We start from the raw sequence: 70178 nt of genomic DNA, 5'->3' as shown, positions 1-70178 counted from the left end.
CAGCTGACCGACATGGAGTTGGATGAATGTGAGGAGACTACGCTGCATGATGTAAACATAGAGGAGGAAATGCGTCGAAAGCAAGCACATGCACACGAGGCGTATGACGATGATGAGGACATGCATGGTGGTGCCCAGAGGGTTCAGTGTGCTCAGCAATGATTAGATAGGCTTTATGAAGGTATTCGAGAAAAATAAAAGTTATCGGCATTGTGGTATGTTGGTGGAGTTTCCTAGTGTTTATTTGTGGTTTGGTTTGGTTTGTGAATCGTAACTTTTCGAGAACAATAGCTACCAAGGAGATGGTTTCTTATATTCTATATAATGTTAATTGTTGAATGCTAAGAATTTATATTCTGCTGCTTTAGGATGTTTGAAAGAGGTGATATGTCTTTGGCCCGTGGGGGCTTGAGCTTATAACCATAATCCCATTTGCAACTTGGTTTGGTGATTAGCTACCCGGAAGTGAATGGGGACCGTTGCTAATCTGAGGGTTTAGGGGCGCTCTTTGTGCATCTTTACCCCAAGTGAACAAATCAATACCACGAAGTCGCGAATTGTGCACGTTTGCTTTAGATGATTTTTTGTGGTTGGGTGGTTTTGAGGTTTGCATATGAAGTATTTCGGATAGGATGGCTTATATCTTGTTTTAGGAAAACTAATAAAAAGGGTTTGAAAATTTTGAGTTTTAATGATAAGAACAAAATAAAGGGTAAAGTGAATTGTACTAGAATTGATTTTTTAATGTAAAAATGTGGTTTTTCGTTAAAGTGAACAATACCGTGGGTTTTTTGTTAAAATTTCCTATTGTTTTTTATTTTGGGTTTATATTTTGTGGAAAAGATCCGCTATCATTTTTTGTTTATAGGTGAATTAGGCCAATTTGGATTGGAAAGATTCTCAGAATGGGCTGATCATGTTTTCTTTTTATCGTAACGAGTACTTTCCAAGTGTAAAGTTTACGTTGAGCCAGTACATGGATGTCTCGCAAATGAAATGAACTCTAGAAACAAAATGAAATGACTCTAAAAACAAAATTGTAATTCTTATATTGGTTTATATAATAATATTGTTGCCACAAAACTTTCTGTTTATTGAATAATTTATTTCTAAAAAGCCTCAAAAGTCACAGGTTAGAATTAGAGTTGTCAAAAATGAGTTGGGATGTTTTTAGACTGAAGCAAAATAGATGTGTAAAAAATAAAAGGTCCAAAATACTTTTTAAGTTAACATTTCTTTCATGAGGTGGGTTGAGATTAAAAGAACTAAAAATGTTGGTTAAGGAATGAAGTGAGACGAAATTAATTTCAAAAAATAAAGTGAAATTAAATGACAGTTTCAGAAGCCATTTCAATTAATAAGCTGTAAAAAAGAATTAATGAAAAAAGGCCCCTGCTTCTTAATCAACCATTCATCTGGAGAAATTTTTTATTATAATCGGAATACGGAAGATACACGTGTTTTTATATAAATGGTGGAAAATTTTATTTTTTAAGTTATTAATTTTTTACAACATATATCTTATAATTTATATAATAACACGTGTTGTATCACCTCATGTACCTGTCACAATGAAAAGTTTCTCCCGTCACTGTCCTTCAAGGAAAAGTAAGAGAAAAAAAAGTGAAAAAAGCTAAAGAAAAGAAGCCACTAGCAAATTATGACCGTTAGCCTCACACTTATCCTGTTCCGCATCCCACAGCATTTCCCCGGCCCCCATGTTTTCGAATTTTAGAACTCCAAAAACAACTTTGTAGCCGTTGAAGTTGGAAAGCTCTGTCTGTAGCACCACCAACCACCAAGGTCAAGGCGGAGAAAGAAGAAGCAGCAGCAGCGTCGTTTACTCTCTAATCTCTACGATCCTCCTTTTATTTTATTTTTATTTTTATTTCCGTGTCCAAATTTTGCTGCCTGGTTCAGATTTTCGGAGCTCAATTTCGGAAACAATGAAAGGGGTGAAGGGAAAGTTGATGATGAAGTTGAAGTCAATCGGACCAATTGGAATTGGGTACCTGAAACCCCAAGATCGAGTTCTTCAGGTAAATGCATCGGATGCGTACGCGGATTCAAATCTCAACATTCAGACCCATAATTTGATTTCGGAAGAAACGGAGCAGAAGAAGAAGAAGATCAAACAGTTAGAGAAGAATGTGACGGAGCAAGAGCCTGACGTTATCGACGTCACCGAGCTTATGAGAGACCTCGAAGATGAAGAAGAGTCAGGGCAGGATGGCGATGATATAGACGTCGACGACAAGGAAAACGTTAGGCCTAAAATGGTGGCAAAACACCCAGTAGAGTGCAGCAAAAGTTGGGTTAAAACGGAATCAAATTTGGAGGAAAACAGAGCTTCTGAAGCTTCAGAGAATCGTAGACAGACCCCTTTGTCGGAGATTGACATCTCATCTTTTCGGAGACCGGACTTAAACTCCGGTAGCCTCTTCGACCCGGACCTACTAGCAGCCTTTCAGCAAGCAGTGATGGAATATATGAGGTTGAGTGAAGAAGAGAAAAATGCAAGGAGAAGCGAAAAAGAAGATATTGAATCCAATTTTGTAGAAGCGCCAGATCCCGAGCCAGAGCTAGAGCCAGCACCACCTTCAAATGAAGACGCTCTGTTAGCCTTGGAAGAAAAGTGTCCGCCGGGTAGTTTGGATTCATCGGTAGTTCTCTACACTACAACCCTTCGGGGAATTCGGAAGACTTTTGATGATTGCAACAGCGTTCGATTTCTTTTGGAGAGCTTTCGGGTGGTGTTCTACGAGCGAGATGTGTCAATGCACATGGAATTCAGACAAGAGCTGTGGAAGATTTTGGATTGCAAAGCAGTGCCTCCAAAGCTTTTCATAAAGGGGAGATATATCGGGGGAGCGGAGGAGGTTTTGACGCTTCATGAACAAGGAAAGCTCAAGCCGCTCTTTGAAGGAGTCCCGTTGGATCGGTCCATTGGCCCCTGTGAAGCTTGTGATGGAGTTCGATTTGTGGTTTGCTTCAGATGCAGCGGGAGCTGCAAGCTCATCGCCGATGAGGGGCAGCCGGATAAGTGCCCCGAGTGTAACGAAAATGGGTTGATTATATGCCCCTTGTGTTGCTGAACAAATCCAAATTGTGATTCTCTTGTTGTAATGTTTGTAACTTGAAATTTCTGATTCTTTGTATTCATTATATACTTTCGAAATTCTTTTGGCGAAAAGTCGGGATCTGAATAAAAGAAGGTTCTTTGATGATCCATTTCTCTTTTTTCTAGTAAATTTCTTTCTGTTTGAACCAGAATAACTAACACGAACTAAAAATAGACGGGGAAGGCTGGAATTATCTCTTTCTTTATTTTTATTTCTTTTGGAAGGTTCTTCGTTCGTAAACAAAACGAGTGAAGTGACACGAGTTTCCAGATAATGTGGTTTACTACGCAGACTAACAAACTCTCCGGTAGAATACCAATCAAGCGTTCTAGAGATAGAATACCAATCAAGGGTTGTGGAAGGTAGAAATATTAACTAGTTTGTTTTCGAGAGTAAGTAAAACAAGTTTTTTCTTTTTTTAGCGAGCCAAAGCATTGCCAGTTGTCTGCAAGGTCATGATCATATAAAAACCGGGGTACGTTCTTCATTAATCAGTTCTGGGTTATGAGTTTCTGCATCTGCATAATTAATTTCTTTGTAAAGACAGATACCAAGTAGCTCGTAGCTTACAAGCCTGGTGGTACTTCTGTTTCCGGGGTCGATTGGAAGACAAATCATATAGAGAAATGGGAAGAGGGAATGTAGAATCGAGAGAGAAGGTGACACTTGCAATAGACAGAGACAAAGGAAGTCAACATGCTATAAAATGGGCTGTTGATAATCTTGTCACCGGAGGCCAACATGTCATCCTGCTCCATGTCAAACAAACAACGCCGGCGGTTTCTGCTGTATCCCAAGGGGAGGAAACTGAAAATGTGTACAAAAAACCAGTTGACCCAATAACCAAAGAGCTGTTTCTTCCATTCCGTTCCTTTTGCTGCAAAAAGCTTGTGAGTCATGGTCCTAACCAATTAGTTTACGTATTATTTTGTTTCTCGATGCAGTTTTTGATCTGCAGGTTGCTTAACTTGATCTTTGCTGCAGATAAAATGCAAAGAAGTCGTGGTTGAGGCTGCCGATGTACCAAAAACCTTGATCAACTATGTTATCTCTAATTCAATTGAGGTTCTGGTACTTGGAGCACCCACAAGAACCGGCCTTTTCAAGTAATTTTTTACTTTCTTCCTTCTTTTTTTGATGTGGTTTCTTACTTTTTATATTTCTTCTTGTTCTTATCTGAGTGAGATTTGGTTATGCATGCATGTCCTAATCGAATAACATAAACTATCAAACAAACAATGAGTCGTTCTCTAAATAGGGTTTACGTTCCTATCACCGCGATTAAAAATTTGTATTGTCCATTTGATAATCGTTTAGGTATCTGATTATCATTGTCATCGTTCTCGTGTTTATTAACACTATGTATGTTCGCCTATTTCTAGTTATCTAACAACAAGATGAGAATTTGGATGAGAAAAAATTTTCAATTCGACGAATTTTGGAATAACACTCTTTGACTGAGTGCCTAAAAACCAGATAGTTTAAACAACATTACTGATGATCTTAATGTGGTCCGCTCTTTGCTCGAAAGCAACAGATCATTCAAAACAACAACAGACGTCCCAAGCTCCGTGTTAAAAGGGATACCAGATTTCTGCACTCTCTATGTCATTGGGAAAGGAAAGATCTCATATATGCAAACTGCTACCACAGCACCACCCCAAAAAGCACATAACCAAATTCAAAAACAATCCAGCAGAATTTCGGAAAATGATGAACAATCCATGCGTAAACAGCATCCCAGGGGTAAATTTGTTTCTGTTATTATACAACTGATCAAGTTATTTCCCCACTCGTTCGATGGCAGGATTTTTCTCATTACTCATTCAAGTTTCTTTGATTAATACAGCATTGGAGAGGAGGACGCACTCTTCACCCCCTCGCCAGCTGATGCATCATGACACCGATGAAATCAAGTAATTAACCTCATACGCACACTTTGATTCTGTGAAACAATAATAAGTATGCTGATCACTGATACAATAACCAATGAGGATACTGAGCTAATAAAAATGATGCAGATCACCATTCGCAAGAGGAGGACGATCTTCAATGAACCACTCATACGACCTATCACCAGAGAATAGTGATATATCATCCGTGAGCAGCGGAAGACCAAGCATTGATCACATGTTTCCTTCCTTGTACAATAGTGTGTCATCGGGAATGAGCTCCCGACAATCAATGGGCTCGGAGTTTGACAGCATAAGCTCTGCGTCATCTTACTCTAGACACCAATATATTGACATGAGCGCCTCACCATACGGATTCTCAACATCCTCATCGGAAAGTGGAAGATCATGGTCATCGTCACAAAACGTGGTAAGACAAGACAATTTCCCACCATAAGTAAACTGGAAATAGCAGACAAGTTGGAAGTTTAGATTATACAAATAGCAGCATTCGATTTAACAAATTTTGAGCGAGTTTGAGCCTGTACGTAGAGATGGTTGAGAGTATTAATGCGTAATTTTTTCTTGAAAATAAAAGGATGAAGTGGAAGTTGAGATGAGGAGGCTCCAGCTAGAGCTCAAGCAAACAATGGACATGTATAACGCGGCCTGCAAGGAGGCAGTCGCATCAAAACATACGGTATGATGTGGACGTGAAATCTTATTTGAGCATATAATATAGAAAACTAATTCTAACATGCATGAATTGTAATAACATACCGTGATATATAGGCAAACCGATTGAAATCGGAAGAACAACAACGATTACATGAGGCACGAATAGCAGAGGAAGCTGCATTGGCACAAATAGAGAATGAGAAAGCGAAATGTAAGGCAGCCATTCAGGTGGCAGCGGCAGCTCAAATGATTGCTGAACTGGAATCCCAAAAAAGGAGGCTTGCAGAAATGACGATTCTTGGACAAGCTGAAGAGAAGAAGGGAACAGAAGCAACGGCATACAGTTTCAGGTACAGGAAATATACAATTGAGGAGATTGAAGTAGCAACAAATAAATTTTCACAAGATCGCAAGATTGGAGAAGGAGGCTATGGACCAGTGTACTGGGGTGAACTGGATCACACACAAGTAGCAATCAAAATTCTACGTCCAGATGCAGCGCACGGACGTTCACAGTTCCAACAAGAGGTTTGTGACTTTTTACATAAATACGTGATACAGTTTTCAAGCAAAATTAGTATACAACTGCTTTGATACCAATTTAGGATGTGAGCATCGAACTCTAAACCAACTGGTGATAGGAAAGAGAGCCCTAAGATCACTTAAACAACTAAGGCGAAGCTCCTTTTTCCAATAATGTGGGACAACTCTCAACGCTGACAACTCTTTGACTACACAGATCGAAGTATTGAGCTGCATACGACATCCAAACATGGTGCTCCTTCTTGGAGCTTGCCCAGAGTATGGTTGTCTGGTCTATGAGTACATGGCTAAGGGGAGCTTAGAAGACTGTCTCTTCCAGCAAGGTAACAGTAAGACCCCGGCTATTCCTTGGCAGCTCAGGTTCCGAATTGCTGCAGAAATTGGCACTGCGCTTTTGTTCCTTCACCAGACGAAGCCAGAACCAATTGTACACCGTGACCTAAAACCTGGAAACATTTTGCTAGACCATAACTATGTGAGCAAGATTAGTGATGTAGGTCTAGCCAGGCTTGTCCCTCCATCTGTACAAGACTCTGTCACTCAGTACCGAATGACATCAACAGCTGGAACCTTCTGTTATATCGACCCAGAGTATCAACAAACTGGCATGCTTGGAACGAAATCTGATGTCTACTCACTCGGGGTCATGTTTCTACAACTAATAACAGCGAAATCGCCAATGGGTTTGACTCATCATGTCGAGCGAGCTTTGGAGCTAGGGACCTTTGCCGAGTTGCTTGACCCTGCTGTTCCTGACTGGCCAGTGGAGGAAGCCACCAACTTTGCCAAGTTAGCCTTACAATGTGCTGAAATGAGGCGGAAAGACAGACCTGATCTTGGGAAGGTTATGCTACCTGAACTTAACAGATTGAGAGCATTAGCCGAAGATAGCATGCCTGGTGCTGGTGGTGGTGGAGTATACTCACAAAGACATAGCAAAAGCTCGATGTCCTCATGTGATCAAGTGAGTTGTTTAACATAAATATTCTAGCTAAGCAAGCAATATTGTACTTAAACAGTCACTGCACACATAGATGATTCTCTGTCTGAATTCTTTGGATATTTTCCTTAAATTCAATTTAATCTTTCGTCTTATGATGTTTAGGATGTGCTAAGCGACGTCCATCAACCACTATCTGGGTACGAGAGCTAAAGGAGCCTGTCAAGCACACCATCAAATGCGGGAAGGAGATTATAGAATCCCATCTTCAGACTTCAGCAACAAGAATTTTCAATTTTCTTGTATATAGCACGTGATCTTATGGCACTATATACGGAATAAGTGAATGCAGCTGAGGAGTTTATGATTCAGAAACAAGGGTTAAGTTGATAAATCAAGTATTGATAGCATAATTATCTCTTATATATAGTAGAGAGTTATTTATTTATTTCATTCTTTAATCCATTAATTAAGAACGATCCACTCAAATGCCTCGCAAGTGTAATCATCTGTTCTCTTTCCTCTTTTGTTCGAAGCTCAAGTGCACTCCTCTAATGAAATCATATCCATACTAAACATAAATCTTCACTTGTATGGGATTTTTTCTTCAGAGAAGGAAGAGAGGGAAACCCACTTATACGGGTCTACTCGTAACTGCAGTATCGCTGTTCACTTGTAGGTGAAATGTCTTACGTTCAACTCTCATAATGGTGATTATTGGAATCATTTCAATATAGTAGCTAACACATGAACTTCCGAAAAGTATGGGTTCTACCTTGAAATTCATAATCATATACCAGAAAATCAGAAATTAGATCAACTAGGGGGACTAGCTGATCTCGTTCCGATTCTTTCTCTCTTTCCTTGTTCATGACTTGCATCATTCCAAGTAAGTAAACAGTCGCTAATTGAATATTTGGTTGTATTTATTTACTACGCTCACGGCTATGCATATAAAAATGAAATAATAAGCGCATCTTAGCATCCACAACAAAGTTGCAGTTGTTTAGTAAACAAAACATAATTACGAATTTGGCAATGCATTCTCTTCTTCTTGACACTCAGAAAATATTGCGAAAAGAAAAAATCCAAAGCCAAAGGCATACTGTAGGCAATTAAGTTGCCTCTGTCACATCCTGGCCCGGCCACCACCATTCCGGGCTCAATTCCACCGTAGCACGATATTGTCTACTTTGGGCCCCGACCACGCCCTCACGGTTTTGTTTTTGGGAATTCAGAACTTCTCAATGGATCACCAATCCTGGGATTGCTTTTGCGACCCAAAGCTAGTGAGCTCCCAAAAGGCATCGTGCTAGGTAGAGATGGAAATATACATATAAGGCTTACAGGATCCTCACCCCTGGGCTATGTAGGATCTTACAGCCTCCATCTCCACGGCCAAAACAACCACTGCACATGATGCTGTCACAAAACTTGTACTACAAGAAACATGGCCCTGTTATGAAACTACAACTGGGTGATTATTTCATCACCGGAAGCAGCCCAAGAGGTGTTGAAGACGAACGAGGAGATCAGTTTCACACATAGATCAACCTCAAGTCAAGTGTATGTATATGCTGCTCAAATAATCGCATATGACCACTAATTCAAGCATTGTGTTCTCCCCCTACAATGAATATTGGAGACAACTACGAAAGATATGGAACCTTATCGAAGTAGGATACCAAACTGCCCCTAAAATTCTTGAATTAATGCCTGCATTGCATACAAATTCGCAAAAGCTTGCATTCGTATCTTTCAGATTTTAGGCCAATTGCGACGTGTTCAGATTTAAGATAAAGGAGAAAAGAAACCACCACTTTAAAATACTCTGTACATATATATATATATATATATATATATATTTACTTACTGTACAAGTAAGTACGATTAAGGTCCGCACACCTCTGTTTAATTATTTATGTCGCTTGATACTTCTTTGATTTATTCAATCGAAAGACTCGAAATAAACATATGGGGAGAAAACAGGTGTGCAGTATTCACTTCCAATAACTAATTGCAACTTCATTTTTTCAGGACATTTTCTCTGCTGCAGACTGTGAGAGTTGACCAGCAACGAAATTGGCAATGTCAGAGCTGCTAAAATCCCTTATTAATGGAGAAGTCACAATCAGAGGCAAGACAACCGTTAAAAGGAAAGAACAAAATCGAAGAGCTTGAATACTTCTACTTGAAATTAGTCATCAAGGAAACTTTTCGATTACACCCTGCACCTGCTGTCGATCATATCATCCCAAGACAGGCAAGGGCCAAAGTCATCATCAATGCTTATGCAATAGGGAGAGATTAAAAATTTTGGGCTGATCATCCTGAAAACGCTTTCAAAACCATGGACTTTAAAGGAAACAATTTTGAATTGCTTCCTTTTCCATTTGGTGAAGGCAGGAGACTCTGTCGAGGAATATCATTCGAACTGCCACTGCCCACATTGAACTTGGATTTGCTCAAATATTTGTACCACCTCAACTGGAAACTTGCCAATGGGATGAAACTAGAAGCCCTCAATCATGATGACTGAGAATTTCGGAATAACAACTAGAAGAAAGACCAATTTGTATTTGATCGTCACTACACTTTCCTTTCCGTAAATGAGATCCAGTAAATAATATATAGGTTTTGCTATTGCACTAAACTCTGGTTTTGGTGCAATCTTATTGAAGAAAAGGTGGTGAACTTCTAATCTAAGCTTATCCACCTTTTCTTCCCTTACAAGAACCAGAGTTGGACTGAAGCTTTCTTTTCTTTGTGGGATCTATTTCATCAAAGGATTGAAAAATATTTATGACTTGTACCAAACGTCAGGGTAAAGCCCTTCATATTAAGGTTCTTGAACATGAGGATTTATTGTTGATAAACAAAGAAATAATGTGGTATGAGTTCTCTATATTGAGTTCTCTATTTACATCGTATTGCTATTAGAGATGGACAATTGAATCCCGAAAAGAAGGGGGAGGGGGAAGTCATTATACAACGGTCAATGCCATGGCCATTGCTGGAGCATCAGCTGCTGTTTCAATTACTGAAACTTCACCCGGGGACAGCAACAGCTTGGTATAGTGGAATTCAATTTGTAGCCGGTGATGGAGAGGTATTGATGTCATCAAACCCCTCTTAAGATCCGCCAGCAATCCCCTTATTGGAATAGCAGCAAGAAAGCTCTTAATATACTCTTTACAGCAGTCTTTTCCTTTCCACACAATCTCCTCTTCTCCATCTCCTTCTTTCGAATCTTTCTGGCTCACTACAATTGCCCCTTCGGCTTTTGTTTCCTTGGAGTTGTTCGGTTGTAATTGGTCTCTCTTTTTCTCATCTGATGTTTTAGTACCGCTTGGAAATTTTTGTATTTTTGTGTCTTTGTCAAATTTGAGGATATAAGCGTGGTTGCAGCCTTCATACAGCCTCTCCCCCAATGTATCAATTATGTAAAAAGCATGCTGCTCTACCTTTAGGACAAAGAAATGGTCATTCCAACTCACAATGTAGACTAACGGTTTGCTGTCCCATGCACATTGTGATGCAGAATGGCTGATCTCATCCCACACACTATCGAAGGACATGGCACCATCAAGGAAGTCGAAATCCCTATTTTCTAGTCCCTCAGGATGGAAGAATCCTATGAAAGATTTCTCTGGAACTAGAGAAAGAGGACGAACTTTAGATTGAACTATGGTCTCAAGATCGAAGTGCTTGTCAGGGAAATGCTTTATGTAGGCCTCGTTATTGCAGAGAGCTCTCCACTCTGATGATCCATCTCTAATCAGGCTGTCGAATTCAGACTTGATAGGCATCTCATTCTGGTTGGATTTCAACCAATCTGCAATGACTGCAACCAGGGCCGTGCACGCACTCTCTCCAGCAGCACGTTCACTCCTTTGATCAATTGAAGCAAAAAATACTTGGATGTGAAGCTTCATATTTCCATCACGGCTTATCACTTCCTTTTGCTGCCAAGTTCCCACAGAAAAATTATCGTCCCCGAATTCAGATACTGAACCCTCTGTTTCACGAGACTTTTCAGAATAGAAAGAAGAAACAAAAGGTTTCAGAAAAAGGATATGAAAATAGTGAATACAAAAACTGGACATTTTCAAAAGCAACAGGGAGAAGTTGAACATGTACCCCAAAACTGGACTCATCGGAGGAGCTAAGCTGCCTGCGATCAAAGTCAATATCATCGCCACCCTCTTCTCCATAATGTTTCTTCAGAAGAGGCTCCTCTTTGGCCTTCGGAGATCTGAAGCTCAATTTCCTCTTCCTCCAAGGTAGGATGCTTCCCTTTGAACTCCACCAGAAGGTTGGCCCGTGGACTGGTGCACTAGAATTGTCAACATGCAAGCCGCCTGCTAATTTATGGTTGCTATAGTGGATCCAAAAATCATCCTCATTGTCAATGTTAGTAGTGGAGTAAAACAAGGCTCCAGCATAGTTTGCATATGCTATAGTTTCGTAGCTGATTGACCGCCTGACACTAGAATCGTCCTTACTGCACTCTGATTCCTCTCCAGCATCATCATCAAGTGAACTTGTGTCAAATGGATAATTGGACGCAGCATCCTCGCTTCGATTGGAACTCCTGCTATCAGTGCTACCTTCCTCGCGGCATGCCTTGTTTGATTTACCAAATGAAACATAATTGGTTAGGATTTTCACCCTTCTCAGCCCTGCTTTAAGAGCAGAACACTCGTCTTTTTGTGCGGAAATAGCTTCATCAGAATGCAAGGATCCCCGCATGGTCTCTGAGAGTTGTTGAGTGGCTCTCAGTTCCAATAATCTGAGAGAGATCTGTAATTATTGTTGAGGAACTTTGCATAAGATGAAATATTCAGATTCAGAAAAAGAGAACTTGAGCACAACCCAAAAAAGTGACATGAGAAAACCAGTTGAAGAATAAAATAGTCTAACGCACACATAGGCAGTAGTACATACAGACAGTGATGGGATAGTCTCTGAAACCCCAGTAGCGACATTAACAGGAATGTTGAGCCCGAATTCCTTTCCGTCAGACACTGCTGAAGCATATTCCGCGAGGTTCAGTGATGCAGTTCCAAAGACACTGACTCTGTTTCTCACTCCTTTGTTTTCAGCCTGATTCATTAAACCGAAAAACAATCACAAGATCGATGAGACCACAGTTCATGAGAAAACTTAACAAAAGATGAAAGCACTATAATCAAAAACCGTAATTGGAAAATTAACTAGTGAAAGAAAGCTAAGTCTATGGAAACCGTTACGTATATGAGGTTCTCAATATTCAAATAATATGTCTTTATCATTATGTTCCAATATTCTTGAGAAAAAAAAGTTCAAAACTTATAAGCATATTCTTATTTCAATTAGATTCCATTGTCTAAATACAATTAACCCACAAAATACACATAAGGTAGCATAAAACTTTTGAACTAGTCTTGTATGTAAAGACGACGACTATTTGACAGAGAAGGAAGAAAGAAATAAAATCAGATTACTACTTGTCAACTTGATTCAGAACACTACGTAGCTAGCTAGTCCTTTTCCTGCTCATACCATTCCGCCAGTGAAATCTTGAATCGGTACTTTGTCATGTTGGTTTGGTAACTAAAACGAATATTCTTGTATTGATCTTGTTGTGCCACCTTCGCCTTCCTTTTTTAGATTGTTTTTCGGGGATTGATGGATGGATAGTTTACTAAATCATTCTCAGCAAGGAAAAATAGGGTGCTTAGGACTCAATATGCAGGCCCAAATTTCATACAAAACAACCAATTCTACGAGTTCCCCTCTTCATAAATTAGAGGAGATTAGGATATAATTCAAGTCAAAACCGAAGCAAAGAGAAATAAAACTTTCATTTCTTCTGTCACCAATAGTCAACCCATCAATCGAAAGTATATGGAGAAACAGAGAAACTGGAAAAAAAAATAATATCATCAATCCTCAAAACAAAAGCAAAAAAAAGTTGAGAGGAAGAGAGACTGACTGACATTGAAGAGCACTGTAAATGCAAGCTCCCATGTAAAAAACAGAGGCTCCCCCTCCTCCGTGTAACCTGAAAAGCGACATACACTCGTAAACTCCTCATCCCACTCGACCGCCCCATCATCACCAATTCTGGCTTCTTTGGTGAAATTCCTCTTGACAGGAGGAGCAGGGCCGAGTCTCAAGGACTTCTTCTGACCCTTCCACTTAACCTCCACCACCAACGCTCTTCTCTCCTCCACCACCACCTCCTCCAATTCCAACCCCTGTAGCCTCCGCACAACAACGACTACAGTATATTTCTTGGTGGAAACGGCTGCTGCCGGCCATGGTGGCCACCTCATCATCTTCTTCACCACCATTGTCCTTGGATGTCAATATTACCAAACTCGGCTGATTAAAACTGAAATTTCAAGATATGGGTAATCAAGATTGAATTCAAATATCCGCTACTGGATCATTATAATTATAAAATAACCTGCCGTGCCGTTTGTAGAATGGACACAAAAACTTTAGAGAGAGAGAGAGAGAGAGAGAGAGAGAGAGAGATGCCTGTTTCCCGACGGCAGCAAAAAATACACATACATGACACACCTAAGAACCAACGTCTCTATTTCTGTTTTTAGTTACAAGCGGAATTTGCAAACGGGTCCTTGCACTTGCGCATATTACTACTCTCACCCTGTGTTCAGTTTCGTGTGCGTAATTTTGGTATCATTTGCCTCTCTGTCCGTTATTATTTGTTTCCCTCCAATTTAGCTAATTCTTTTGCAGTTAGTGACATTCCTAGAATCTCTGGATTCTAAATCTGTAAAGATTCTCTAAATCTGTAAAGATTCTCATAAAAATTGTTTTTTTATATTATTTTATTATTTTATATTATTTATTTTTAATATAGGAGGTATCCAATTAGATATTGAGCATTCTTGTGAGTTCGTTTAAGGTTCCAAACATTGGTCGCTTCACTAGACCAACCCCTTAAGGTTAAAAACACAATCGTTAAAATTATTTGTCAAATTTCACAGGTTGCAGCTTCATACACTATATATATAGGGTTGGGATTGGAAACACATGCTTTGGACACATATTTTGACAACTATTTTGTGAGCCCCCTTCGTAAGGTATTTTAACGATTCGAGCCGTCTATATTTTAATACATCATTTATAGAGCATCCTTAAAAAAAAAAATAGATAAATTTAAAATCATTAAGACATTCTTTTTATAGTAAAGAAAATGAACGACTATAGTTCTATAAAAGAACATTAAATTTAATCCAATGGTCAATATTGGCAAACATAATCCTTTAGAGAATACCTAAATGGTAGACCGTAAACGGTTTAAATTGTTAAATATATTACGAAGTGAGTTGCCCAAAAATATGTGTGTCAAAATCGATGTCAATATCATGTCTCCAAATGTGACAGCCCGTTCCAGAAATTTTAAAACACACGCGTGAAAAGACAATTTTGCCCCTGGTTCGATTTCTTTACGTTTTGTGTTATGTTTTGGGTTTTTTTGGCATTTTTTGAGCCACACACACTCTCCCACACTCCACACCCTTTTCTCCCTATCCCTGCACCTGTCCCGAGTTCCCTTTCCCATCCCATTTTCCATACAACGTACGGACACACACACAAACCACCCAAATCGTCCCAGATCGAAGGAACAAAGTACATATCCATGCTCGTGAGGCTCGTAGGAGTCCAACCATACCCATTTCAAGTAAGAATACCTTCGTTTTCACGTCGAACTCGGGGTGCCCGATTTTGGTACTGTTCATGCACACGTAATTTCTCACGTTTTTGGGAATTTCAAGCTTGTAGGAAGCTTGGTGAGGTCCCTAGGAGGCTCGGGGTGGTTCGTTTGAAGGTTTTGGACGTCGGGATCACGAGTTTCGAGGTTGGCCGGAGTTGGGGTGATTTTCCAGGTGAGATTTCGTGGATTTTAGCACTTGAAAGTAGTATGATTTGGTTCCTCTCGTTGTAAGCTTCATTTTGGTACCAATTTTGTGAAATTTGGTTGAAAAACGAAGAAGTTACAAAGGTTTGAAGTTTTTACGATTTTCCGGCGCCGGCGACGGTGCCGGAGCCTCGCCGGAGAAGACGACGGAATATTCCGTCAAATCTGACGGAATATTCCTGACGCCGTTGACGGTTACCGTTAAAGATAACGGAATATTCCTGACGGCGTCAATTGATGCCGTCAGCGTGCCAGGCACGTGCCTGCGCGTGGCCGGCGCGTGGGGGCGCGTGCGACGGTGAAAAATTATTTTAAAAATATGGGGATGTTCCTGAGGTTGAGTAGATCACGTTAGTGTATTCATACACCCCATTTGAGGATTGTATGAGAAGTTATTTCTAAAGGTTGGTTATGTGCTTTAAAATTAACGTTTTTGTAGTTGTTTCGCATATAGGTGATACCTATCCCGAGGACGAGCGTGGTCACTCGAGGCAGGGGGGTTACGACCCTTCCACATACCAGTGAGTGGGCTTTTGGTTTTCCGTATATACCTATATACTTATATTTTCCCAGAAAATGATTTGAATTGTTTATTCGTCATATGCCATATATTATATTGCCGTTTGTTATGCATGGTTACTTGCATTTATATATGTGTGTGTATTGGTGCTGCGGACGCACAGGTAAGTGCTAGGTGAGTGGTGATTTATATTTACGTTTAGTAGTGATTTGAGATACATAGAGAGCTCATAACCTGCACCCCTGGTGTCAGTGCTCCCGCCCAGAGTTGGGCACAGTCCTTCACGTGATGTTCACCTCCCGCATCACACGCTCAGCTTGGATCCAAGTTAGGTGCACAGCCTTGTCGTACAGACCACTCTAGGTGGTTCCGACTCGTAGGTGACCCGCGATTATTCGCACAGCCTTCACGTGATCGTAGCACTTAAGCGTATATATGTATTACACCCAGGCCTGTCGTACAGACCACTTTAGGTGGTTCCGACTCGTGTGCAGGTCCAGTAGTGAGATTGAGATTTGAGCTCTAGATTCAGCCGTACAGGTCACGTTAGGTGACTCCGGCTGACAGTTTATATGATTTGAACGTGATATTACCTGAGCACTTGCATTTCATTTTGAGGTCTTGGCACAGCATATTCCTGAGCATGATTTGTATATATATATATATATACTCTATTTTCTGGGAAGTATAGAGGTTTTACGGCGAAGGGTTAGAATTTATTTATTAAATGGTTTTCGAAAAACTTTGTTTTTGCCCACTCACGCTTTTGTTTTGCGCCCCTCCAGGTTCTAGTTGGCTAACACGTTTGGTGGTTCCCCAGAGGTTTTTCCCGACATATCTGATAAACGATCACCAGCGTAGGACCACCTTCGGGTGTACTGTTGTTGCGTCGTTTTCTTTTGGACTGCTTTAGGCTTTATGCTCTGAACTTAGCGTCACACTTACTCTTGCATTTGTTATTACTTTGTGTAAGACTAGTTTTTATTTATTCGTACTATTTACATTATTATTTTATTAGCTTCCGCACTGTGCACATGGTTACGTCACTCTCACGTGACGGCCAGCATGCCCTGATCTCGATCGGGGTGTGTCACCTAATCCTAAACCATACATATATTATATTTACTATTACTTTAACTCACATTCTTCGCATTTAACTTCTTACTTTCTAGCTTTGCTTTTTTTTATTTTTTTTATTTTTTTTTACAGCAAACAAATGAGTAAAATATTTATAATTAAAAATTTTTTAATTCATGGCCCCATTAATAACTAATAGAATAAAAACTAAAATTAATTTTGATTATTTTTTAATTGTTAATGTAACTCTGGGCCCAATAAAATAATAAAGTACACATTTGACACATTCATTAAAAAGAAAAAGACTTAGTACTTATATTTAATTTGTCACATTAACCATCAAATATAATTTTGACATTATTTTTTACATCTCATTTGAAGATGCTCTTAGATACATTTAAGAAAGAAGTGGGTATGAATAAAGAAAAAAAAAAACTAATGAAAAGAATTTGAAAACTTTGAGTTTTAACGATAAGGACAAAATAAAAGGTGAAGTGAATAGTACCAGGATTGAATTTTTAGTGAAAAAATGTGGTTTTTTATTAAAAATAAGCAGAACCGAAAGCATTTTCGTTAAAATTCCCAAAAAAAAAAAAAAGGCGAAGGCATAAGTGGGTCCCACTTCATGTCCTTTCAACCTTTGAACAACAACAATCCTCGTATTCACGCACCTGTTTTACCTCTCACTCACCGTTTTAATATTTTAATATTTGTTTGCTCCTCCATCTAATTGTCTTCAAAAAAGAGTAAACATTTTAAAAACCGAAAAAGTATGTGAAAGGGAAATTAGGGAGCGTGAAAATCACCACCCAAATAAAAACATTTTAGAAAATATGACTAAGGTACCACCACAAATACTAATCAAGAGATTTGTTCCCACAAAAAAATAAAAAAAATAAAAAAAAAAGACGAAATTTTTTATTTCGGAACAGGTCTCACCAAAATACTAATCAACTGACAAACATGGTGGCAACAACATATGCAAATGCAAACAAACATGAATCAGATTCTGAACAAGGGAAATTGAATTTGATACAGTTATAACATATATATTAGCAGGTCCCGTACAAAACTAGCGCCGAAGAACTTGATCTGTACTAATTAAACCGCAAATGGACAATTAGCGTTGAGATCGAACCAGCACTGAAACTGCTAGAATCCACTTCCGTTTTTCTTTCCTAAACAAACATTTTTCTTGGTCTCCTAATGAAACTACGAATCCTTAACCTTCTTGTTTTCATTAATGAATGTTCCCACTGATTTGAACCATCGCAAAAGATTACGATGATCTTTGACATAAAGCCATGCTCGAAGAAATGGAAAGAGACTTTCACTCACACCCCGCTCTTCTAGGTAATTGTGGAATGCATCCCTCATCGTTTCATTAAGATCTCTGTCAGTTGGAGAACAATTCAACCCAAATATACATCAGTTTTTCATGCATAAAGCAGAGCACTTGACAGATTTAATTTCTAAAAAGCCAATAAAAAGTTTACAAAAAAGAAGAAAGAAATTCAGCAACGCAGACCCATTACAGAGCAGCAAGGAGGGATACATCATTTCCAGCAAAAGCATATATATAAACGATATAATATAGGTTAGAATCGTTGGATACTAATCTACAGTGATGGAAGCTGTTAAACATATATGCTTAGGGAAATGATTTTCACGAACCCTTATTTTTTCTTGCCACTGGACTGAACAAAACAAATGAGAATCAAGGGCTAAATCACTTCCGATATGCTTAAGGACTAAACTTGAGCCAATATAACTTTCACCTTGAATTACAACCAGAGACAACAACTATCCACTCACAAAAATATAGTCATCGTTGAGCTAGAGATGTTTCCAAGATCAGCAATATTAATGTATTAATAACAGATTTAATATATTCTTGTTTATTTCGTTGAAAAAACAAAATTTATGTTTTCTATACACTGATTATTGAAATGAATAAATCTATGATATTCTCTTGTTCTATTTTATTTCTTTTTTATTCTTTCAGTGTATCTATCTATATCAAATTTCAATGGTCACAGTTTTTAACATATAGATACTACTTCGAATCCAAAACTTTTGCTTCTCAATTAAAAGGGAATAGAGGAAAAGAGATTCACAGACAGAATCATAAAGTCATCCTGCCCAGTGTGGAAGGAAAGCACATCTATATTTCAAAATTAGCATCGATAGTGGGTGGGCTGCTTTTACAGAACATAACCAAAAGAGACGGTTTCTCTTGAGTATGCGTACATAACATCCAAATGGACATTTTTTTTCTTTCTGGAAAAAGAAAGCTAAATTAAAAGTAAGCTCGCTAGCAAGCAACACCAAAATAGTTCGTTCTTGCTGGAAACTGAAACCTGCTTCTGTAAATATCGCTTACATAAATTTCTACATGCATTAATTACAGGTCCAGTTGGTCTTCTTATTAGGCAGTTACCACATAATTGAAAAGCATTGTCGTTATAAAGGCTACTGAATACATAAATTTATGCTTTTTTTTTAGCAAAGCTACATCTACATCCCATCAAACAAAAGATATAGATCAAGAAACCCAAGTACTTGAATAAGAATCTTACAAAGTCTGGCTCCTAGTTCCATTTTAAGCCAAGTTCAAGCATGTAAGTTTGATAATTCCGGCCCCGATTAGAAACTAATCATGTCAACAAATGTACATTCTATCAACTTATCATTCAAATACCACAATTTCTCTTAAATACCATGAGACGGAAGACCATTCATTCAGACTAACCTAATCACCCGATTAATTAAAAATCCCAAACTTGCTAGCAAAAGAACATTACCCACAACAAAATCGTAGTTACTCTCGGGGTTTTAAGACAATTTGCCTAGTTTGTTTCTCTTTTATACCCAAATGCAACCACAAACAATGACATACATTGCAAATTGTACCAAAACCCCAAACCCCAAACCCTAAACCCTAACTGGCAAATTGGCAATTTTGATTTTATTAAAAAAGAGGACGGAGAAGAGATCTTACTCAAAAACAGGGCCATTATATGTGGAAAGAACATCACGAGAGCTCGATAAATCGGCGATTTTGCGCAATGAGACAGAGTGAATTCCCAAAGCATCCGGATACAGGGCACAAAGAAAATGTAGAGACTCCTTCTGCCCGGGCTTTGAAACATCGAGGTGTAGGAACAACTGGTTCGTGTCATCGGCATCGTCGTCTTCTCCGCCATCGCCAGGAATAATATTTGCCATTCGCATCACCGATATGGTGATCTCCTCCCGGCCGAAAATCCGCTTGAGCGCGGGGCCGTTGCCGTCGAGCGAGCCCTGGACGACTGTGAAGGGCGAGGGAGGGTTGATTTTTGGGGGAGGGTTCATTTTCTGGACATCGAGATAGTGTTCCTTGAGGGAGCGCAGGATAACGGAGTCGACGGCGGCGGAGGGGGATGCGGTGGTTGAGTGGGGGCGTGCTATCGTGCGCCATGGGTGGTGAAGTGAGCCGAAGCGTGTTGCTGCTGCTGTTGCTGTTGCTATGGCTTTCCTCCACATTTTCGTCTGTGATTTCGACAGTGCTCCCACCGTGGGGGTGCCGGCTTCTTCTTCTCCTAAACCCTTAAGCGGCTTTTCTCCAAAGTTCGAAACCCTTTGCCCTTCCTTTTCTTTACAGTGAAATAGAATTACATAAATACCCTTTTAATAAACAGTTTCTAGTTATAAAAACAAGGCGCCATATTTGTCGATTTGCCCATAAATCTGTATAGAACTATTAATTTCTCCCTTAAATTTTGGTTTTACTTTATTATTCTCTGAACTTTTATAATTAGTCAATTTTCACATTGAACTTTTAATTTTAGCCAATTATTTCCTAAACTTTCAACCCCCCCTGACACTAGATTTTAAAAAATTTCATATAATTTTCCATTCATTTTGATTACGTTAACAACACATGACAACTATACGGGGCAAAAAGAACGGAAAATTGGATGAAAAATTTAAAATCCAATCCTAGTGGGGGAGATTGGTTATTTAAAAAATTTTAGGAGGTTCAGGAGGAAAATTGGCTAGTTACTAAAGTTTAGAGGAATTAGCTAAAATTAAAATTCATAAGGAAAATCGGCAGCTCTATATAAGTACATGAGGTAAGCCTACAAATAGCTCTAAAATAAAAAACGCATGACTTGCAAAAGAAGTTGTTTGGTTAATAAAACGCCAACGCATATTAATCTGGAGCCCAACATGAGCTCCAATTTTCCTTCAAAACCCGTTTGGACAAGAAAAAACTCCAGAGGTGGTTTTGAAGTAAGATCCTTGCATTGACCCTTGGCTGAACCTTAACTGCCGTGCCGTTGCTGGATGGTTCCGATTTTGATTCGATGGTAGACGAGATGAAAAGAAAGGTAGCACTTCAAATGATGACCTACGTATAAGCATTGGGGTTATCTCTAATAAGTTATTATGTCAGTTTATAATCTGTTTTTTTAGCTGATAGGATGACTCAGAAACGCTTTTGGTTACAGTAGAATTTGTTTACCAGCTAGATAGCAAGTTTGTAATCTCGTCGGAGGTCGATGCAATGATTCAACACTTGTTTTTCAGCTTGGGTTTGGATGTACCACAGAACATATGGTATCAACAAATGATTGTGTTATCTCTAAGTAGCCTTTCCACACACGTCCATTAATGCGAGTGGATGTTGTGCGTATTTTGATTGCGGCGAATGTTTTTAATCAAACTGCTCTCCAGTTTAGTGTTCATCTGGTTTTTGTGTTTCTTTGAACTAGTGTGTTCTGCCACCTGATTCACAGTCGCCATTGTACTGTCTGGGAGAGTTGCCCAATGTTTTCCAGATGAACTATTTTGTTCTGTAGAGAAATAGTTTTAGCAAAAAGCTTCTCCTTCCCCAATTTCTAAGTGTTTGGAAGAAAAATGGCAACAGAAATACCTTGCTGCTTGTTTGGTCACTTTGCTATTTGTTTGAAACTTGGAATATGTTATAAAATGTGTTTGGACGAGGGTTTTGCAAGTAAAAGGGATTTTAAATATCTCTATCTAATGCCTAGCTTGTGGGGTGTTTCTTACTAATTTAGTCTCTTTTTTTAAGATACTTGGTAAACCCCTTATTCCAAACACAACATCAACGTTAGAAGAGGCCTTAAATTCTCATCTTGAGACTCTCCTAATGATAAAATATGGTATACGGACGGCTGAAAAATTACATGATTGTTTTGTTATTATTATTACAAGTGACTTTCCATGTTAAAGGGAAGAGGGGAGGGATTGAACTCAAGACGTAGTGGAAAAATTGGATGCAAAAAGTGAATGTGGAGTGAGATGCCACACCAGGTAGCACGCCGAGGTTAGGCATATCTTGGTCTGCGGGGTTTGGGTTAGACCCAACCCCAATCTGAACATCAATTTTATATTAGCTACCCAACCATGGTGGATGGGGAAACCCTACTAACCCGAGGGCTTAAGGGCGCACTTTGTTTGATTTCACCCAAGGTGAACAAACCAAGACCACCATAACCTCACCTGGTTAGGCTTCATGCAGGCAACCAATCACTTTAATGCCCTGCTAAGTTATAAGCCCACGCTACTAGGCTCGGCAATATCATAGCATTATGTAAATCCTTTTAAACATATTTAATATCTCATATCTCTCCGATATGGGACTTCAGCAATTATCTAATAACTACTTTCCCACTTACCACGTAATGAAATTCAAAATTCAATACAAAGTGATCAATAGAAAAATCTAATATTAATTTCCAGGTGAGACATAGTAGCCTTAAAGATTAAGTGTCTCTCGTTATAATACCAGCTCCTACATATTTACTTCGAACAGAAGCCTTGCGACTCAAGGAACAAAAGTACCGATAATACGGTGATTTTGATTTCTTCTGTAAATTGTGATGAGAATGCTTGATCGTCCTCTTCATCAGTGCTTCAGTCGTCCCTAGCTTTGTGTAAAACTGTAACGAGTTGTTCTTCCGTTCTCGAGATAAATTCAGCATTTGGAAGATGAAGAGCTGCATGATATTCCTTCTCGTCGAACTCCGGCTGTTTTAATGTGAACGTGTAAGTCTCAGTAGCTGATCTTGCAAGGATGAGCCCTAGCAATGGAGACCTGCGATTTCACGGGACGTTAAAGAGCGACTTATCAATGGTTAGTCTTTCAGGCCGGCCCTGAGAATTTGGCGGACCTAGGCGAGCCTTCGAAGTGGGGCCCTAAAATTCTCTGATCTCCGGTTCTTTATATATTAATTTGTATAAAAAAAGAATTGGTTAAATACATAAAAAGTTCTATTTTCAGATCAAATATCATTAAAAATTAATATCAAAAGAAGATAAATATATAAACATTATTTAAACATTACATGATTCACGTTTTTAGACACAAATATACTAAATGTTTGCAGTCAAGAATTTAAGATTGAGAGTGAAGAACAATAAAACTTGATGATCAAGAGAGTAAATAACAATAAAACTTGATTGACGAGTATAATAAATTCAACGCTAACGAATTGAATATTAAAATAATCCATTGAATAAAAAGTTATTGAAAAGAAAAATATATAATTCAAAGTTTTGATTACCTTAAAGTACAATCTTTAAGACCATATGATAGTTGGTTTAAACATTCAATAGAAATTGAGAGAATGGGAAGTTTTTAAACATTCGATAGAAATGGAGAGAATGAGAAGTTGAAAGAAAAAAGATTGCAAAGAGACTTGAATTTTATAACTTTATATGCATTTGGACAGATGGATTAGGAGTTGGATAGATGGATTGGTTGTGACATCCCACATCGCCCAGGGGAGTGATCCTTATATGTATATTCCCATTCCTACCTAGCTCGAGGCCTTTTGGGAGCTCACTAGCTTCGGGTTCCATGGGAACTCCGAAGTTAAGCGAGTAGCGCACGAGAACACTCTCAGGATGGGTGACCCACTGGGAAGTTCTCGTGTGAGTTCTCAGAAACAAAACCGTGAGGGCTTGGTCGGGGCCCAAAGCGGACAATATCGTGCTACGGTGGTGGAGCGGGTCCGGGCAGTGGTTCCCCCCCCCCCCCCGGGCCGGGATGTGACAATTTGGTATTAGAGCCTAACCCTGGTCGCGTGTGTGCTGACGAGGACATCGGGCCCCTAAAGGAGGTGGATTGTGACATCCCACATCGCCCAGGAAAGTAATCTTTATATGTATATTCTCATCCCTACCTAGCTCGAAGCCTTTTGGGAGCTCACTAGCTTTGGGTTCCATGGGAACTCCGAAGTTAAGCGAGTAGCGCATGAGAACACTCCCAGGATGGGTGATCCATTGGGAAGTTCTCGTGTGAGTTCCCAAAAACAAAACCGTGAGGGCGTCGGGGCCCAAATCGGACAATATCGTGCTACGGTGGTAGAGCGGGCCTGGGAAGTGGTCCCCCCCCCCCGGGCCGGGATGTGACATTGGCAGTAAATTTGAAAAACAAGAAAAATTAAGAAAAATCTAGTGACTAAAAAGGTAGCTTCGTGTTTCAAACTCAACACCCCAAAGAAAAATGAAGCCAATATTTTCACTGCACTAACAAATGAGTTTATGATATTTCTTGCTCTTTTTTTTTTTTTTTTTTTTTTTTTTTGTATTTATCTGTTAATTACAGGATATAAATTTTTTTTTGGGGACCCTTCTGAAGTAGGGGTCCTAGGCGGGCGGTTACTTAGACTACCCTCAGGGCTGGCCCTAAATTTACCATTTCCAATTATTTTAAAAAAATACTCATTAGTCACCAATATATTCTAAGAAAATGCATCAATAGTTTACATACGTTTTGAGTTCAAGTGTTTAACTAAAGGAAGAGAGAAAGGGTGTAAGAGTCAAAGTTGAGTGTAAATTAAGGGAAGTGATTTTCACGTTTTTTTTTTTTTTTTTTGGCTTATAAATCTTTGCTTATTTATGGTCTATGGATTGAATAAATCAAATGAGCATCAATAGACATAATTAAACAAACAAACAAAATCAGTGGATTCTCCTTCCCCCTAACAATTAACTGTTTAACCTGCTAACACTATTGTGTGTAAAAGAAAAGACATAATTAAATAAGTGCGTGCATAGGAGAAAAGGAGTGTATAAAATGCTTACCTTGGAATTATGGTTGAAGGAACACTCTCTTTGTTGTTTCTATTAAGAAGAAAAAATGAGTATATGGCCTCTGTGTGGTATGGAGGATTGAATTATAATGGATAAACAATTATTTTTAAGTTATGTTGAAAGAAGAAATGAAAAAAAATTGGCTATCTTGAAAATAAAAAAATGAATTACTCAAGAATAAAAGTTATCACATCCAATTCTTTCCAAAGTGAGAAGATTAGAAGGAAGAAGTTTATTTATTTATGTCTTATCAGTAAGTTGTGAGTGTCAAGGAACATGTGCTCACTATTTCTTGACATACAAGTAACTTGGTCAATCCGAGTTAATAGTTGAGAAAATTATGGAGCCTTATTTGGTTAGGTTTAGGAGCCCTTATTTAGTGCAATTAATCATGAAAACCTTAATTAGTTGACAATGAATTCATTACCATTTAGGACTATAATGAAATCCTAATTGATTTGGAATATCCCTTTAATCATTTAATGGGCCGGATTAAAGGGATGAGCATCTATATATTAGGAGGTCCCTGCACTCACAGTAATTATCATATCTTGCGCTAAAAACCCTATTTGATAGCAAGAACTCTCGGTTGCTTGAGTGTAGAAGACTCCCTTTGAAACCTTAGCAGTCATGGCGTCTTCTTCCTCCGCTTTGGAAGATAAGTTTATTTCCCTTAATTGTTTGATTGGTTTATTGTAATTATTTATATTTTATCTGTGATCCTAGTAACTTCTTGTTTTTCAATTACCTCTTACATGCGGTATCAGAGCCTCTCAACTCGTCTAGGATTCAGAATTTCGATCATGGTTGGTTTTGAATATAATGGTAACGTTCTAATATCATGCCATCACTTTTTATCCTTTACAATGTGTAAAGCGTTGGCGAATAATATGATTCATTGATTATCAATTGGCTTTGCAAATAATTATTTAGATGTTATTATTATTATTTTTAATCTGACCCATCTGTAAACATTACTTCTGCGTGTAGTTGTATTATTTTTGTCTGCGGATACAAATCTGCTAGGGAATTTGCAAAGCTTGGGGGTTCGGGCTAAGGGTAATCTGTTTGAACAAATTTTTGACAAACTGAAGGCACAATTAGTTTGTGTTTTAGTTAAAGGTCTTTTACTTATCGATCCTAAGGCTTCCGCTTATTTTTTAGAGTATTTTTATAATTACTTTTCTGACTCCATGATTCACATGTAATTATAAAAAATGGTTTTGTTTTGCTTTCATGGGAAAACATAAAGATAAGTTTTCTTAGCCATGTCGTGATAATGATTAATTAAGAAGCAAATCTGATTGCTTTATATATGGCCATACCTCCAATATATATATATATATATATATATATATATATATATATATATAATTTTGCATTGGATTTAAAGTTCAAAGGCTTGACACATATGCATCTAAATAATTTGATTCAACTATTATTATTTTTTAACATGATTAATATCAAGATTGGCTTTGATCCGCTTGGATGGTATTTGTGTTGCTCCTGGGCAGTGGTTAGGGCTTGTTTTGGAATCCCATTTTAAATTAATAATTATTTTGCACGCTTCTCTCTCCTAGAGCACCTTGTCAATTATCAGGTTTAAAATTTCGGTTATTTTCAAAGGTTTTTAAATGTGAATGACTTGCCATCAGAAGATAACTTGGGTGAGCCATTGTGATCTTATATCATGTTCACATTTTATGTTTTCTGGGCCTTCAATTCCTAATGCCTAGAATGAGGCTTTGAGGATTTTCCTCAATTGCATTTAATTTCGTTTATTCCAGTCCGCTGCATATTTTTGAGTAATGATTTACAAGAATAATGGTATGGCCACTTTGGTGTATTAGTTGATTAGTTGAACTAATTTGAATAAAAAGTCCGTCTGTTTTTGCAAACTAACTTTCCCATACATATTAATTAAGTTGATTTACGCTTCCATCTATCGTATGCCTCGAAGCATCCCTCTTCAGGAATAAGAATTTGGTAACTTTTGATTTCCCTTATGCTTCTATGACTGATGATTGGGACCAATTAATGTTGAGACTTTCTTTTCTAATATCAAATATGAGTTGTTGGATTAATAAGTCTAATTTATCCTTCGTTTAATATATATATATATATATATATATATATATATATATATATATATATAATATTACAGTTCATGTTTGCTATGTTTGTCCTTTGTGACTTTCATCTTCAAACATAAAATTGCAAGTTGAGACTCAAGTGCTTTTGGGAAATTTCTCAAATACACACACTAATGACTGGGCGTTTTTGGTTTCCCTTTTTGAATTATGTTCTTATCTTAAGGGGAGATTTTGATACATTATGGACATGCTAAAGGTTATTTTAAAACTACTCTTGGTCAATTGTGAATTATTATGTAATTTTATCTTGCTATGTTAGTATATGATTTTTATAATTAAAAGTTCTCACGTCATTTTGGCATGAAATAAAATTATTGTAAAATTTTAAAAGGAGATTACGCTACTGAAATTTTTCAAATTTCTACAACATTGTATGTTCATGAAATTTTAGTATGATATAGATTGATATATCTAGTTTAAATCTGGAAATTTGCACAACAATTAGCTGCAAAATGAATTATTGGTGAATTTTGTTTTAGTATGTAGTGCGGAATTTCTACGGTTTTTGCAGCACATTCCATTTCGATTTTATTTTTGGCCCACTTATAAAATCTCAAAAATTATGAAATTTTGTGATATTTCAGCTTTATGTATCTACCTCACTTCTGGAAATTTTCATATACATTGGATGAAAAATGAATGTTTAGTCAATTTTTCATCTCAGTTGTACTGCAGATTTTCTGCACTTTCTGCAGCATATCCCATTGGAATTTGACATATCCTGACCCGGATTGTCCACTAGGACTCCAAATTGAGATGTGCTGGCCGATGTCTGGAAGGTGACGAAGCCATGAAATGTGGTGATGTGGAATATGTGAATAAATTTAAACATAAAAGTGCCTAAACACGAGAGTGCACTGTGAGCTGGAATGACCCCATTTCACACGTGACATCAGAGCATAAGTAAAGTACAGTAGAGTGGATTGAAAATCATACCGGCGAAGGTAATCTTTAATACCAAGACTTGCCACGAATCCTCGTCGATACGAAAACTCTGCTACTAGAACCTGGATGGATAAAAACAAAAGTGAGTGGGCCTGAATATAAAGCTTTAATAAAGACCTTTTAAACGATATAACCCCTCGCTGTAATACTTGCATAGGTTCCAGGAAATCATACTACATATAAGTATGAAATTAGATGTAAATCAATAGTAAATCCAAGAATATTCCAAATCACTACATATCGGCAACAACAATATAAATCAAGTGCTCATCAATCTATGGTAACCCACGAGTCGGAGTTGCCTAACGCAACCTGTACAACTCATAAATCAATCCATAATAACACCTGAGTCGGAGTTGCCTAATGCAACTTGTACAACTCATAGATAAATCCATGATAACACCTGAGTCGGAGTTGCCTAATGCAACCTGTACGACTCATAGGCAACTTGTACGACAGTGTCGGAGTTGCCTATCATTGCAACTTGTACGACAATGTCGGAATTGCACAAAACACTAATATAGTCATGCCCTAACTCAATCATTTCAAATAATACTATAAACTCACCTGAACTTACCTGTACATCCCGCGTTCACCTTAGCACTTCAAGGCATTCACAACAATTATATGTAGGTAATATGCATATGGTTATACCATAATGCAATCTAAAACTCAACCATATCATAGTATTTTAGAATATACAAATATATATATATATATATGACATAGCATAAAATGCATAAATCAATTTAAAAATATTTTGTGGAACTATCGATGATATACATACAATAAAAGGAAAAGACCTACTCACCTGGAGTCTACGCTACAACTCCCTAGCACGAATATCAAGGCGTCACGAACGATCGTTGCCTAAAACAATTATCAAATCACGTCTTAGAATTCTTATCAATAGAACACGTAACTTACATAAAACACATCCCCCAAGGACGTTCTAGAATGATTTGAGACCCATTGACCAAAAGTCAACCATCGGTCAAAGATCGATGGTAGGGTCTACAACCTTACGTAACCCAATCCGGAAGATCCGCACCACATATTTCCGATCCGTAACTTCCAAAAATCCACATTATATTTTTAAAGCATCAAACTAAAATTTCATTACGATCCAACGGTTGGATCTCCGCCAATTGCAAATTCAAGTGGCGGTTAACGTTCTATTTTATGAACTAACAAATCCAATTTGGGAAGATCCGTACGTCGGATTCCTGATCCACAATTTCTTATGATCTTCATATATTACGTACTATAACATATCAAAGTTTGGTGACGATCCAAAGGTCGGATCATCAATTGCTATAATACTCAAGTGGCTGACCCTAATGGAACTAGGTCCAACCGATGGAAATACGTCAATCGGACTTCACATATGGAATTGGAGAAACAAATTTAGCCTAGGGAGGTAAGGGGATGTCTCGGACCACATACCGCCACCACGCACTGCCATACACAACGGTCGACTGCCCCGACTTGTCGGAAAAATCAACTATTTCTAAAAATTCTCAAACTTCCCCAGAAATGAAGATCTCAGTGAGTAGAGCAAGTTTTATACCTGTGTCCAAGCCAATTTGGCTGGAAAACGCCTCAAATCGCCATGAACTCGCCAGAACCCTAGAATTTGGGTGTTCTTGATTCGATCAATCTGCAACACCACCGCCCCTAAAACCATTTAGGTTTTGTTCCTGACCTCTAGAGAAGTGTTTTGGTGTTGGTGATTGAAGGTAAGTGTTTCAGAAATGGGTGGATCGCCGCTTAGTCACTCACATAGCCATGCGACCTTCACGAAATTGAAACTAAGACTCTCTGTTTTTTGGGCTGAGATGGTGGATGGGAGGTCACATGAGTGATTTGCAAGTGATGGGTGGTGATGATCAATGAGAAAAATGGCAAAAATTCGCCGGATTTGGAATCGGGTCGAAACTAGGTTGTGCACAGGGTTAAAAGGGAAGGGTTTATGATCCCGCGCCTCTCATTCCTCTTTCCTTTCTTCCCTTCTCTTCCTCCCATTGGTCCACTCACCTCCTCCTTCTCTGGTTCGTCTGCCTCCCATCAGATAGGAGCTTTCTCCCCCGTGGCACCTTCCCTTACTTCTGCTTGGTTACCCTTCCCCCATGGTGGAAAGTTTTTAAATAATTTATATCTAAACTTTAAATTACTAATTTCAAACATCCGTAACTATACCGATATAATTGGGACTCGCAAACGGCTTTCGCCTATGCGCTCGTACTACTCAAATACGCTAAAAGAATAAGTCATACGTTTCTCTAGACGATGGTCAACGGAAGTTAAAGTCCTTACCTCTAGAGGCATTTTCGTCAATTCCCTCAATTAAAATAAATAAATAAAAACGTAATTTCAGGGACGGGTTGTCACAGAATTTGCTTCTCGTATACTTGTCATACTTCAAAAAATTATAAAATTTTAGGAAATAGTAGCATTGTATGTCTACTTTATGTATGGAAATTTTTATGCACATTGAATGAAAAAGGAGGATTTAGTGAATTTTTAATCTCAGGTCTGCATTGCAGATTTTTTGCAGTTTTTGCATCACATCTCTTTTCGAATTAATTTTTTACTCACTTGTAAAAAAAAAAAAAAAAAAGAGGATTAAAATTATTGTTGAAAATTTGATGTTATTGAGATATCTAAGTGTTTATTTTAATCGACCTTGTTTTTGAATTAAAACATAAATTTTGAGTTTGGATTCTCTTATTAGGTTTCATTTTAATTTATGACCTAATCTTTAACACATATGTGAGTCTTCTCTTATACACTAAAATAAAATAAAATTTGTAGTCATTGCATAAGTTTTAGTTTATGGAACTTTTTAATTCTAATTAACTTACTTAAAAAAAATTATGTATTTGATCTTTATTGATTCAACTAGCCTATATTTTGTTATATGAAAAAGCCACTTTCTCTAGTGTTTAAACTTGCAATTTTGAGTGTTTGCCCAAGTGGGAGAAATAATGTATTATGGGCTTCACACTCATCAATTTTGCATGCTTTTAATGGTTATGGTTTTGGTAGATAAAACGTACATTATCATACTTGTTTATATTTTATTTGTTGTATATGCAACTAATCTTGCAGGAAATTCAACAAGGGTTAATGAGTATATTGTGCTCAAAAGTGCTTTGCTTATTAATTCTTGTTTGTTGTTCAAGAAATTGGACTTGTGATTTATATATTATTGATAGATAATTAATCTGCTCAAAAGTGTTTTCTTATTCAGTCCAACTATAAATCAGTGAACGGTTAAACATGGAATTGACAAGATTGTATATATTTCATATGCTCAAAAGTGTTGAAACTATATATGTTTGCCCTTGTATTTTATGTTTTAACTGTGAAAACCTAATATAATCAGATTCTGTCCAAAGATGATTCTGGAATAATATGTTTTTGCTGCAATAAGAAAACGTTCCGTTAAAGTTTTCTGTTTATGTCAAATTTTAGAAGAACAAAACTGACCATATAATTTTGTATATCTTTTTAGCCACTCGCTTCCTTACAATATTTGACATAGAGATATAGTCAGAAAAATTAGTAGTTGATGTTGAATTCTCAATACTTTTAAATCCTTGATTAATGCTTGATCGGTGGGAACTTTTAAGAGGTATGTGCGTTTATGAGATTTTTTACTCTTTTAATCGGTGGGAGTTTAAAATTGCTTTTGTATTATTGAATTGAAGTGTTAGTGGAAAATGGTTTAATAGTAACATTTTATTCATAAATCTTGATAAGAGAGTAATTTTGTAACATTATATTGTATTTGCATCTTCTCTTATTTTTATGTTTTAATTGAAAGAAAATATGAGCCATGCCTGCATAAAGCTCAGTTCAGGAGTTGATCTTTTGCTTATCAACCTGAATTTAACGAATGATGTCAAGCAACATTGTGCTCGTAATTTGATATTTGTGGTAATAGAGTAAACATGTAGTAGCATTTACATGTTATTTTCTATAATCCAATATTTAAACTACTAGTGACAAGTTGTTAAAGGTATAGTTGCAAATTTTGTGGGACTCAGTGATCACCTACCACTTAGCCAAATAAGGATCATGTTCTTGAACACACAAGTGGGAGAATGTAAGTTGTGAGTGTCAAAGAACATGTGCTCACTGTTTCTTCACATACAGGTAACTTGGTCAATCCGAGTTAATAGTTGAGAAAATTATGGAGCCTTATTTGGTTAGGTTTAGGAGTCCTTATTTAGTGCAATTAATCATGAAAACCTTAATTAGTTGACAAGGAATTCGTTACCATTTAGGACTTAAATGAAATCCTAATTGATTTGGAATATCCCTTTAATTAGTTAATAGGCCGGCTTAAGGGGATGAGCATCTATATATTACGAGGTCCTTGCACTCACAGTAATTATCCTATCTTGCGCTAAAAATCATATTTGATAGTAATGACTCTCGGCTGCTTGAGTGTAGAAGACTCCTTTTGAAACCCTAGCAGTCATGGCGTCTTCTTCCTCTGCTTTGGAAGATAAGTTTATTTCCCTTAATTGTTTGATTGGTTTATTGTAATTATTTATATTTTATCTGTGATCCTAGTAACTTGTTGTTTTTCAATTACCTCTTACATTATCCTCTCCTAACCCTCTCAAAACTCACTCCATAATAATATGTTTTAGCATTGAGGTTATCTCTTATAAGTTTTCTAAGTTTATAGTCTGTTTTAACAGATAAGATGACTCCGAAACGCTTTTGGTCACAGTGGGATTTGTTTAGTAGCTAGATAGCAAGTTTATAATCTCGTTTGAGGTCGACGATGCAATGATTCAACACTCGTATTTCAGCTTGGGTTTGGATGTATCACAGAACATTGCTATCAACATACGATTGCATTATCTCTCATTAACTAGCCTCTCCGCACACTCCATTAATGCGAGCGGATGTTGTGCGCATTTTGATTGTGGCTAATGTTTTTAATCAAACCGCTATCCAGTTTAGTGGTCATCTGGTTTTTGTGCTTCTTTGAACAAGTGTGTTCTGCCACCTGATTCACAATCGCTATTGAACTGTTTGAGAGATTCCTATATTTTCCAGATGGAACCTTTTGTTTCTGTAGGGAAATGATTGAGCAAAAAAGCTTTTCGCTTTCCCCAATTTCTAAGTGTTTGGAGAGAAATGGCAGCAGAAATACATTGCTGCTTACTTAGTCAATTTGCAATTTGTTTTTAAACTTGGAATATGTTGTAAAACGGAAACACATTGATAAGTTAATATTATAGGCTATGGTGTGTTTGGACGAGGGATTTGCAAGTAAACGGGATTTCAAATCTCTCTATCTAATGCTCTGTAGCGCGTTGGTTACTAATTTAGCCTTGGTTTTTTAGATACTTAGTAAGCCCCTCATTCCAAACACATCATCAACGTTCTTTGTTGTGCGTTCGTTACTAATTTAGCCTCGGTTTTTTAGATACTTAATAAGCCCCTCATTCCAAACACAACATCAACGTTCGAAGAGATCTAAAATTCAAATCTTGACTCTCCAAATGATAAAAATAAAAAAACATAGGATGGTATATGGTCGGCTGAAAAATCGCTTGATTTTTTTGTTATTATTAATACAAGTGACAATCTACATTAAGGGAAGAGGGGGAGAGTTTAAAACCAGAATGCGACGGAAAAATTGGATTGGTGGATTGCAAAAAGTGAATGTGGAGTGAGATGCCACACCAGGCAGCACGCCGAGGATAGGTATATCTTGGTCTGCGGGGCTTGGGTTAGAACCCAACCCCAATCTGAACATCAATTTTTTATTAGCTACCCAACCATGGTGGAAGGGGAACCCTACTGACCCAAGGGCTTAGGGGCGCACTTTGTGCGATTTCACCCAAGGTGAACAGACCAAGACCACCATAACCTCACCTTGGTTTTTTAGATACTTAGTAAGCCCCTCATTCCAAACACATCATCAACGTTCTTTGTTGTGCGTTCGTTACTACTTTAGCCTCGGGTTTTTAGATACTTAATAAGCCCCTCATTCCAAACACAACATCAACGTTCGAAGAGATCTAAAATTCAAATCTTGACTCTCCAAATGATAAAAATAAAAAAACATAGGATGGTATATGGTCGGCTGAAAAATCGCTTGATTTTTTTGTAATACAAGTGACAATCTACATTAAGGGAAGAGGGGGAGAGTTTAAAACCAGAATGCGACGGAAAAATTGGATTGGTGGATTGCAAAAAGTGAATGTGGAGTGAGATGCCACACCAGGCAGCACGCCGAGGATAGGTATATCTTGGTCTGCGGGGCTTGGGTTAGAACCCAACCCCAATCTGAACATCAATTTTTTATTAGCTACCCAACCATGGTGGATGGGGAACCCTACTGACCCAAGGGCTTAGGGGCGCACTTTGTGCGATTTCACCCAAGGTGAACAGACCAAGACCACCATAACCTCACCTGGTTAGGCTTCATGCAGGCAACCAATCACTTTAATGCCCTGCTAAGTTACAAACCCACGCTACTAGGCTCGGCAATATCATAGCATTATGTAAATTCTTTTAAACATATTTAATATCTCGTCTCTCTCCGATGTGGGACATTAGCTATTATCTAATAACTACTTTCCCACTTACCACGTAATGAAATTCAAAATTCAATACAAATTAAGTGATCGATAGAAAAATCTAATATTAATTTCCAGGTGAGATATAGCAGCCCTAAAGATTAAGTGTATCTCGTTAGAATACCAACTCCTACATATTTACTTCGAACAGAAGCCTTGCGACTCAAGGAACAAAAGTACCGATAATACGGTGACTTTGATTTCTTCTGTAAATCGTCATGATAATGCTTGATCGTCCTCTTCATCGGTGCTTCAGTCGTCCTTAGCTTTGTGTAAAACTGTAACGAGTTGTTCTACCGTTCTCAAGACAAATTCAGCATTTGGAAAATGAAGAGCTGTATGATATTCCTGTTGGAGCAATATTAGAAAATATGAAAAATAACAATATAATTCCAATGATAATAATCATAAAGAAATTCACGACATCAATTATATATGAGATTAATATAAACAACTAGAGAAAAAGTTAGAATAACTGACAAACTTGGAGATTGAGGCTTGCATAAATGCAATGTCCTAAAGATAGAATTTCGCCCCTACTCTTGTGCTTGTAGTTCGGTAGGCGTCCATCTCCCAGGATTCAACAATCTATAATCCGAAGTCAAAGCACTTCAATCTTCGGACTCTGGCGAACTTTATATATTCCATACTCTCAAGACACGACTCGGAATTTGACTCACGAAACATGAGAGAAACAAAGTGGGGAAACCCTATTTCTCAAGAGTAAAAATTAACTCTAATTTTCTATATTTAATACCAATGGTTTCATGGGTTTAAATAGAATCCAATTTCTACTTATTAAAGAGATGTAACTTTTCATCTATAAGTATACATCACTTATCAAGGAATACACCTAAACAACATAACCTTTCCAAGAAATTGGTTAACAATATTTTTCATTCAATTATTAAAATTATATATTACAATATATAATTTCCAACAATTCCTTCTCGTCGAACTCCGGCTATTTTAATGTAAACATGTAAGTCTCAGTAGCTGATCTTGCAAGGATGAGCCCTAGCAATGGAGACCTGCGATTTCACGGGACGTTAAAGAGCGACTTATCATTGGTTAGTCTTTCTCTTAACCTGACCTAAATGAACTACTGCAACTAATTTTAGGGTTAGAATAATCCAGAACATGTCTTAATTAAACAGAGCAATGTGTATGAACAATCTACCATTTTCAATTATTTAAAAAAAAATACTCATTAGTCACCAATATATTCTACGAAAATGCATCAAAAGTTTTCATACATTTTGAGTTCAAGTGTTTTACTAAAAGAAGAGAGAAAGGGTGTAAAGGTCGAAGTCAAGTGTAACTTAAGCGAAGTGATTTTCACGTACTTTTTTCTTTTCTTATAAATCTTTGTTTATTTATGGTTTGTGGATTGAATAAATCAAATGAGCATTAATAGACATAATTAAACAAGAAAAAAAATCAATGGAGTCTCCTTTCCCCTAACAACTAACTGTTTAACCTGCTAACGCTATCATGTGTAAAAGAAAAGACATAATTTATAATTAAATAAGTGCATGCAGAGGAGAAAAGGAGTGTATAAAATGCTTACCTTGGAATTATGGCTGAAGGAACACTCTCTTTGTTGTTTCTATTAAGAAGAAAAAATGAATATATGGCCTCTATATGGTATGGAGGATTGAATTATAGTGGATAAACAATTATTTTCAAGGTACGTTGAAAGAAGAAATGAAAAAAAATTGGCTATCTTGAAAGTAAAAAATGAATTTCTCAAGACTAAAAGTTATCACATCCAATTCTTTCGAAAATGAGAATATTAGAAGGAAGAAGTTTATTTATGTCTTATCCTCTCCTAACCCTCTCAAAATTCACTCCTTAATAATATGTTTTAGCATTGAGGTTATCTCTTATAAGTTTTCTAAGTTTATAATCTGTTTTAGCAGATAATATGACTCGGAAACGCTTTTGGTCACAGTGGGATTTGTTTAGTAGCTAGATAGCAAGTTTATAATCTCGTTTAAGGTCGACGATGCAATGATTCAACACTCGTTTTTCAGCTTGGGTTTGGATGTAAAACAGAAGATTGCTATCAACATACGATTGCATTATCTCTAATTAACTAGCCTCTCCGCAAACGTCCGTTAATGTTTTTAATCAAACCGCTATCCAGTTTAGTGGTCAGCTGGTTTTTGTGCTTCTTTGAACAAGTATGTTCTGCCACCTGATTCACAATCGCTATTGTACTGTCTGAGAGATCCCAATATTTTCCAGATGAAACCTTTTGTTTCTGTAGGGAAATGATTGTGCAAAAAAGCTTTTTTCTTAACCCAAATTCTAAGTGTTTGGAGAGAAATGGCAGCAGAAATACATTGCTGCTTACTTGGTCAATTTGCTATTTGTTTTTAAACTTGGATTATGTTGTAAAACGGAAACACATTGATAAGTTAATATTGTAGGCTATGGTGTGTTTGGACGAGGGATTTGCAAGTAAACGGAATTTCAAATCTCTCTATCTAATGCTTTGTAGCACATTCGTTACTAATTTAGCCTTGGTTTTTAAGATACTTATTAGTAAGCCCCTCATTCCAAACACAACATCAACGTTCTTTGTAGTGCGTTCGTTACTAATTTAGTCTCGGTTTTATAGATACTTAGTAAGCCCCTCATTCCAAACATAACATCAACGTTCGAAGAGGTCTTAAATTCAAATCTTGACTTCCCTAATGATAAAAACAAAAAACTTAGGACGGTATATGGTATATGGTCGGCTGAAAAATCTTTTTATTAGCTACCCAACTGTGGTGGATGGGGAACCCTGGTGGATTGCAAAAAGTGAATGTGGAGTGAGATGCCACACCAGGCAGCACGCTGAGGATAGACATATCTTGGTTTGTGGGGCTTGGGTTAGAACCCAACCCCAATCTGAACATCAATTTTTTATTAGCTACCCAACTGTGGTGGATGGGGAACCCTACTGACCCAAGGGCTTAGGGGCGCACTTATGCGATTTCACCCAAGGTGAACAGACCAAGACCACCATAACCTCACCTGGATAGGTTTCATGCAGGCAACCAATCACTTTAATGCCCTGCTAAGTTACAAACCCACGCTACTAGGCTCGGCAATATCATAGCATTATGTAAATTCTTTTAAACATATTTAATATCTCATCTCTATCCGATGTGGGACATTGTCTATTATCTAATAACTTCTTTCCCACTTACCATGTAATGAAATTCAAAATTCTTTATTAATTCAATACAAATTAAGTGATCGATAGAAAAATCTAATATTAATTTCCAGGTGAGACATAGTAGCCTTAAAGATTAAGTGTATCTCGTTATAATACCAACTCCTACATATTTACTTCGAACAGAAGCCTTGCGACTCAAGGAACAAAAGTACTGATAATACGGTGATTTTGATTTCTTCTGTAAATCGTGATGATAAAGCTTGATTGTCCTCTTCATCGGTGCTTCAGTCGTCCCTAGCTTTGTGTAAAACTGTAACGAGTTGCTCTACCGTTCTCAAGACAAATTCAGCATTTGGAAGATGAAGAGCTGTATGATATTCCTTCTTGTTGAACTCCGGCTGTTTTAATGTAAACATATAAGTCTCAGTAGCTGATCTTGCAAGGATGAGCCCTAGCAATGGAGAACTGCGATTTCACGGGTTGTTAAAGAGCGACTTGTCATTGGTTAGTCTTTCTCATAACCTAATCTAAATGAAACTACTGCTACTAATTTTAGGGTTAGAATAATCCAGAACATGTCTTAATTAAACAGAGCAATGTGCATGAACAATCTACCATTTCCAATTATTTAAAAAAAAAAAAAGACTCATTAGTCACCAATATATTCTAAGAAAATGCATTAAAAGTTTTCATACATTTTGAGCTCAAGTGTTTTACTAAAAGAAGAGAGAAAGGGTGTAAGAGTCAAAAGTGTAAATTAAGGGAAGTGATTTTCACATACTTTTTTCTTTTCTTATAAATCTTTGTTTATTTATGGTTTGTGGATTGAATAAATCAAATGAGCATTAATAGACATAATTAAACAAGAAAAAAAATCAGTGGAGTCTCCTTTCCCCTAACAACTAACTGTTTAACCTACTAATGTTATCGTGTGTAAAAGAAAAGACATAATTTATAATTAAATAAGTGCGTGCAGAGGAGAAAAGGAGTGTACAAAATGCTTACCTTGGAATTATGGCTGGAGGAACACTCTCTTTGTTGTTTCTATTAAGAAGAAAAAATGAGTATATGGCCTCTATATGCTATGGAGGATTGAATTATAATGGATAAACAATTATTTTCAAGGTACGTTGAGAGAAGAAATGAAAAAAATTTGGCTATCTTGAAAGTAAAAAATGAATTACTCAAGAATAAAAGTTATCACACCCAATTCTTTCCAAAATGAGAATATTAGAAGGAAGAAGTTTATGTATGTCTTATCCTCTCCTAACCCTCTCAAAATTCACTCCTTAAAAATATGTTTTAGCATTGAGGTTATCTCTTATAAGTTTTCTAAGTTTATAATCTGTTTTAGCAGATAATATGACTCGGAAACGCTTTTGGTTATAGTGGGATTTGTTTAGTAGCTAGATAGCAAGTTCATAATCTCGTTTGAGGTCGACGATGCAATGATTCAACACTCGTTTTTCAGCTTGGGTTTGGATGTAACACAAAACATTGCTATCAACATACGATTGCATTATCTAATTAACTAGCCTCTCCGCAGACGTCCGTTAATGCGAGTGGATGTTGTGCGTATTTTGATTGTGGCTAATGTTTTTAATCAAACCGCTATCCAGTTTAGTGGTCAGCTGGTTTTTGTGCTTCTTTGAACAAGTGTGTTCTGCCACCTGATTCACAATCGCTATTGTACTGTCTGAGAGATCGCAATATTTTCCAGATGAAACCTTTTGTTTCTGTAGGGAAATGATTGTGCGAAAAAGCTTTTCGGTTTCCCCAATTTCTAAGTGTTTGGAGAGAAATGGCAGCAGAAATACATTGCTGCTTACTTGGTCAATTTGCTATTTGTTTTTAAACTTGGATTATGTTGTAAAATGGAAACACATTGATAAGTTAATATTGTAGGCTATGGTGTGTTTGGACGAGGGATTTGCAAGTAAACGGAATTTCAAATCTCTCTATCTAATGCTTTGTAGCGCGTTCGTTACTAATTTAGCCTTGGTTTTTAAGATACTTATTAGTAAGCCCCTCATTCCAAACACAACATCAATGTTCTTCGTAGTGCGTTCGTTAAAATAGCGTCGGTTTTTTAGATACTTAGTAAGCCCCTCATTCAAAACATAACACCAATGTTCAAAGAGGTCTTAAATTCAAATCTTGACTTCCCTAATGATAAAAATAAAAAACTTAGGATGGTATATGGTATATGGTCGGCTGAAAAATCGCATGATTTTTTTTGTTATTATTAATACCAATGACAATCTACATTAAGGGAAGAGGGGGAGAGTTTAAAACCAAAACGCAGCGAAAAAATTGGATTGGTGGATTACAAAAAGTGAATGTGGAGTGAGATGCCACACCAGGCAGCACGCCGAGGATAGACATATCTTGGTTTGTGGGGCTTGGGTTAGAACCCAACCCCAATCTGAACATCAATTTTTTATTAGCTACCCAACCATGGTGGATGGGGAACCCTATTGACCCAAGGGCTTAGGGGCGCACTTGTGCGATTTCACCCAAGGTGAACAAACCAAGACCACCATAACCTCACCTGGTTAGGCTTCATGCAGGCAACCAATCACTTTAATGCCCTGCTAAGTTACAAGCCCACGCTACTAGGCTCGGCAATATCATAGCATTTTGTAAATTCTTTTAAACGTATTTAATATCTCGTCTCTCTTCGATGTGGGACTTTAGCAATTATCTAATAACTACTTTCCCACTTACCAGGTAGTGGAATTCAAAATTGAATACAAAGTGATCGATAGAAAGATCTAATATTAAGTGTCTCTCGTTATATTCCTTCTCGTCGAACTCCGGCTGTTTTAATGTACACATGTAACTCTCAGTAGCTGATCTTGCAAGAATGAGCCCTAGCAATTGAGACCTGCAATTTCACGGAAAACTGTTACATAGGACGTTAAAGAGCGACTTATCCGTGGTTAATCTTTCTCTAACCTAGCCTAAATGAAACTACTGCTACTAATTTTAGGGTTAGAATAATCCAGAACATGTCTTAATTAACAGAGTAATGTGTGTGAACAGTCTAACATTTCCAATTATTTAAAAAAAAAAAAAAATACTCGGTAGTCACCAATATATTTTAAGAAAATACTTGACATACATTTTGAGTTCCAAGTGTTTTACTAAAAGAAGAGAGAGGGTGTGAGGGTCAAAGTGTAAATTAAGGGAAGTGATTTTCACGTATCTTTTTCTTTTCTTATAAATCTTTGTTTATTTATGATCTGGGGATTGAATAAATCAAATAAGAATCAATAGGCATAAATGCAAGGCTTTGAACAAGTGTGTTCTGCCACCAGATTCACAATCGCTATTGTACTGTCTGGGAGAGTTGCCCAATATTTTCAAGATGAAACCTTTTGTTTCTGTAGGGAAATGATTGAGCAAAAAAGTTTTCGCTTTCCCCAATTTCCAAGTGTTTGGAAGAAAAATGTCAGCAGAAATACATTGCTGCTTACTTGGTCAATTTGCTATTTGTTTTTAAACTTGGAATATGTTGTAAAATGGAAACACATTGATAAGTTAATACTGCAGGCTATGGTGTGTTTGGACGAGGGATTTGCAAGTCAATGGGATTTCAAATCTCTCTATCTAATGCTTTGTAGTGCGTTCGTTACTAATTTAGCCTCAGTTTTTTAGATACTTAGTAAGCCCCTCATTCCAAACATAACATCAAAGAGATTTTAAATTCTAATCTTGACTCTCCTAATGATAAAAATAAAAAACATAGGATGGCATATGGTATATGGGCGGCGGAAAAATCAAATGATTTTTTTGTTAGTATTAATACAAGTGACATTCTACATTAAGGGAAGAGGGGAGAGTTTAAAACCAGGACGCAGTGGAAAAATTGGATTGATGTGGATTGCAAAAAGTAAATGTGTAGTGAGATGCCACACCAGGCAGCACGCCAAGGGTAGGTATATCTTGGTCTGCGGGGTTGGGTCAGAACCCAACCCCAATCTGCCCATCAATTTTTTATTAACTACCCAACCATGGTGGATGGGGAACTCTATTGACCCAAGGGCTTAGGGGCGCACTTTTGTGTGATTACACCAAAGGTGAACAGACCAAGACCGTCATAACCTCACCTAGTTAGTATTTATGTGAATTCGAGTACTATTTGTCAAATATTTTGATGAATGTCTTATATTGATTGTTGTAATGTTGAAATGTTTCTACATGCAATATTTCTTCAAAACTCAAAACAACTAACTGAAAACAATCATTGGAATTTAAAAGAAGCTTGAAATATGGACTTGTCTTCAATATTGAACAGGGAAAGCGAAGAACAAAAGAGGCGTTTGACGAATTGACTCTGATATGACTCATATATGTGATGATGACAATGCATCACCACCTAGATTGTGCCTTGAATTAGTAGTTTACATACATTTTGAGGTTAAGTGTTTTTCTAAATGAAGAAAGAAACAATTCGAGATCGATGTGAGTGTTCTCCATCTCTATAAATTTTCCAATGTTGCCAGCCTAGCTATGGCTAAGGTCAGTGACAGTGGCAGTCCTTCCCTTTCTTCTTTTTCTTTTTCCTTTTCATTTCCTTCTGCTTCTTTTTCCCCTGTCTGCCATTCATATCGGCCTTGCTCTTCAACCTCAAATCCATCTCCGAACTGCCATTCGTAATGGCCTTACTCTTTTTCACCACACTTGGTTGCGGTTCTTTTGAAAGGCGTGTAGAACTTCAGCTTGGGTGTACACACGACCACCTTGTATTTGTTTACGTACCTTAATTGGCATTGTCGATGGCGGGTTCTCCACTGGTTTCTTTCGATCTGTGGTTGCGTTCGGTGTGGTGTTCGTAGCAAAATGTTGGAGTCACCATCTTCCTCTTTTCTAGGGTGTGGATTCTTGGCACGGTCAGGAACGTTGGATTGCGTTGGTAGGGATGTACTGTGTAGGCGGCATCGATGTTTGCAGAAAGCTGGGTTTTATTGTGGTGTGGTGTTTCTGCTTTTGGGCTCCAACTTGTGTTTTGGGCCCTGTGTTGTGTAACTTTGTGTCCATTTCTTTTGTTGTAAATCACTTTTATTTGGACCTCTTGTATTTAGGTGTTTATTGGTAAAATTTTTTTACCAGTATCCCAAAAAAAAAAAAACAAAAAGAAGAAAGAAGAAAGAGAGAGTGTGAGAGTCAAAGTTTAGTGTAAATTAAGGGAAGTGATTTTCATGTACCTTTTTCCTTTCCTTATAAATCCTTGTTTATATATGGTTAGTAGATTGAATAACTCTAATGAGAATCAACCGACATAATTAAACAAGAAAAAACAATGGATGAAAAAGTGAATGGATTCCTCTTCCGTACCAACTAACTATTTAATCCGCTAATGTTATCGCTCGTCACAAATAAAATAAAAAAAGAAAGACATTAACAAGCATTTGCAGAAGAAAAAAGAGTGTGTGAAATGCTTACCTTGGAATTACCGTTGAAAGAAAACTCGCTTTCTCATTTCTATTAAGAAGCAAAATGAGTATATGGCCTCCATGTGGTATGGAGGATTGAATTAGAATGAATAAACAATTATTTTCAAAATATATTGAAAGATTTTGACCCCAAAAAAAAGTATATTGAAAGAAGAAATTAAAAAAAAAAAAAGTATATTGAAAGAAGAAATGAAAAAAATTTGGTTGGTAGCAGAAAATGAATTACTCAAGAATAAAAGTTATGACTTCCAATTTTTTCCGAATGAGATGATTAGAAGAAAGAATTTCTTTATGTTTTGTCCTCTTCTAATCCTCTTAAAATTCAATCTTCTATATCAAACAAGCTCTAAGATTATGCTAGTTTACTCCTTGTACTTATATGTCACTCCTAATTTCCACCCCAAACACAATCAATTTAAATGGTTCATTGGTTGTCCACGCGTCAAAAAATAAACGAAATAATAGATGAAAATTTTGGACCGTGAAAAAAAAAAGTGACTAAATAAAAAAAATTTAAGGGAGGTAATTAACTAAAATAGAATTTAAATGTGAAAATTGACATATCCAATTTTCTTTTTTCATTTCATTATTCTCTTTCTAATTTTTATTTAAAGAAGAAAAGAAAAGCCCTAAACCCTCTCTCTCTCTCTCTCTAGAACTCGGCTTCGCTTGCAGCGGACCAGAAACCCAGCAAGCATTTCTACGAAGACATCAAAGTCAGAACCTCACTCCTCCGCTCTAAGCCCTCCTTCAGGTACCTTCTACAGTTCTACTATCTCCCACCTTCCATTGTTTTTGTTTAATCTGCTCATGATGGGTGCAATTTATTTAATTAATTAATAAGTATTGTTTGGTCTGTGAGTTTCTGTGTAAGTATGAAAAGGGTTCCTTTATCCTAACCCAAAATCTTGAATTGGATCTACATCTTTGAAATAGCTTGAAATCTCATAGCTTTCTGAAAATTTCCGTCTGAAACCAAAACATTTGAATTGGGTCGAGGCTAAAACTTTTAATTGTATTAGTAATTCAATTTTTGTTACGCAGTTTCATGAATCAAAATCAAGTTGCTATTCTTGCTTTCCTTTGGCCCTGTGGGGATGGAAAGATCTCGAAATGTCTGTCGAATTTTCGGTTTGAGTGATACAGGACATGGCGGGCGGGATAGAGCGTTAGGAGGTTTAACTAAATTGTTTCCATGGCCCAACATGAAATAAAAAAATGTGGTGAAAGATGAATCGATATTCAATACACATCTTATTCAAAAGAATGCATCATAATGTTGCAGTCATTTATGTCCTTGATTTTCCCATAGAATTAGTATATAAGGTAGATTGTTGAATATGTGAAGTGACTAGGTCTTGGCATAAACTAAGGTATGTTATTAGTGTTTTTCAAAATTTAGTCTACTTTGATTGTATAGACAATGAGGTATGATGCAACGTTCTATGAATACGTGTCGAAGATAATTCTGACTTGTGATATTGTCTTCAACATTGAATAAAAGCACTGTTAATCAAGATTTAAATTTTTGAGTTCATTGTCCGGAGATAAATTCTTGGTTTCACCATTGTTTGCTTGGCTGTTGTTGAACTGGTATTGCTCCCGTCTCCTGAGCTGATTTCTTTGTTAATTTTTCATGTTTTAAGCATATTTGCTGGTTGGTTTTGGTCTATTTTATTGTGATAAAAGGTGAAGAAGATGCCATTGGGACTAATACTCGGGTTAGGAAGGGCATTTCATTGAAAGCAAACGTCATCACTTGACATTCTTTCCTCCAAACGTGCCCCTAGGGATTTCTACAAGGGGAAGAATTTGACGATGTGCTCATTCAATTTGTAAAAATTACTACTTGACTTGTTTTTAAAGTTGTCTAAATTTTTTTCAGCTAATTATGTCGTGCAGCAGGAGAAATTGCCTAACTATGTAGTCCCAGATTTAACCGACCTCAAGGTGAACATGTTTCTGTTTCTCTTACTTTGTTTCATTTTTTTCTCATTCTTTCGTAATATTCATGTTTTAGTTAGAGCTTCTGGTTGGAAGTTCACTGATACACTTTGCAGCTTCGTTGACATGCTTCAACTATGCTATTTTAATAAGTACATTTGACCTATGAGTGAACAATTTACTCCTCACTCTGATAAGTGCATACATGTAGTTCTAAATTACGTTTTTCCGTTCTTGCATGCAGCTCAAACCATATGTATCTCAGAGCCCCAGAGAGGTCAAGACTACTCAGTCTGCTGAACCAACTAAATGAGCAAACTGAGTTGCTAGTGCTTGATCCTTTCGTTATTGTTCTAATTGTGAATTGAGTTGTTCCTGTTGATATATTTTCTAGTAGGGATCGATGTTAGACTGCGAAGAGGTTATATTCCTGTTTGGCATTGGCAGATTCATGTCTTGGATGTGTTAAAAAGTGATAAACCTTTCTAGCATTGCTTTATATTGACTCAACTAAAACCTCACCGGACTAAGTTCCATCACGAAGCCTGTGGTGACGGATTTATGTCCGAGAGTTAGCTGATTCATCTGTCACCATTTTGCTTCACATTAGATATGAGCCAACTGTGTTATCCAAGGGTCGGGTGGAAAATGCAATTTTTTTTGCACAAATTATGACACCTTAGTTTCGGTTGGACATTTGGACGTGTTGAACTTCTAAGATTATATCTTTTACTTTGCATAATTACGTTTCCTTGGAAAATAATATAACACATGATTACCTTTTCATCGTTTTAAGTTTTCTGTTTTCAATTTTTTGAAAACTGAAACTTAAAGCTTGTTTGGTAACTGTGATGAAATGAGTCGTTTTTGTTTCTGAAAGCTTGTTTGGTAACAGTGTTCTGATTTTGTTTTCCCTTTCAATGGATTGTTGTCAATCGCGTGACTCTAGCACAAGCCAACGACTCATCATGATAATCTCAGGCACCGGTGCGTAGCTGATGTTACATTAGCTTGTCTCATACAAACCTTTCCAAACAAAGACAATGCCAGAACAGGTACCGAAAGAAATTTGCATAGGAACAAATAAAACATTTATTCGGAATCAAAAAAATTAGGTCGCCGGCAGAGAAGCTGTGACATTCACAGCTGTTTTCTTTTATGATACAAATAGCAGAGTACACAGAAGAGTTGATAACGCAATTGCCCAACCAGAAAGCCTATCCCCTACATGTACTAATACAAAACCATTCACCTACTACATGTACTAAAACAAAGGCATAATCGTTCCGACTACAAACTGGTATAAAATTTGCAAAATTGCAACCACGAAAATTTGGCTCGGTAGTGCAAAGAAAAGGGAAAGAAATATCTGTAAAGCAAACAGAATCACAGTGTCGAACCATTGTGGGTGACAACAGCCATCTCTTAACTCTAATATTCACCCAGACAAACAGAGAAACTCCTAACAACCACACCACTGAGTTCTTACTTCTTCCGGGGCCTGTTGTGTTTAACTTTAATTATTCTTCGGTGAGACTTGTCACCATCACCACCACTGGAGCCAACTGAGAAGCTTCCCCCTAACCCCTGATTCGCACCCAAACTACCAGAAGCCTGAAATGGGTTAGGGTTCTGTGGGTTGGTTAGGTTCTGTTGGCCTGCAAATTGGAAGGGACTCGCTGCTGGGGCTTTGAGTGTACCTCCAAATTGCCTTTTCTTGCCAACTTTGTTATTAGGACCTACAAACACACGAAAATAGCTTAAAACACTATAATAAGTAGTAATTAGCTAACTAAATGCAAGAAAACAACATAACTACGTAGCATAAATATGCTCCTATCAGGTGTACCTACGAATACAGAGGCTGATGGTGAGTTTAAAATCGGCAGTTGACCAAACTGGAATTGTTGACCAAAACCTTGGGCTGTAGGTGTCGATGCCTGGTTACTGTCTTTCATATTCAATTGATCATTATTACCTGGGGAACCAAATGGAAATACAGGATTGGAGTTGCCAAATGGAGGCTGTGAAGGGGCACTAGTAGGTGCAGTTGACGTGAATGAGAACATGGAAGTTGAGGATGCACCATTGGATGACCGAAACAAAGATCCACTGTTGTTATTTGTAGAAGAAACCGTGGATCCTCCAAAAGTAATAGGCGCACTGATAGTAGTAGCAGCGGCAGACGAGGATCCTCCAAATACAAAAGACACATTGTTAGTAGTAGCAGCAGCAGTTGAGGATCCTCCAAATCCAAAAGGCACACTGTTAGTGCAAGTAGTAACGGCAATGGAGGATCCTCCGGATACAATAGGCGCACTGTTAGTAGCAGGAGCAACGGAGGATGCTACATAAGAAAGCCCAGTTGACAAAGATGTATAGAGTTGAAAGCGGTAGCAAATACACGAGATTTACCAGGTTGCCAACTGGCAGCAAATACGGTAGGGGAAGCTGAAGTCTTCACTTCAGAGTAAACTGGAGCCATCGTTGGTGGCTCCAGAGGGTTTCGTAAAATCGTTGGTGGCCGATCGTATGATGTCGCTTGGGTGGTGCGTCGAAACGGCGTCTTCCGGATCTTTCCACCCGCACCCAATCCTTCGTATGCCTGCTTCTGCTTCTCTTCCCGCGCGGCCGACGCCATGAGAGAGAGGAGAGAGAAAGAGCGCTAGGGTTCAAAATTTTATGGGGGTTAGAGAGAGAGAGTGATTGATAGCTACCAACCTGAATCCGGTAGCTCAACCTCGACAAGTTGCAGTAATGGAGGATATACGAAAGGTGGAAGAAGAGCACAGAAAACGTGCTTGCTATTTTATTATAATTTTTCTTTTCAAATAACCGTTACAAAAGCAAGGGAGCCATTGCTCCATTTAAAAGAGTCTGGGTGTCAGCTTAGCATTTCACAAACTACTTTTAACAAAATGACAAAACAAGCAATTAAAGGCTAACAACCAAATTACTTAGTGATTAAGCATTCACTAATTCGAAGACCCTAACATCACTCCCCCTTATGACAACCTTGTCCTCAAGGTTCAAGCTTGAAATCTGGAAACTTAATCTTGAAGTCATCGAAGTCTTCCCAAGTGGCGTTCTCATCAACGTCATCCAAATAGTGTATCAGCAATCGGACCCCACCTGTTTGTCCTTTCTTATAGATCCTTGGAGCCAATACTGTATGGGGCACTGAGTGTGACAACCCACCTTCCTTTAGATCAGGTAACACAGTTTATGGTTGAACCAAATTACCCAAGTGTTTCTTGAGGCAACTGACATGGAAGACTGGTGAATTTTTGTTCCCTTAGGCAGTTTCAATTTACAAGCTATCGTTCCAATTCTTTCCACAATCTCATAGGGCCCATAAAACCCGGGTTGCAATTGGTAAGGGACAAGCCTGAGGTACACAAAATCCACAACAGAGAACTCCCTTTCAGACCTGTGCTTATTTGCTTGCATTCTTATTCTATGCTGAGCTACTTCCAGGTTTCTCTTAAGAACAGATAAGATTGTGTCCCTATCCTTCAAACATTGTTATGCTAAATCCAATCTGGTTGTCCTAATCTCATGAGAAACCACCATAGGAAGAGGGTATCCATACAACAGTTCAAATGGAGTGAACTTGGAGGATGAGTGGTATGAAGTGTTATAATTCCATTCTGCTCATGAGAGCTGTCACGTCCTGCAATATGAATACTTGATTTCGAACCATATTAAATGGAAGAGAAGTGTCTCATTAAATCCTGCAATTCCTTTAGTTGAGCTTGGTTAAGATCACAAGCTTCTAATTTCTTGGACTCCAAGGAATATAAGAATAGCCCCAGATTGGAAATGTGCATTTCCTTGTCAAAGTTTTGTAGGGAGACCTCCTTAATCAAGGGCAAAGCTCCTTAAGTGTGAAAAAGTTTGTACTGCACATTATCCTTGTGGAATTCAAGTGTCATTAACTGAAAATCCCAAGACAACAGCCCCCTAAGGGAATGGCATATACATCCACAATACAAGTATAGGCTACAAGTGACAATGGTGTGCTAGATCAATACCCAGAACCTGTAATTTTCCCCTCATCCGCAATCATGACTTCAAAAGGCAGAAATAGTCTGAGGTTGCCAACCCAATTTTTTTAAGTGATCGAGAATCCACAAAGTTATGGGTGCTGCCAGAATCAAGCAGAATTGCAACACTGTGTCCTTTAAGTGTCCCCCTCACTTTCATAGTGTGTATAGGTTGCTTAGCAGATGTGCCATAAAAAGAACACTCGCTAAGCTCCATTTGGTTAAGGTTTTGTTAAAGGTCGTCGGATGGGGTATCTACCTCATTTTCAGGTTGTACATGGTCAATCATAAGTAACTGTTTGGTATGGAATTTGTGCCCCCGAGTCCACTTATCATCACAAAACCATGAATCCAACTTTCATGTTTTTTTTTTCTGAATTCCCTCAAGGGAAAGCCTCTTAATAGGGAAATATGGTGCCCAAGGCGGTGGTGGTGGAGGAGTAAGGGTAGTTAGGATCGAAATATGGGAGTAGGTTTGGTATAACAAGATTTCAAAACAACAAATTTAGCATTAATTTGACCAGTTAAGGCAATAGCATTATGCACAGTGTTAAGGCGCAATAACTTGACATCATACATGAGTTCACACTTAAGGCCACCAATAAAACAACTCTTAAGCAGAATGAAGTCCCAAGTATGCTCTGATACCAATCTGACACACCCCAAACTCGATGTCTGAGGGACATCGAGATGGCCACGTGCTAACCAATACCCGAGGGTGACGCAAACCATTTAATGTATGCAAATGCCGAGAACATGTGAAACATGTATATAAATTTCGCGTGTGACTACGCGATGTAATGCTCAAATATAAGTCTTACAAAATACCATAAAAATATTCACTTCCCAACAATGAATCTAATGATAATGCATGACATATTCAAAGCATACAACTAATCCAGATTACAAGCAAAAGATAAAATAGAGAGGTCATCTTACAATAGATGTCAAAGCAGAAAGGATGATTTGATATCACTAGTAGGGGGAATGCCTCGTAGCGCGGATCGTAAGCTTTGTTCCTATGTTCTGAGGAGGAAAAAAATAGTGGATAAAAAAGTCAATGGATTCCTCTCATGTACCAACCAACTATTTAACCTGCTAATGCTATCGTTCGTCACAAGTATAAAATAAATAAAAAAGACATTAACAAGCAAGTGCAGAAGAAAAAAAGAGTGTGTGAAATGCTTACCTTAGAATTACCGTTGAAAGAAGCTCCCTTTCTCGTTTCTATTAAGAAGAAAAATGAGTATATGGCCTCCATGTGGTATACAGAATTGAATTAGAATGAATAAATAACTATTTTCAAAATATATTGAAAGAATTTGACCATAAAAATAAAGTATATTGAAAGAAGAAATGAAAAAAATTTGGTTGGCAGTAGAAAATGAATTACACAAGAATAAAAGTTATCACTTCCAATTTTTTCCGAAATGCAATGATTAGAAGGAAGATGAAAATGCAACGAAATGCATTTTTTTCCGAAATGCAACGAAATCCAATTTTTTCCTAATTTCCATCCTAAACAAAGTCAATTTAAATGGTTCATCAATTGTTCACGCGGTAAAAAATAAACGGAATAATAGATGAAAATTTTGAACCGTGAAAATAAAAGTGACTAAATAAAAAAACATTTAAGGGAGGTAATTAACTAAAATAGAATTTAAATGTAAAAATTGACAAATCCAATTTTCTTTTTTCATTTCATTATTTTCTTTCTAATTTTTATTTAAAGAAGAAAAGAAAAGCCCTAAACCCTCTCTCTCTCTCTCTAGTACTCGTCTTCGCTTGCAGCGGACCAGAAACCCAGCAAGCATTTCTAGTTTCTACGAAGACAGCAAAGTCAGAACCTCACTCCTCCGCTCTCAGCCCTCCCTCAGGTACCTTCTACAGTTCTACCATCTCCCACCTTCCAATGTTTTTGTTTAATCTGCTCATGATTAGTGCGATTTATTTAATTGATAAGTATTGTTTGGTCTGTGAGTTTCTGTGTAAGATGAAAAGGGTTCCTTTATCCTAACCCAAAATCTTGAATTGGGTCTACATCTTTGAAATAGCTTGAAATCTCATAGCTTTCTGAAAATTTCCCTCTGAAACCAAAACTTTTCATGAATCAAAATCAAATTGCTAGTCTTGCTTTCCTTTGGCCCTGTGGGAATGGAAGGATCTCAAAATGTCTGTCGAATTTTCGGTTTGACCGATACAGGACATGGCGGGCGGGACAGAGAGTTAGGAGGTTGAACTAAATTGCTTCCATGCCCCAACATGAAATAAAAAATATGGTGAAAGATGAATCGATATTTGATACGTGTCTTATTCGCAAGAATGCATCATAATGTTGCAGTCATTTATGTCCTTGATTTTCTCATAGAATTAGTATATAAGGTAGACTGTTGAATACGTGAAGTGACTAGGTCTTGGCATAAACTAAGGTATGTTATTAGTGTTTTTCAAGATTTAGTATACTCTGATTGTATGGACAATGAGGTATGAAGCAACTTCAAAGTATGCATACGTCTCGAAGATAATTCTGACTCGTGATATTGTCTTCAACATGGAATAAAAGCACTGTTAATCAAGATTTAAATTTTTGAGTTCATTGTCTGGAGATAAATTCTTGGTTTCACCATTGTTTGCTTGGCTGTTGTTGAACTGGTATTGCTCCCGTCTCCTGAGCTGATTTCTTTGTTAATTTTTCATGTTTTAAGCATATTTGCTGGTTGGTTTTGGTTTATTTTATTGTGATAAAAGGTGAAGAAGATGCCATTGGGACTAATACTAGGGTTAGGAAGGGCATTTCGTCGAAAGCGAACATCATCACTTGACATTCTTTCCTCCAAACGTGCCCCTAGGGATTACTACAAGGGGAAGAATTGCAAGCCTACTGGTTTCCACACCCGAAAAGGTTTTCCCCTTTTGCTTTTTTGCAAATTTGACGATGTGCTCATTCAATTTTTAAGGTAAAAATTACTACTTGACATGTTTTTAAAATTGTCTAAATTTTTTCAGCAAAGTATGTCGTGCAGCAGGAGAAATTGCCTAACTATGTAGTCCCAGATTTAACCGACTTCAAGGTGAACATGTTTCTGTTTCTCTTACTTTGTTTCATTTTTTTTCTCGTTCTTTGGTAATATTCATCTTTAAGTTAGAGCTTCCGGTTGGAAGTTCACCGATACACTTTGCAGCTTCGTTGACACGCTTCAACTGTGCTATTTTAATAAATACATTTGACCTATAAGTGAACAATTTACTCCTCACTCTTATAAGTGCATGCATGTAGTTCTAAATTACATTTTTCCGTTCTTGCATGCAGCTCAAACCATATGTATCTCAGTGCCCCAGAGAGGTCAAGACTACTCAGTCTGCTGAACCAACTAAATGAGCAAACTGAGTTGCTAGTGCTTGATCTTTTCGTTTATTGTTCTAATTGTGAGTTAAGTCGTTCCTGTTGATATATTTTCTAGAAGTTGTTTGGCATTGGCAGATTCATGCCATGGACGTGCTAAAAAGTAATAAACCTTTCTGGCATTGCTTTATATTGACTCAACTAAAAGCTCACCGGACTAAGTTTCCATCACGAAGCCTGTGGTGACGGATTGACGTCCGAGGTTTAGCCGACTCATCGTGATAATCTCAGGCACTGATGTGCAGCTGATGTTACATTACATTAGCTCGTCTCATACAAACCTTTCCTAAGAAAGACAATACCAGAACAGGTACCGAAAGAAGTTTGCATATAGGAACAAATAAAACATTTATTCGGAAAGAAGCTAATATCCGGTATCCTGCTAAGCCAACTTGAAAAAATTAGGTCGCCGGCAGAGAAGCTGTGAAATTCACAGCTGTTTTCTTTTATGATACAAATAGCAGAGTACACAGGAGAGCTGATAACGCAATTGCCCAACCAGAAAGCCTATCCCCTACAAAGTACTAATGCAAAACCATTCACCTACTACATGTACTAAAACAAAGGCATAATCGTTCCGACTTCATACTGGTATAAAATTTGCAAAAACTGCGCTCTCATTGCAACCACGAAAATTTGGCTCGGTAGTGCAAAGAAAAGGGGAAGAAATATCTGTAAAGCAAACAGAATCATCCCGTCCAGAACCTGAGAAGGCCGAGTTATACCTTCATCAGTGTCGAACCATTGTGGGTGACAACAGCCATCTCTTAACTCTAATATTCACCCAGACAAACAGAGAAACTCCTAACAACCACACCGAGTTTTTACTTCTTCCGGGGCCTGTTGTGTTTAACTTTAATTATTCTTCGGTGAGACTTGTCACCATCACCACCACTGGAGCCAACTGAGAAGCTTCCCCCTAACCCCTGATTCGCACCCAAACTACCAGAAGCCTGAAATGGGTTAGGGTTCTGTGGGTTGGTTAGGTTCTGTTGGCCTGCAAATTGGAAGGGACTTGCTGCTGGGGCTGTGGGTGTACCTCCGAATACAGAGGCAGATTGTGAGTTTAAAATTGGCTGTTGACCAAACTGGAAATGTTGACCAAAACCTGGGGCTGTAGGTGTCGATGCCTGGTTAGTGTCTTCGGCCATACTGTCTTCCATATTCATTTGATCATTATTACCTGGGGAACCAAATGGAAATACAGGATTGGGGTTGCCAAATGGAGGCTGTGACGGGGCACTAGTAGGTGCGGTTGAAGTGAATGAGAACATGGAAGTTAAGGATGCACCACTGGATGACTGAAACAAAGATCCACTGTTGTTATTTGTAGAAGAAACCGTGGATCCTCCAAAAGTAATAGGCGCATTGATAGTAGTAGCAGCGGCAGACGAGGATCCTCCAAATACAGAAGGCACATTGTTAGTAGTACCAGCGGCAGTCGAGGATCCTCCAAATACAGAAGGCACATTGTTGGTAGTACCAGCGGCAGTCGAGGATCCTCCAAATACAAAAGGCACACTGTTAGTGCTAGTAGTAGCAGCAATGGAGGATCCTCCAGATACAATAGGCGCACTGTTAGTAGCAGGAGCAACGGAGGATGCTACATAAGAAAGCCCAGTTGACGAAGATGTAGAGTTGAAAGCGGTAGCAAATACAGGAGGTTTACCAGGTTGCCAACTGGCAGCAAATATGTTAGGGGCAGTGCTAGAGCTAATGGAGCTGGGCTCCAATGAGGAAGTAGAAGAACCAAGTGCAGTACCAGTTCCTGAACCAGGGAGTTTGGCAGTAGACGTTGGGCCAAAAATAGAACTTCCAATAGAGAAAGGTGTACTTCCCGCAAAGCTGTGTGACAGTGAGGATGCTGACGAACCAGGTTCAGTGGATGAATTCTGTGCAACAGATGCAATTCCGGTTGCAGTAGATGATGCCTGGGCAATAGAAGCAGATCCACTGCCAGTACCAAAAAGAGAGAACTGGAACTGGTTAGCAGCACTTGGAATGGCAGCAGATGTGCCAGCAAACGAAGTGCTGCTAAGATTACCAAGGCCTTTGTCTTGTGTGTTGTTGCCTCCAAATGTTTCCTTTTTCTTGCCTTCAAAAGATTCCAAAGGCGAATTTAGTGGAACTGGCGTGACTGCAGTTGAAGCAGTAGGCAATTCAAATTTGACCGTAGGCGTGGTTGAAAATGAAGGTGCTTGAACCAAGCTAAAACCGTTGCTACTGTTGGTGGTGACAGCAGTTGTAGCGATAACACTGTTTGTGTTGGCAGTGAGAGTCATGCCACCCGATGAATTTGGACTTGTCAAATTACTGAATACTGAAGGAGCGGAGGAAGTAAATAGAGGTCTTGACCCATTATTCATATTTGAATTACTGGAAGGGGTGCCAAAGGAGACTATGCCTGTGGTTGATGGTGCAGATGGAGATGATACAGTAGTTTTAGGTATAACAAAAGAGTCTCCAGCATTTGAATTATTCTTACCAACAGCTTCACCTGGTCTTTGTGGTTGGACAACAGTTGCACCAGATTCAGCAGCATGTACACTGCAGATGGAAACATAGACAAATAGATAAATTAAATAATAAACTTTTTGGCAATACATATAAAAATCAGAAAGTCACCCATACATGAATAGGGTTTCCACATAATACCACTGATTAAATATTTTTTTTTTAGAAAAATACTATTTTAAGAAAACAAGAAAACAAGCAATTTTTTCGTTGTTTGTTGAATAGTTGTATCAATTACAACACATCACAGAAGCAACCCCTCAATCCCATTTCCAAACCTATCCACCCGCTCATTAATAATGATCAATCTGGTTGGGGAAAAAAGTAAGAACTATGAAAGCTAACTGCCTTCACCACTAGCAAAGAAGGTTAAAGTTCTGAAAATACAGTCAATTACAATGGACAGTAGAATAATTCCTCACTGCCACACTTCAGTGAGCACTTTTAACAAACATTTACATGCAGTGTGCCTACACTGCATTAAGTTATACCACCCTCAAGGTCTTTGGATATACAAATATTCAGACCAAATGAAAGGCAATAAAGCAGTTTCATTCCATTTGTCCCTTCAGAAACTTGGTTTTTCTATACACTTAAATCTCCACCTATTTTTTTATGAAAGAAAACAATAAGAAAAATAAATAAATGCAACAGTCAAGAACCTCAACGATGCTTTTCATCAAAACATAAAGATTAAAATGAAACAAGCGATTTAATACACTGACCTGCTTGAGGTTTCAGGATTGGAGTGTGAGAAAGTTACGTTGACAGATTCACCAACTGCAGGTGACGAAGTAAAAGCAGACTCTGGCAGTGCAACTTTGTCAACACTCTTAGAGCCAACAAACTCAAACAGAGAAGTAGCTGCATCTGAACCCTTAACTGAAGTAACATTACCCCCATAGTTAAAAGTGGGAAGACCAGCATGTGATTCTTTTGGGAGATCAACTATATCATATGTAAAGGATGGCTGAGTAGCTACAACATTGGGCAAGCTGGATGAAGATACAAAAGGGGAAGCTGAAGTCTTCACGTCAGAGTAAACTGGAGTATTCTTGGTCGAAGTTGCCTCCGCCTTTCCTCTTGAATCGGATACAACCCCATTATAATCATCGTCATCATCCAGATCCAGAAAATCCTGCATACCATACGCATAATGTTCAAATTAATTATTTTGAAGTCATATGAATATGCACAGAAAACCAAATATAATAATGAACATTAATGATTTTAATATTCCTAAAATTTCAGATAATATCAAATCTAGAAAGAATTTGAATTGAAACTAATGGAATCAAAATTGAATTTGTAATAGAAATTTTAAATAAATTATTATTTAAATTTGTATTTATGTCTGTTATCAACATATGATAGGGTTTAAATACCATAAAATTATGACACCGGTTTAATCAATTTGATCATTGGGACTGAAGTCCAAGACAGTCAAACGCTTATTATAAATGTTCATGAACTTCTAGCAAAACTAAACAGCTAGATAATCTTATGATTTCAAAGGTACAGCCCCTCAGTAGTAAATTTTATGATCAAATTGAAACCCAAACTAGTTATTTCAGGTCAAATTCCAGAGTAGTAGAAAGAATAAGCAAGATAATCAAGAACTTAGTTAGCAGAAATAATAGAGAGAAAAAACCGCAACTATACCTCATGTGCGCTCATCTTGAATGCCCGTTTCTTTTGTGGAGGATGAACAGAGTTTGATGCGGCAGATACTGTAGTTTTAACATTTTGCAAAATATCCTTCTTTTCTGTTGCAGAATCTGCTCCATTTAGTATAGTTGAACTGTCAGAAAGAGCACCAATCGTATGTGGGCCATTTTCTCTAACCTTATCCTTCTTTTGAGAGGTGAAGTCTCGAGCATCTGGTATCACGTGATAAGCGGAAACATCCAACTTAGAATTACAATTATTATTATTATCATTATTAAGTGCATTGTCCAAAAATTTTGATGAATCCACATGATCCAGGCTTTTCAGAGCCTGACCGTGTAGCATTGATGGTGAAAGCTTAGTTGGCGATTTGTCTCTCACAATATGTAGAATGGACTCAGATGATTTCTCTTTTGGAGAGACCAACTTATCAAGTTGCTCAAGTATTTTGGAAGCCATTTCACTGGACTTTGAGGGAACAGTAGAGAAACTTGTACTAGGACCTGCATTGTCTCCATTTTCTGATAATGCTTTGTGCTTAGGTTCACCCAATGATAGTGGCTTCCACAAGTTTTGAGCAGACTCAGAACTTATTGTGGCCCCAAGAATTGTAGTGCTTGATACTGGTGAGCTCAAGCCTCTAGAAGAAAGAAGATTAGGTTTTTGACGAATTCTGCGAATAGGACCAACAGATCCTATGTCACTGTCTAGGACTGAAAATCTGCGCTTCAAGGCCTACAAATAAAAACAAACAATTCCAATGACATGAATCTGGAGGTTCTAATCACAAATAAAAAGTAGCATTTGATAATCATCAGATATCATACGCCTTGTTTAGATCCAGAAGGCTGGCTGTGCTCCCATACAGACTGAGATGATGATGCACCACCATAAGCATTAAATGTAGACCCAGCACCCTGAATACAAGCAAATACAACATAAGAGCCGGAAACGGTAAACATATGTATTTTTGTTAAAAGAAATGCTTGTATTAAGATCAAGAAACCAACAAAGAGGCTGGTCAAGAAGACCAACCCAGAACACAGCAAACAAACAAAAATTGGAAAATGAAGACATAGAAAACACCCAGCACAATCAGCTGAGAAAACACCTAAAAGACTTTAAGAGGATAGCTGCTTTCTGGTCTTGCATAAGCACAAAGAGAAAGATTCCCTGAACTATGAGGAAAAGGAAGCTGACAGAGAGGGAGAGAGATTCATTTTTTTCTTTTTCTTTTTATGGTATACAAAGATCCTTCTATTTCTCTCCATCCAAATGACCCAAATTGCTGGCATGGAACATACAACCCACATGACCTTGGCTTCTTATCCTTCCAAAGCAAAGCATGACATTCATGAGAAAGAATTTTTGGGATTACACAAGTAAATCCAAGTAAACATTCAAAACGTGAAAGGGATCTGCATTGTCTTTTCTTCTACCAAAAAATCCCCAAACCTGCTTTGGGGAATCAGATGTGAAATTGGGGTCTTTGGGAGGCAGGAAACTCTAGCAAATGGCTATAGGTACCTTGAACAATTTAATCTTACCCCACGTTGGAACAAACCAAAGGCCTAATCACTCAACTAAACCGATATTATTGAAAACTATATTCTCAGATCAAACAAACCTTGAAAGTACTCGTCGTGTGAACTCGAGAGTATGGCATTCGAGCCATGCTGTATATAGCAGACCTGCCTCGAGATCTAGGGGTCACAAAACCATTTTGTGGAGCCCACTCACTGCCAGAATTCCTTGGCACAAGTGACATCATTGGCGATTTTGAAGGAAATGGTACACTGCTCAAAATAGGTGAATCTTCATGGTGTGTTTGACTACGCAAACCTAACATTGATGGAGATACTTTTGAAGGCCTACTGCCCATGTAAGCTTTTGCGAGCTCTGCAGGAGAAGCAACATCTTCATCAAGGACCTGAAGACATTTTAACCACTAAATGTGAAAAAAGAGTTAAAAGTAAATATGAAATCCAAACTACCGTTTCACAAATAGTTAAAATTAAAGAGTAGCAAGCACAAGACCGCAGCCTTCACAACCTAATGAGTCAAAGTATATGAATGGAAAGTAAGTTATCATACACTTGTACTAACAACAGGGTTTGAAGCAAGGCGGCTATCAATCCCATTTTTGTCCAGCAATGGAGTTTTAGGAAATTCCTCCTTTCTGTCATGAGAAACCGCCGATTTTGAAGGTATTCCTTCAGACCTTTTCTCAAGATTCTCAATTGGCATGCCAACAGTTCTTGAATGCAACAGCGCTGTCAATCGATCAATTTCAGATCTGTAGAGGTAATTAACATTCAACACCAAGATAAGCACATGTTACAAGAAAAAAAAAGTTCTAAGCCCCAGAACTGCCATGGGTGAAATCATAAATGCACAAGTCTTACACCAAACCCATTCATCAATTCCATTCAAATCACACAGACACTCCCCCTCTCTCTCTCTAAAACATCATTCCCGTTCATCAATACTACTTGGTTGTAATAACACTAAGTATATAACAACTTGACTCGACCAAAATTGAATTATGTATATAGCAACTTGCCTGGTAAAGGTTTTCTGCTCTAAAATTTGCTCAAGATCAGTGAGCTTGCCTCCGTCATCAGTAGTACTTGGATGACTTGGATCGGAACATTGATCAATTGTGCTTCTTAGCACTCCAGAAAGATCCTTTACAGCATACATTTACATACAAATTATTGTCAAAATATGATATCAAAACCATAAAAATAAAATGATTAAAAATCTATGAAATGAATTTAACTGAAAATTGTTCTACTTGAAAATATATAATAACATCCCACCATAACTCAATCAAATTGAGCAAGTAAAAAAATGTGGATGTATGAAACATGGACTACTACTCTTATACCAAAGAGTAAAAATGTGAATAAATGGTTTATTAAGGATACCAAGTTTTTAAGGGCTATTAGTTGTTCCTTAATAATGTCCTCTAACCTAACTTTGGTAGTGTATAAAGCCAAGAAGTGCACTTGCAGGAAACTTGAGATATCCCCTTAACCCTAAAAATTATTCTAAAACGCACTCAACATAGAGGAAAATCAGGGCACCAAATATTTCCCATTTACCTAAATTTCGAGTCTAAACAATGGGAGGGAAAAAAAAGTTCACTATGCTTGTAAGTTATAATACTCAAACACGGACAAAGAAAGATCCAAGTGTCATATACTGCTTAAAAATCATAGCTCCAAAAAGAAACGATGCAATCTCATCTAAAAACAGGACGTTTAATAAAACAATTAGAATATAGCTTACTCCCAATCACTAAGGGCAATGCCCTATCAGTGAAAAAAATAGAATTATCCAACACACTTAAACTTACCATTGTAACTTCTTCTTTCTCCTTCATATTTGCTTCATGATTTACCCCTGATAAAGTAATAGAAGATTAAATTTGTGAGTAGTTGGTAAAGAAACCAATAAAACAGTCACAGTCTTGAGCTCGGATGAGAAAGCAGATACGAAAGTTTTTTATTTTTTCGAAAAGGGCTAAGAAGTTTTTTCACAATGGCTAATCATAATTTTTTTTCTTTTATAAAAAATGAGGACATCTATAACAAGTACAAGGCATACAAGATAACATGGACATAGATGCAACAACTGTGAGAGTAAATTAGTTTAACAATTCCCTTGCATTCAAGAAACAAAGGAGCCACCAACCAACTGAAGTGTAAAGTCCATTGACCACTGAAAAGGGTTCATTCTTTGAAGAAAAAGATACGAATGATTTTTTTTTTTTTAAATTTGAAAAATTAATAAGGATGATACAGTACACAAATAAAGTGAAACAGTAATTAAGAAAAAGATCATCAGGGGATTTCAGAAAAGATATCAGAGACTGTATCAATGCAAAAGATGACCTACTATCAATCAAGCTCACTCTTACAAGTACTTCTTAATCCTACCAATTTACAAGCTAAAAAACAAAAACTAAACCAGAAGTGAATACAAGGGGGAGCAAGGAATCTCTGTCTTCCTCCTACCAAAAATATAGGATCCAAATGTCTTCCTAATAGTGTAACTGTGCATGTATCATTTGGAATTCAGAAGACCAACTTGAATTTTTGATTCCTTCGATTGCAATTTCAAACATCTTTCATTAAACATGAATGAATTTCCAGTTTTCTCTTAAAGCACCACAATTATTGTAATAAAAACAATGAATTCGAAATCTTTATAAACCTAGCTCCAAATCAATAAAAAATTTCAAGGAAATTAACCTCATTTCATTCCGCAGAACAAAAACTGACCCAAACTCAACCCCCACAAACTGACCCATATGATAAATTGCTAAAAACAATGAAATAAAATAAGGAAAAACATAACAAAAGGCGTCCCAAGTAACGAAACGTCGAAACCCCAACTCCCCATTAAATGATTAAACCCAAACAAAATGCCCGCAAAACTAAGAAACCCCTGGAATAGTAAACAAAGGTAGTCACGAAAGCAGCAAAGCCGAACCTGTCGAAGGCGACTGAGGCGGAGGAAGGCGTTTCCGAAAGACGGAGGAGAAGAGGCGGTGGGCGCTGTTAGAGATAAGACGCTGAGCCGGATCGACGAGTTTCGAGAGCCAGCCATCGTTGGCGGCGCTAGGGTTTCGTAAAGTCGTTGGTGGCCGATCGTACGGTGTCGCTTGGGTAGTCCGTCGAAACGGCGTCTTCCGGAACTTTCCACCAGCACCCAATCCTTCGAATGCCTGCTTCTGCTTCTCTTCCCGCGCGGCCGACGCCATGAGAGAGAGGAGAGAGAAAGAGCACTAGGGTTCAAAATTTTGTGGGGGGTTAGAGAGAGAAAGGGATGGGATAGCAAATTAGGGTTTTTAATTGCACCGCCCAAGAGTGTGGAAATGAAAGGGGTCAATTTGATATTTAGCAAAATACTTTGGGGACACGGAGAGAAGTGACAGAAATATTGGGAATGAGAATTTTTATTTTTATTTTTTTTATTGGAATTTTTTTTTTTCGACCAGATGGAACGGTAAATTTTATTTACTTTATTCTTTTAACAAGGAACATAAATTATTTGACTGTATTATTCGAGAAGTAAATTCATATTAAATACCAAATTGAATATAAGTTTTAGGAAGTTTTAATGAAAATGACATAAATCAACTTTTCTTAACAAAAAAAAAATTACCTAATAATTTTATTTAATGAAAAAGACTTAAAATTAATGAGAAACAACAACAACTAAGTCTTATCCTACTAAGCATCATTGCACTAGATTTTGCACCAAATTTTCCTTTAGTTTTAATGTAACATCCCACATACACTAACGGAGAGGGAGTGATGTGCCTTATATGTACATACCCACCTTCATATAACACGAGGTATTTTGGGAACTCACTAGCTTCGAATTTCATTAGAACTCCAAAGTTAAGCAATTTCGGACGAGAGCAATTCCATAATGGGTGACCCACTAGGAAGTTCTCGTTTAAGTTCCCAGAAACAAAATCGTAAGGACGTGACCAAGGCCCAAAACAGACAATATCATGTTACGGCAAAGCTGAGTCTGGAACGTGACATTCAAGTCCTTCATCTATTTAGTTATTAAAATTTAATGAAATGACTTGAAATTTAATGAAAATGACAACATTTTAATATAATAAGAATAAAAATATCATAGTTCTCTCCTTTTTCACCTATCACTATCATCTCATCTCTCTTCTTTTCACCCACCACCATCATCTGTCTTTCATCCATCATCATCTCTCTCCTCTCCTTCTTATGTCACTCCTTCCTCTTTTTTCTTTTTTATATTTTGTGATTTATAAAATTTACAAATTAGTCATATTTTTCAAGGCATAATACTATAAAATTTTATCACATGCCAAAATTCCAAAACTATTATCTTAATACAAAACGAAACACTTAAATAGATTTTATTAATAAGAAATATTGTTTCATAAACATTATATTTTCTATAAACAATGGTCACTATTTTATAGAAAACAGTGTCATTATTTTTAAAAACAATAGTCATAATTTGTAGATGGTGACAGTATTTCTAAAAACGACCACACAATTCTTAGAAAATAGTCACCATTTCTAGATAGTGACAATATTTTTAGAAATGAAGACATTATTTCTAGAAATTGTCAATATTTTTAGAAACAGTGGTCACAATTTCTAGATAGTGGCACTATTTCTAGAAGTGGTGGCACTGTTTTAGAAAAATAACTTACAAAATTGTACTATTTAAAAAACGTTAACAACCAGTTAAGTGTTCTTCATGGTTAAAATGTCTCATTATTTTTTGATGAAGCTTGTGACCCTAAATGAGGGCTGGTAGCTTTATATGTAGATAATTATACTATTTTAAATTTGCAAGTGACATATTTAATTGTATTGCAGTCATTGTTTTAGAGAATATAGAGTAGAGTTTAAAGTGTGGACCTCAAGATTTATTGATGGAGGTGCTTTTTGTACTAAGATAGAGCTTTTTTGTAAGAAGAACAAAAAGAGCCAAAGAGAGGGGAAAGAGAGAGGACTGTGGGGTTTTCTTGTAAAAATGACTAATAATTTGGAAAAAAAATGGTACAAGGAAGAGAGACATGTGGGGTCCGTAACCTTTTTGTAAGATTAAGACAACAAATTGCGAAAACAAAAGTTCATAAACAATGTGGGGTTTTCTTGTAAAAATGACTAATAGTTTGGAAAAAAAATGGTACAAGGAAGAGAGACATGTGGGGTCCGTAACCTTTTTGTAAGATTAAGACAACAAATTGCGAAAACAAAGGTTCATAAACAATGAGGATATTAAATTTGAAGATAAAATTTTATAAATTAAATGATATAAAAATTAGTGATTTAATTATTATTTAAGTATTGATTAACGTGTTTATTTTTATTGATAACACATTATTTAGTTTGTAAATTTAATCTATTTAGCATTATCCAAAAAAACGTACGTAAAAGTAGTTATAAAGTGGGGCCAAGTTGGCGTGTGCCTTGCACTTGCCCTTGGTTTGTTTTTCTTTTATTTCTCTTGTTTTTAACATTAAATAAAGTTATTAGGTTGTTTTTTGTTAAGTTTGAAGTTTCATTATTTTTTTTTTAAAGTTTGGAAGTTTTAATGAAAAGGGTTTCTGTCGCATCCCGGCCCAGGCCCCCACCACATTCCGGAATTGACTCCACCGTAGCACGATATTGTCCATTTTGGGCCCCTACCACACCCTTATGGTTTTGTTTCTGGGAACTCACACGAGAACTTCTCAGTGGGTCACCCATCATGGGATTGCTCTCACGCGCTACTCGCTTAATTTCGGAGTTCCGATGGAACCCGAGCCAGTGAGCTCCCAAAAGGCCTCGTGATAGATAGAGATGAGGATATACATATAAGAGCAGTTCCATCGTGGGCAATAGCCCGATGGACTAGCTCTCAAACAGGGCCAGATAGCCCGAGGAAGGTTGTCCAGCGTGTTCTGGCGAGGGAGCCCGAGCAGGCCCGAGGGAGAGGCCCGGCAAGAATCGCTCGCCCGAGAGCCTGAGGGATGTGTGACGTATGGCTGATGTGCGGCATCAGTGCATGTGCTGAGCTTGACATCTCCCCATCTGAAACCCTCAATTCGAACGAAAAACATCAACTATGCATAATCAATTTCAGAAAATTAAATTAAACAAGAAATCAAACAAGAAAAAAAAAAAAAAAAAAACCAGAGAATAACTCAAGCAATTGAAGTAGGGCAATAACCTCATCTGGGTTTGAGCAATGGAAGCTTGAAGCTTTCGACTTCAATGGTGGATCACCCAAATGGTGCTCTGATGATGCATGCAAGGATATATTCGAGTTCCTCTCATCCAGGGGATTAAGATTTCAGAGTTTGTTAGTTTGATTTGCTTTGGTTTTGAAGAAGAGGAAAGAGAGAGCTCTCGGAGCTGTAGAGAGAGAGAGAGGTTTCAGAAATGAGAGAGAAAGGTTGCGTCGGTAGAGAGGAAGAGAGAGAGAAAGAGAGAGAAAAAAAAGTGAGGATCAATGACATACCAGTTGATATCGTATCTTGACAGCCATCAACTATGGCTTGCTTCTTGCTAGAGAAAGAGAGAAGAGCTTCTGGGTTCTTTTCTCTCGTTTTCTGGTTGAGGGGCAGATGAGAGATCAAATTTTCTTTTTTCTTTTTTTTTTTTTTTTTTTTTGCCACATGTTGGCTTTTTGTGATGTTATTTGTTATGATTTCATGACAACCATTAGATAGGGCATCAACAGGTGAGATTGGAAATGAGAGAAATGGTAGGTGAGGAACCGGTCAAATGAAAGGGTTAAGGAATAGGAAAAAAAAAATGAAAATGAAAAGGATTAGGAATAGGAAAAAAAAAAGGAAAAAAATTAAAAATTATTTTGTATTATTTTATAAATAAAAAAAATACTAATATTTTATTGCCTATTGTCAGGGCTATTGAAGTGTTGGAGATGCAAATTCTATTACCAGGGCTATTTACTGTTCATTAATGGAAGTTATTGTTCATTAGGTGGATTGAATAGTGCATTGCCTGGGGGGAGGGCTCCAACGCTGGAGTTGCTCTAAGGCTTATAGGATCCACTCCCTTGGGCGATGTGGGATGTTACAATCCACCCCCGTTTGGGGCTCGACGTCCTCGTCGACACACATTCGCCCAGGGATTGGCTCTGATACCAAATTGTCATATCCCGGCCCAGGCCCCGACCACATCCCGGGCTCAACTCCACTGTAGCACAATATTGTCCACTTTGGGCCCCGACCACGTCCTCACAGTTTTGTTTCTGGGAACTCATACGAGAACTTCCCAGTGGGTTTCCCATCATGGAATCGCTCTACTTGCTTAAGTTCGGAGTTCCGATGGAACTCGAAGCCAGTGAGCTCCCAAAAGGCCTCGTGCTAGGTAGAGATGGGGATATACATATAAGACTAACAGAATCCACTTCCCTGGGCGATGTGGGATGTTACACTTTCTCCTAACTCTTTATTAACAAACAAAAAATCTTTTAATAACTTTATTTAATGAAAAGAGCTTAAACTTAATGAAAATGACTTAAATTTTAATGAAAAGATCAAAGTTATAATTAAAAAGTAAAAAATGAATAAAAAATTACGCGCGAGACCCTGTGCGTCCATCACACACATTCTCTCCCCTTTATCTCACTATTTCTTAAACTAAACATTGATTATTTCTGAAACTGAATGTGGATATTGCACTAATTTTTAAATCGACTATTTCTGAAACTGATCAAGGGTACTATTTTTTAAACTGGACATGGATTAGCATTCGCCTTGCAACGGCTTTTGGTTCTATTTTTTTTTTTTTTTTTAACCCTTTGTATCTTCACATAATTTCTAAAATTTTAAATTTACTATTAAATACCAATTAAAATAATTTAAGGCAGTATAGTAATCATCCTAGTTTTCATTTGGAGTCATGATACATTTCACTTCTTTACTTTCCCTTGTGTTTACTAACACATATGGAAGCACAAAAAGTGTGAAGTTCCCCTTAAAATTGGTAATCAAACACCTAGAAATCAGGAATCAGATCAACCAGCTCCTAGTTGATTTGATTATATTTCCTTACTTTTCATATTATCTAGTTCTTTCGTTGTTAAGTAAACATGGAATCAATACTCCTACTATAATTCTAAAAAAATTATTAAACAACTTCAATGAGAATTTGGATTCTAATTCTCCTTAATCCAATTCCTCCAATTCTAAGTACAGATTAGTAAACAAACTATAATTTTCTAAAAACCTAAAACACAAATTTGAAGGCTTAGACAACATTGTTTGCTAAAAGCGTTTGCACGTGTCAAACTCACCATCCACATAAATAGAACATAAGGTCTCTCATTTTTAGCAAAAATGATTACCAATAAACTATAGTACTTTCTAAATGTTTATCATAGCTTGTTTTTAATTAACACACTTTGGAGTCATATTCAATTGGAATTTTATTTTAACAGTTTCTAGAGTTTACTTCTTTTTTTCTTTTTTTTATAGTCAAAGTTTCTATAGTTTACCAAATTTTAAGACTTAGAAGTTTAAGGGCTAAAGTGAAGCAATTCAAAATTCAGATTGACTCTCCAGTTTTGGAAGTTGAAAATTATACCCACAAAAATATGTAGCTCCGTTCTATCTATAGGCTTGTGTGTGTGTGTGTGTGTGTGTATAAGCAGTGTTCTATTAAGAAATAGTATCAATATATATATATATTTGAGTTAATGGGTGATTGTTCATCCATTTAACAAGTCCACATGGGCAATGTGAGAAGACTTGTGTGTGTGTATAAACGATTATGGGTATACATGCTTACTCATAAAATTTAAATAAATGGTTATGAATATTCATCGCGGTTACAAATGAATATTTGTTTACCTGTTTATTTTAATATATGTATGTGTGTGTGTGTGTATCTGCCAAATGACTCATTGACTGACGCAAGGAAGCTCTCTCCAAGTCAAGAAGCAATTAATAATTCAGGAATACTTCAAGTTTGTTATCAATCTGATTATTTGATTTGTAAGAAAATAAGGCAGATTGTCTACCCTCCTGTTTGGATGTTCTTTCCATCCTCTTCTATTTGTGCGATCACGGTTAAGTTACGTCAACATTTTATATTCTTATTGCTTTTTGTCTTATAATCTCTATAAAAAAAAAATCAATATAAAATGTTGACGTGACTTAACCGCGACCGCACAAAATAGGAGGGGATGAGAAGGGCATCCAAACAGAGGGCAGACAATCTGCCTTCGTAAGAAAAATTCATGTATGTTGCATGCGGATTGTCTTGAATGCTTGTCCGATGTCTTGAATGCTTGGGTTTGTTCGGTGTTTGATTGAACTTGATTGAACAATTATTTAGATTCAATGCATGTGTAAGAAAGAAATTATATATATACTAAAAGAGTAACATTTGATTTAATTCCCACTGTATCCTTTTAGACTCATATCACTGTTCATTCTACAGTGATCTGCCAATTTTGTCCCTACTTGGTTTTGTTTATTTCTTTTTTGCCACTGATAAAATATCCCTTATGTTTTTCTACCTTGCTTTGGTATTGAATGGACAAATTTACAAATATGCCCTTAGCTGCCTGTTAGGTTTTGGTGCTGCTGCGTCATAAGAGCAATTCCACCCCTAAAGACTTTGCACTAGCACCCAGCTCATTTATCCACTCAAGTAAACAGTAATAGACCATAATGAACAGTAATAGGCCAAAGCATCTCCACCCCTAACAAAAAATAGCCTAGTTAATTTTATTAAAATATTATTAATTTTGATTATAAAATAATAATTTGGTGATTTAATTTTTGTCTTCATCTGACACCCCCTCCCGTCTTCTTCTTCTTCCTCTTCTTCTTACTCTTCCCACTTTTCCCAGTTTTTTCTTCTCTCTATACACCATCTTCTTCTTCTTCTTCTTCTTCCTTTTTTTTCTCCTCTCTGTACACCACATCATCGAATCTACCCTATTCTAAACATGGACATGCGCACATCGTAAACCCCAAAAAATCAACACCTTCATATTAAAAAATTCATCGAAAATACACAAAACGGAAAAAAAATTCCAGTTGCAGCAAGATCCGTGTTAATCAACCAATCGACGACGATCCGAGTTGCAGGAGGATCATGATTTGGAAGGGGGGACATGGTGTTGAATATATGGATTTATCAGGGGAAGGGGGTTGATGGGGTTCCAGGGATTGGGATGGGTTCCAGGGATCGGGGTGGGGTTCCAGATGAGAGAGATTGTAGCCATGACGTTAGCAAGGCGTCAAATGAGCCGTCTCCTTCCTCTGTCGATTTTAGGCCGACCTGTGGACTGGCTTGGGCTGGGTGCCAGTCTATTCCACCGACTGGAGTGGATTGGCTGAGTCTCAGCTTGTTTTTTCCACTGGGTGCCAGCCTCTTTTGCTTCCGGTGGAAGTGCTCTAAGAGATACGATCGTGGCAATTTTTACCAGCGTGTTCCATTTGGTTCTGGAATCTTTTCATTTCTCTTTGCCTCATAACCCTAGAACCAGAACATCCCCTTTCAAAATGCATGAACCACAACATGATCTCTCTCAAAAAACTGCGAACCATTACATGAATCTAGTCTCGATTTGAGTAAAAAATTTATACCCAGAAGGTTGGGTTTCTTGGTGAGTTCTCCGGCCTATTTGGGGCTTCTTTCTGTTTTTTTTTCCTGGGTAATCTGCAATCTTTTCTGGGTTGATCCCTTGGTTGAAATCTTTCTTATGGAAAAAGTAGTGGTAGTGGGTCAGGTATGAGGTTTTTCATCCATCTCCAGATTCTTTAATTTGTTTTTGTTGTAGAGTATGATTCTCCGACTCCGGTAATTCAGGATAGTTCCTTTGCAATTTCAAAGTTGGTCGCAAAATTCTTGAGGAGATCTTCCACAAGCAGTAAGCATAACGTTAAAGGGTCATTCTTCTTTCATACATAATTTTTTATCAGAGCATTACATCTTTAATGCGTGTGCACATTGAAGGATCATTCTTTTAATTTTCTCTTTTTCTTCATTGAAAAAATCCCTAATTTGGTTGTTTTTTTTAAAGAATAACGGCGTCTAAGGATGATTTGGAGCCAGGAAAAAATCCCTAATTTTCTCTGCTTCTTGAGATCAATGTGACTTCCTCGACTATTTTCATTGAGGTTTCTCGCTTCAAATCGGTATGTTTTATAGTTCCGTTCGAATTCGTATATAAAAAGTAGTGAATTATTTGTTGTTTGTAGGTCAAATGGATTTTTTTTTTCTGTGGGATTTATTCGAATATTTTGGGTTTGTTGGGTTTTGCTGACCTGACCTTGCTGATGATGAGTGGTCATGTAAGGTTATTAAAACTTTTTAAATATTTGGGTTTTGCAGTAATTAATTAAAGATTTGATAAAGACATTATTTATTTCGTGGAATTCCTTTTAAACATTAGAATTTGTTTTATCTCACATTTGACGATTTGGGTGTTGAGCAGCAATGCATTGATGGTAACTCTCATATATAAACAGATTAGAAAAGTTGGGTTCACAAAGTAACACGGTAACTCTCACATATAACATATATGTGTTGAGATTAAATGTTGTAAGTACTTTTTAATTTTCAAGTTGTTAAAAGAAACGTGTAGACGGATAAAAAGAGGGATGAAAGGTAAAAAAAATAAAATAAAAAACAACGATAAACAGATTAAAAAACGGGTAAACAGTTACGATTAAATGGATAACTATGGGGTATGGTTAACCGTTTATAAACGGTTATGAGTATGTGTATAACCGTTTAGACAATTATCCAATAGGTAAACGGTTATATACGTATAAACATAAACGGTTATAAGTATATAATCGCGGTTACCTGACCGCTATAACCATTGCCCATCTTATATGACATCAAAGACGTGTTAGCTTTTTTTACATATCTAGCATTGTCAACTAGGTCTGCTTGATGC

General features: G+C 37.4%; 8 protein-coding genes and 1 pseudogene across 10 annotated transcripts in view; 5 read left to right on the top strand and 4 right to left on the bottom strand.

Annotated features, from left to right (window-relative positions):
• Positions 1-339, top strand: part of LOC137746805 (dnaJ protein homolog) — a 3271-nt gene extending 2932 nt beyond the window's left edge. Inside the window, exon 7 of the mRNA XM_068486814.1 lies at positions 1-339. This exon is cut by the window's left edge and continues 158 nt beyond it. Within this exon, the coding sequence (XP_068342915.1) occupies positions 1-162 (162 nt within the window). The 3' untranslated portion in view covers positions 163-339.
• Positions 340-1731: 1392 nt separating this feature from the next.
• LOC137746587 (uncharacterized protein At3g28850-like) lies at positions 1732-3193 on the top strand. The gene has a single exon (XM_068486603.1). It carries the CDS (start codon positions 1947-1949, stop codon positions 3093-3095), a length of 1149 nt encoding a protein of 382 aa, XP_068342704.1. The 5' UTR covers positions 1732-1946; the 3' UTR covers positions 3096-3193.
• A 555-nt stretch (positions 3194-3748) lies between these two features.
• On the top strand, positions 3749-7388 carry LOC137748008 (U-box domain-containing protein 52-like). The gene is made up of 8 exons (XM_068488121.1): positions 3749-4012; positions 4107-4228; positions 4660-4868; positions 5164-5444; positions 5613-5714; positions 5807-6220; positions 6432-7199; positions 7341-7388. The coding sequence occupies exons 1-8, from the start codon at positions 3749-3751 to the stop codon at positions 7386-7388; spliced, it is 2208 nt and encodes a 735-aa protein (XP_068344222.1).
• Positions 7389-10013: 2625 nt separating this feature from the next.
• LOC137748969 (uncharacterized) lies at positions 10014-13617 on the bottom strand. Its single transcript, XM_068489153.1, has 4 exons — positions 13157-13617; positions 12123-12281; positions 11316-11978; positions 10014-11206 (listed from the first exon to the last, which is right to left on the bottom strand). Exons 1-4 carry the CDS (start codon positions 13511-13513, stop codon positions 10160-10162), a joined length of 2226 nt encoding a protein of 741 aa, XP_068345254.1. The 5' UTR covers positions 13514-13617; the 3' UTR covers positions 10014-10159.
• Positions 13618-17609: 3992 nt separating this feature from the next.
• Positions 17610-20322, bottom strand: LOC137748440 (uncharacterized protein At2g39795, mitochondrial-like). The gene is made up of 2 exons (XM_068488590.1): positions 19710-20322; positions 17610-18101 (listed from the first exon to the last, which is right to left on the bottom strand). The coding sequence occupies exons 1-2, from the start codon at positions 20231-20233 to the stop codon at positions 17921-17923; spliced, it is 705 nt and encodes a 234-aa protein (XP_068344691.1). The 5' UTR covers positions 20234-20322; the 3' UTR covers positions 17610-17920.
• A 23607-nt stretch (positions 20323-43929) lies between these two features.
• LOC137746695 (uncharacterized) lies at positions 43930-45550 on the top strand (annotated as a pseudogene).
• A 482-nt stretch (positions 45551-46032) lies between these two features.
• On the bottom strand, positions 46033-47915 carry LOC137746693 (nuclear pore complex protein NUP1-like). Its single transcript, XM_068486703.1, has 3 exons — positions 47514-47915; positions 46948-47292; positions 46033-46837 (listed from the first exon to the last, which is right to left on the bottom strand). Exons 1-3 carry the CDS (start codon positions 47737-47739, stop codon positions 46584-46586), a joined length of 825 nt encoding a protein of 274 aa, XP_068342804.1. The 5' UTR covers positions 47740-47915; the 3' UTR covers positions 46033-46583.
• Positions 47916-50884: 2969 nt separating this feature from the next.
• LOC137746694 (uncharacterized) lies at positions 50885-52671 on the top strand. Its single transcript, XM_068486705.1, has 4 exons — positions 50885-51021; positions 51893-52046; positions 52151-52215; positions 52455-52671. The coding sequence occupies exons 2-4, from the start codon at positions 51902-51904 to the stop codon at positions 52521-52523; spliced, it is 279 nt and encodes a 92-aa protein (XP_068342806.1). The 5' UTR covers positions 50885-51021; positions 51893-51901; the 3' UTR covers positions 52524-52671.
• Positions 52672-52870: 199 nt separating this feature from the next.
• LOC137746692 (nuclear pore complex protein NUP1-like) lies at positions 52871-61590 on the bottom strand. Of its 3 annotated transcripts, XM_068486701.1 has the most exons (10): positions 61230-61590; positions 60091-60137; positions 59293-59417; positions 58824-59025; positions 58357-58659; positions 57557-57646; positions 57065-57464; positions 56724-56941; positions 55787-56199; positions 52871-55094 (listed from the first exon to the last, which is right to left on the bottom strand). In XM_068486701.1, the coding sequence occupies exons 1-10, from the start codon at positions 61498-61500 to the stop codon at positions 53372-53374; spliced, it is 3792 nt and encodes a 1263-aa protein (XP_068342802.1). In that variant the 5' UTR covers positions 61501-61590; the 3' UTR covers positions 52871-53371. The 3 variants fall into 3 exon arrangements, with proteins under 3 accessions (XP_068342802.1, XP_068342801.1, XP_068342803.1); XM_068486700.1 differs by having other exon boundaries at positions 56724-57464; XM_068486702.1 differs by lacking the exons at positions 59293-59417; positions 60091-60137; positions 61230-61590 and having other exon boundaries at positions 56724-57464; positions 58357-58628; positions 58824-58956.
• Positions 61591-70178: the final 8588 nt, after the last annotated feature.

The sequence above is a fragment of the Pyrus communis genome, chromosome 10 (genome assembly GCF_963583255.1).
Source record: "Pyrus communis chromosome 10, drPyrComm1.1, whole genome shotgun sequence".
Classification (NCBI taxonomy): domain Eukaryota; kingdom Viridiplantae; phylum Streptophyta; class Magnoliopsida; order Rosales; family Rosaceae; genus Pyrus; species Pyrus communis.
The sequence above is the reverse complement of the archived record's forward strand: the minus strand, read 5'-3'. Positions and strand labels throughout refer to the sequence as shown.

Coding starts and splice junctions, on each gene's coding strand:
- LOC137746587 (XM_068486603.1), top strand. CDS start 1,947: ATGAAAGGGGTGAAGGGAAAGTTGATGATGAAGTTGAAGTCAATCGGA.
- LOC137748008 (XM_068488121.1), top strand. CDS start 3,749: ATGGGAAGAGGGAATGTAGAATCGAGAGAGAAGGTGACACTTGCAATA. Junction 4,013..4,106: donor CCTTTTGCTGCAAAAAGCTT/GTGAGTCATGGT, acceptor TCTTTGCTGCAG/ATAAAATGCAAAGAAGTCGT. Junction 5,715..5,806: donor CAGTCGCATCAAAACATACG/GTATGATGTGGA, acceptor CGTGATATATAG/GCAAACCGATTGAAATCGGA.
- LOC137748969 (XM_068489153.1), bottom strand. CDS start 13,513: ATGGTGGTGAAGAAGATGATGAGGTGGCCACCATGGCCGGCAGCAGCC. Junction 11,979..12,122: donor AGACTATCCCATCACTGTCT/GTATGTACTACT, acceptor CAATAATTACAG/ATCTCTCTCAGATTATTGGA. Junction 11,207..11,315: donor CCGATGAGTCCAGTTTTGGG/GTACATGTTCAA, acceptor TATTCTGAAAAG/TCTCGTGAAACAGAGGGTTC.
- LOC137748440 (XM_068488590.1), bottom strand. CDS start 20,233: ATGTGGAGGAAAGCCATAGCAACAGCAACAGCAGCAGCAACACGCTTC. Junction 18,102..19,709: donor TATAATGGCCCTGTTTTTGA/GTAAGATCTCTT, acceptor TCCAACTGACAG/AGATCTTAATGAAACGATGA.
- LOC137746693 (XM_068486703.1), bottom strand. CDS start 47,739: ATGGCGTCGGCCGCGCGGGAAGAGAAGCAGAAGCAGGCATACGAAGGA. Junction 47,293..47,513: donor TGCTGCCAGTTGGCAACCTG/GTAAATCTCGTG, acceptor TTGTATTTGGAG/GATCCTCGTCTGCCGCTGCT. Junction 46,838..46,947: donor ATCAGCCTCTGTATTCGTAG/GTACACCTGATA, acceptor GTGTGTTTGTAG/GTCCTAATAACAAAGTTGGC.
- LOC137746694 (XM_068486705.1), top strand. CDS start 51,902: ATGCCATTGGGACTAATACTAGGGTTAGGAAGGGCATTTCGTCGAAAG. Junction 52,047..52,150: donor TGGTTTCCACACCCGAAAAG/GTTTTCCCCTTT, acceptor AAATTTTTTCAG/CAAAGTATGTCGTGCAGCAG. Junction 52,216..52,454: donor CAGATTTAACCGACTTCAAG/GTGAACATGTTT, acceptor TCTTGCATGCAG/CTCAAACCATATGTATCTCA.
- LOC137746692 (XM_068486700.1), bottom strand. CDS start 61,500: ATGGCGTCGGCCGCGCGGGAAGAGAAGCAGAAGCAGGCATTCGAAGGA. Junction 60,138..61,229: donor GCCTCAGTCGCCTTCGACAG/GTTCGGCTTTGC, acceptor TTACTTTATCAG/GGGTAAATCATGAAGCAAAT. Junction 59,026..59,292: donor GAGCAGAAAACCTTTACCAG/GCAAGTTGCTAT, acceptor TTACCTCTACAG/ATCTGAAATTGATCGATTGA.